Consider the following 72,089-nt stretch of genomic DNA (forward strand, 5'->3'; position numbering starts at 1 on the left):
GTGTTATAACCACACTCACTTTGTCATACCAATGTTATACATTTTTGGCGATCAGGTTCAATATGTCTGATGATGCTGGATGATTCTGCTAATAATCTGTTAAACATCAAGCACAGGTAAGTTAAAATACCATGAACAAGTAATAATTATTAAAAAAATCAGGAAGTCTGAACTCATTGAAATGTCTCCAACCAATTGGAATTGATTTAATTATTTTTTAAAAAATGTTAAGCCTTATTAACATCTTATCAACATATTATTTTCTGAATGACTTCATTGTAAGTCTCCAATGAAGGGACCAGGAAGGGGACGTATATTTGCAATGTTTAGTGATGGGTTAGCACTGGTTTAATAACATAATTGGCGACTGGTATTATTAACATTGCACAGTGCTCTTCTGTTCTTTGTAAACAACATATACACAAAGAATATATTTCATCCAGCATGTGCAACCTGTCAAGAGACTTGTCCATTCAAAATAACAGTGCAAAGGCTAAATTTGGTACACAGAGATAAACAAGATCCATAACTGTGTTAACTTGGTATGAAGTCATTACATTTAAGAGCATTACTAATACATGTACCTGCTTAGCCGAGTTTAGCAACGAATAAATACCATTTAGACACCCTTCAAAGTTTAATAACATTTCCAACAGACGATCGAATATATATCACGAGATTGAGGAATGTTTTGGGACATATCTGTGACAGTTGTCTTACTTTACAATACCATACGTTGTAGTAGGTGTAGAAAGTCGTCACATGTCTAACATGGGAATTGAAGGGAGATAACTCCCCACCACCACCCCCCCCTTCCCTTTATGTGTCTGTTACACTGCCATGTACTGCAACACAATAATGAGAGGATGTCCGATTCACTTTCCAAATGATAAATATGTGCAAAGGTAAAGATCACAGCAAATGATCTCAACAAACACCATACTCTTAAGCATAACCCCATAAACAAATAACAAGAAACCCAAATCTGTACTCTATTGCTTTTATTCCACCTTAAACTTTGCAAAGCATCAAAAGATCCATTATCAATTACAACAAATAAAGTTCAGTTTATCTACCACTTCCCCTTCCAGCCATGTGTAACAACAAGAAAATATACCATAAAACAGTAACTCAAAACTGACATCCATATATTTCAGATGAAATACAGGTTTTCTCAGAATTTGATTTTGAGTTTTACACAATGATAAATGTGTAACGATTGTGATACAGCCATCACATAGGTTCACACAAAATGTTGGATTAAACAGATGTCAGTTTGGAGAAGGTCCTCTTTGGGAGGGCTCTGACTAAGGTGAAGGGGTGCTGTCGATGGCATCAAACTTTAAAACTGTATCATGTCTTATTGGCAACACTTCTGGACATTTTATCATCATGATAAATTAAATTCAGATTACTACTTAAAGCCAGACAAACAGTTTGCAATTGTGTGAAAGTCTCCAGTTCACAAAGCATCATCATATATATATCACACTCAAGCAGTTGAATAAATCACAACAAAGGGAGACAACTCTGTCAGCCCTTATATCACAGAATAACACAAGTGGTCCCCCCATGCGTCGTATCTAATCTGTAATAAATTAGCAGTATTATTAAAGATGAATATACACAAATTAATGAACACCTGAGATTATTAATAACCATCAAGCTTATCATGCATGTCAAAGAGAAAAACTAAAAGCTGTTCCGCAGATTTCCTTAATCTGAACACCATATAAACTTTTAAGAAAATATTAATTTGTCCTTTTGTGCATTCAGATAATAAAACAGAAACAAGCTGTCCTTTGGTAGAAATCTTGATAAACAAAGGTAACGTCACATCATAAAAAGTACAACCAAAGTCCCACAACAGTAATCTGGATCAAAATCCTCTAAAATATCTGACATTAAGGACAAATAAGTGAGTTGGGTTTAAAGCCTCTACCAGCTTAATGTGGAAGACAAGTTGATAAAGTACCCATGAGTGCTGGTCTAGCACTGACAAACAAATGATCATAATGACTTTGAAATTGGGAATCAAAACCATTATCAGGAAATCCTAGCTTGCCTGAGGGACCCTATGCTGTACAGTGAATTCCGGCGCTTTAGACAACTGAGCGACATAGCCCCTTAAAAGGTGAATATAAAATAAATACTGGGTATGAAACTTGCTAATGCAGCATGTTTTACACTCTACAATACACGATAAAAGATTTCAATAAAACTCTCTCACTTTGATAGGATAGTCAGAAGCATGATAATCCTGAGAAGAAAATCTCAGTATTATAATAACACATGCCATACTTGGACAACCGAGAATCATGCATCCATTACAGTTCACAACAGTAAAGAACATGGGTCAATCGTCAGATATAATTTAACAGATCTGTTAATGATTCTTCAGGAACAGTATTAGGGTTGCCGCGATACCTTGTTCACGATACGATATGTGTGCCATACTAAATTCACGGCAATTATTATATTAACTTTAATATTTTATAGGGCATAAACACTATTAAAAAGCTTGAAACTTCCTGAACATCTGGTCTATTTAAAAATATATGTCTGATTCAATCAATACTGTTTTATATAAAACTGGAGTGTCACATAAGTATTTTTTTGTCTGTGAAATTCCTTAGGTCTGCCCCCCAAATTAAATAAATTAAATATGAATGAATGGGTAGAGGTGTGAAACAAGCTGATATTAAAATATGAATCGATACAGGATAAAAATATGAATCGAGACAGGTAAGTGTGTATCGTGTATTGTATCTTCTGAGGATAATATCCATACACCGATGTATTGGTGTATCGTGACATCCCAAAACAGTATATTCTTATAGAAAGGCTAAAACCATGGTTTGTCCATATTGCACGATTGTCAAACTAGACGCCAGGTGGGTCATACACAGAGAATGCTACACTCATTATCGTTAGATACCATTTTTACGAAATAAGTGGACTTTTTATAGTATCTGAGCGAAAGCAAGGTAATAAAACTGGAGATCAAACATTTTTAGCAGAATGTCTTTGCTCTGAATAACACAATAAAATTACCATAGTCCAAAAAACTGAATATGACTAGTATTACTTTACTATTAGTATCAAGTCACAACTATGATAATCAGTGTTGGACCAATAGATACTACATCCTTGTACTATTACCATGATAACTGCACTTTACTTTTGTGACATTTCAAATTAATCAGCTGCAACACTTATTTTAATCATTTTCTTTTATTTAAATCAATAAATCTATACATTATGTTCAGAAACATAAGCCATCAAAGCCAAAAACAACTAAACAACTTTGGATATATACAACAGATGGATGATGTATAATACTTTTGTACCAAATGAGTACAAAAAACAAATTCAAAAGATGATTACACATGTTTACTTCGGGCTAGAGGTTTAATACTCATGAATATACTGAACAAAAACTTCAAAAGTGAAAAGCCTATTCTAACATACCAAATAACGTAACATTATTTCACGTTATTGACCTAAGTTTCATGAAGCGGAATGCTGAAATCGAAATATTCCACATCTTCCAAGAAATGATTCCAAATGATGCAAAATTCTTGCTGATCACCATGGCAACTACCGCCATATCCACCTAGGACCCTGCAGGAAGTAACAACATTGCTATGACTATTGGGAGTCTATGTTTAAGTATGTCAGCTACGATATTTGCTTTGTGCAAGTGGACTCCAGTCAGAAAGACAAATCAAACTGCAGAAATGATCCTGTTGAAACTTTACTTGGTAGCAAAAGAATCTGTGGTTACAGTTACGTTCATACGTGCTAGCCACATGAGCTGATGGCCATTGATTGCCTGCTTATATACCATGACTCCAATGCTACACCTTCCGTCTTTGGCAGTTGCTCAGTTACAACAAACATGAGAGAAACAATGAATACTTGGGCTCCCATGTAACACAATGTATAGTCAGGAATATGAGTTTTCACACATGTAATACAATGTATAGTCAGCAATATGAGTTTTCACACATGTACAAATGTAGAATGCAAAAGGCAAAACACAACAAAAACACCAACAAAATATATCTGATACATGAACAGCATCATACTTCCCTGGTTTCATTACGATTCATTCTTAGGGTTAATTCCCTAATTAGGTTTATTTAAGTAAATTGTCACTCATAAAGTTTCCCAGCTGATGTTGGAGCTCTTCACTTGTTGTAGATCAATGCATGGTTCATCCAGACTCATGAAACATCTTTACTTGTTCCTACGATATACCTTAGTGATGAAAGGTATTTCAATATGGATTCTTCAAAATAAATTAGCTGTATCTCTCATTTCTATTGTATAATCGACTTTTGATTTAACAGGCCTTGGATTTCATCAGGCATCAACTCTTCCCTCCACTCGTGGACCCTGTGACATACTTCTTCCATAGACCTGGCACAACAGTGGCTCCGATGCCTAGCGTGATGGCTCCCACCACCATGCCTTGAGAGATGACACGAAACTGCATGAGGTACACCGATGTGGACATCTGGCCCCGTCTCTTGTACATCACTGCTCCATATGTGACAGCACCCAGAAGACCAAGGATTCCTAGAAGTGAATCAAATGTTGTGAAAGAACATTTATGTCAAAATAACTCAAATTTGTCACATATATCCCTCTATATCTAACACACATACCTGAAAAGGTGCTATCGACACTGTTGCTATCTTGGTAATTCGTTATAGGGACTGATGCGCTATAATGTCAATATGATGCATGTGTGAAGAAATATTGTAGCCACTAGTAGTAATTCAGAGGTTTTTCACAGATGCTACACGCCCGACTAACAGGCCATAACATAAGCTCCCTTAACTCTCAGTTTTCTGTTTCAATATTTTGTCATTACAAACTGTCAGAAAACTGGCTTGTCCCAGTATGGGAAGTTAACACGATCATGCAGTGACATGCCTAACCACATGATTTATTTCAGGAAATAGTGACTGCTGATACTATAAATACACATAAGAAGATAGGATATCAAAAACAATAGGCCACTATAAATTATTAGACATTCGTCCAACTTTATAAAAAACGTGAGGTGGGAGGGATGTTATTTAATTTATCTTTTCAATTTTTTCATACAAACTGTTCATCTCTATTGTACATGAAGTGTTGGCATTAAGCACGAATATTTGGTATACGGCATATGTCATATTTCAATAAGTAAAGACACACAGCTATTTTCTTTGTCTGAAGGTACTTTTGGGGGACAGCATAATTATTTGAGACAGGATGCTTGGTAATGAGATGAATAACATAATAATTCATTATTATGGTCATGTAAACAATCTTCACCAACCTATTGGCACAAATGGTGCTTCTTTCGCTTTTCGCCACAGTTTTGATTCTGCACTCACAGAATCTTCCCACTGTGGAGGATCTACACGTTTTGTTTCTGATGACATGTCTGGCATTTACCTGCAACAGAGACAGAGAGCAATGATGAGAACAAAAAAACATCAAACATTTGGATAGACAAAGTTCTCAACAACTAAAGCTTCATGCACAAAGTCTATGGACAGCCGGTATGCCACAGCTTCAATGACAATAACCTTGTCTATCAGTGGAGAGCAAGTAGAATACAGTAGTAGGATTTGATGATGAGAATCTGCTCTAACATTAGGGTTCACACTCTGAAATAATTTTCACTCCCAACAAGCCAACCACAGTGGTGACCTATAAATGTAACTAGCCCGTAATGAAAGTTACAGGTAAATACATGCTAGGGTAGTTGATATTATTTTTTTTCAGATTTAATTTGCTCTGTGCCTTTGACATTCACATTTTAATAATCACATAGGAAGCTCTCCCTCTCTAGTTAAGTGGGTCAAAGCTTTCAGTGTGGTAATGAAATTTTCAACTAGACCGTCAGGCAGGTGGGAATAAATTTCGCCAATCCCGACAAAAAGGTTACCAGACACAAGATAGCGGCAGGCAGCTATTTCAGACACTGCAGCAGTCAGCAACGTTTGAGCTACTTCCCTACACCATCTGACAAGGATGTCAAGACTCCATCCTGCTAATGACAGTAACACAAGTACTGGTGTACAAATCATGCTCATGGTAGATAATCAACATAATTTAGGGAGTGAAAGTGACGATGGACTGATGCGCATGATACGTATAATCATTATTTGGAGCACTTTTAGAATACAGCAGTACACCTTCTCTCATGAGTACGATCTCTGCCGTAGGTCACATGTCTCAAAGACAAGCAACCAATTCTTGTGAGAATCTGTCAGATTGTTAGCCTGACAGCTAACTGACTGAGCTATATCAACACTGTTTACCTATTTATCTAGTCAAGCCTAAGACAAAATGTAAGACATTGTGGGAATGAACGGAAAGGGTAAAATAGATCAGACACCTACAAAGGTTACAGGTAGGCATGGTGTTTTGTGACTTTCGTCTACAGACACTTACGATACCATTTGGCACATCTGGCCCATTCTGTAATCAACAAGACACTGAATGGTGAGAAATGAGCTGAAATGGCGCAAACAGAAAATGGCTCCAAGCGTCACATGTCAGACATCGAATTCTTGAGTACACATGAACGACATGGTATTTAATAATTTGTCGGGTGATTTTCTGTCGTGTAAGTGTGTGGGGGTAACTCTGCAAGGATACTGTTGCTCACAGTAAAGAATAGGGACACTTCAGCTCCCATCATTTAAAATGCATGAGAAGGGGGTACAACTACAAGGCACTTACACCCCTAGCACATCCCTTACGTGTCATTTTTATTACAAAACCAGAGCCTACAAACCTAAATGATTTCCTGCAAAAGATGTCCAATGGTAGTATAGTGTTCAGGCTGGCGACTATGTGTGCAGCGTCAATTTATATCTTATGAACTGCATTCCTTGTGCACAATAATTAAAATCACTGAATTGAAAAATAAAATATGTATATTACTTCCTACTTCTAATCCTTTAACCCCCATGAGATTATGTTGAAACCGAAATATAAAATATACTGAAAATGATAGTGCTTTCATAAAGTAGATCTTGCTGAAATATGCGCTGCCGCAGCATATGCGTGTCGAGATGATGTAACAAGGAGAGGAGCTTATGTACAATGATGTACACTTGATGACACCAGCAACTATGTTCCTAGGTATTGTTTACAAATTACGTCATTAAGTATCCGGGGTAGAATAGGTCTTCAGCAACCCATGCTTACCGTAAAAGGTGACTATGCTTGTCGCAAAAGGTGACTACCGGAATCGGGTGGTCAGGCTCGCTGACTTGGTTGATGCATGTCATCGATCCCTATTGCGTGGATCGATGTTCATGATCTCATTCACTGGATTGTCTGGTCCAGACTCGATTATTTACAGACCGCTGTCATATAATATTGCTGAGTGTGGCATTAAACAACAAACAAACAAACATAACATCATTAAGCATTGTGACGTGTTTGTGGTGCTGAGACTATTGAATATTTAATTTTACTTAGACTTCACAGCTTTATTGATATCATGTGCAGAAGACACAAGATTACCATCTTATATTGTCCACTAGACTCATACTTACTAACCTAGTCAATGAAAACATGTCTTTAAAATAAAATAAAAAATCTTTTCAAAAGAACCTTATCTCTTCTGTCGTGTGGAATCAAGCAAACTAGACTTGGTTAGTTTGATCTAGACTTGCCTAGGCTTTTAGTAAAAATAAAATACCTATAAAAAAAAATTCCAGTCATGGTGCAGGATTAATTGTCCACTAGTCCTTGAGAATATTGACTCGACTGGATCCAACGGATCGGTAATCAAACTCTGATCATTGACTTCAAATTAACAGTTCTTGTCTTGTGGATACATTCTATGTGATAAAAACCGCATGTAATGATGTATTCTGCTTTTGTGAGTTTTGTTAATTTTACTTTGGCGACCCTCAAATTTTGCACACATCACATTATACTTTCTCAGCATGTACATTTTTAAGTTATCATGAACACAAATTATATTCAAACTTACGAAATATTAGGGAAACTCAAGATGTAGGTGAATCGAAAACGTAGAGACCTCCAGGATCCTTTCGTAACACGCTCTCAGTTTGACATTCGGACGTGACCGGAAGTGTGGGTAACTGACTGACTGACCTTTCTTATGGCGTCATTGACCTTGGTGATTATAAACTGGTTCCACTATTGGTACATATGACGCAAGGTCATCGCTTTTAGCATACTCGTTTAGGTAGACAGGAGCCCAGTCAATTGGTGATCGAGACGAAAATAACACACCTATTTGTTTTAGTATGATCTCATTTCCATCAGGTAAACTTAAATCAAGTTAAATTAAATATAAAATTGTCTAAATCTGTTTTAGTAGTGATAAGTAATTGTAAATAACAGAACACTATTTCCGGACAACTTTTCTACTTCCGGTTCAGTCACATGCAATGTTTACGTGAAGAATTGGTTGATGTATTTTCCATTATGTAGCAGATGATAACGTGTAAATAGATTTTTAAAATTCTCCCACCCTTCGTAAAATATTTTTGTTATGTGGAATACGATGGGCTGCAGTTTTGATCACCATGACCATCGGCGTTTCCAGAACCTCTACTTTTCTAAATGACATAAGACAAATTTGACAACAGCCACACAGGTTGCACGCCGATTTCCCCAAAGCCACTACCAGTATTTAGTGTGATTACTGAAAATTATTTGGGAATAGTGTGGGGGAGCGGTAGGTAGGAGATTCAGAGGGTTGAGGTCTTCGAATCGAGTGGTAAACCTTACTGTGCAAGTCATTTTACCTTGTCAACAGGACTTTTGTGATAAATAATATCGGTGTATTATGAAACTGATGAAGCATCTTGCCTAATGTATTCAACTGGTTGAATGGTCGAATTCACCAGTCAGTGATGAATGTTTTTAACCGTAGTTTGGTCACTGGCACAAAAATATCTCTATTGGTAAACGTGGTAATCATATGTCCCAGACTAGCACACTTATGTTTCTTTCAAACCCAGTATAATTTTAACTGAAACACTTAAAATAACTTTAACATGAGTCAGTAATTTAAGATATCACTCCCCCTAGAGAAAAAGAGGTGACTTTGGCATCATTTGATTCTAAAATACACTTCACTATAACATGCTATAATATCATCATGATCATTATATTCTCCTGGCAGAAAGTCCCAGCCTGGTGCTGCAGTAGACATAATAGAGTCCCAGTATTTAGAGTAACATCAAATGTCTGTCTGTGTTGATCAGGAATTTCACAATATTCTCTTTAGATCATCAATTGTTGATCAGGTATTTTTTAGTAGTATTTTCAAGGAACTATGATGCTGTGTTTTGCTAAATATTTGAAATTGCCTGCCTGTCTGGTTTGAGAAAGCAAAGAAATCTTGTTTGTTCTCATCCAGCATTGATTTTGCAGACCAATGAGAATGTAGCATAACTGTAAATAGTTACCAAAAAGTTACATTAACAATTTGTTTTGAATAAGTATAAACAGTATTCATGGTATTACCCAAAAGACCACTACACATATGATAACTTATTTGTGTGCTTGGATTGAATCCCACCTCCTTTTCTGTCCTAACGTTGATGATGGCAATATTGCATAAGTGTGATAATGACATAAGAATCACCAATAATGACAATCGTGGTAACACAATGTCCCAAACAATAGTAGAAATGAATGGGGAATTTCTCATCCATCATCTTAAGGTACCCGTTACCACAATAATTAAGTTAGCGGCACAATTGTCTTCCTTTTCAAACATTCTCCAAACAAAAACCTAAGAACCCTGGTTTAATCAGTTTAAATTGACAAATAGTCCTTTTATGTGTTCGTTGTATATCTTCAAGAGTTTGTTGAAGGTTCAATTTTTAGAACGACCATGTTCGTTGCACGACATTCATTTAACAAATATGTTTGTGGCATTAGGTTTTCATGGTGTGTGTTTTCCTGTGAGCAGATGGACGAGGATGATGAGGAGAAGGAAGGTACCAGTTTCAGAAGAAGAGAGAGAGAGGGATGTATTATCAAGCTTGTGTCAGCTGCTGAGAAAGAATGGTGAGTTTTCGTGACGTGATGGACTTATTTGACATTGCCGAGATAGAATTGTATTCAGGGAGTCATCAATATTTAAGTAGGGGTAAATATTTTTAAAGTTTGTAAGTTTTGTTAACATCCTATAAGGGGCATGGATCTACAGCAATTCCCTGAGACTGGTTGTTGCCTTTGTTATTGTTTTTTCCCTGTGAGTACCCGGATCATATAACAGAAATCTAGACTAGTTCATGACCTGTGCTGCGCCATTAGTAAGCGCATTTGTCTCTTTTATTGATAGTGCAAGGGCCTCACATTGATCAAGAGACTGAAATACAGTTTAGTCTTGAAAATAATAAGGAAATGTAGGTATCTTTGCATTGGTAATGGTGACAAAGTCAATTTTTGCGCTATTTTCGTTTACATTTTTTTGACTTGCAACACAAAGTAAATATTTCACCTGAGCATTGCTTATTTTATCATGTTTATATTATATAGTAGTCAAAATGTCTTCACTAAGGCAATTTATTAAACGCCTAAATATTCAGTTATTTTACACAACATTTTTATGCTTTAATTTCATCACCCAGTGACTGTTAGTAATGGAATTAAAAGAAAACGAAATTCAAAGTACATTTCTATAGTATTGGCTTCTAATCCTAGCATTATTAGTCTATTGTGATGTTTTAAGCCCTTTTGAACCTCTTAATAATTGTTTGTCAATCTATTAAATAAATGGACAGATGTTTCAGTCAATTTATACATGTTATAAATTACTGAAATATTTAAACATTTTATAATTTGCCTGAGTGAATCACAATTTACACGTTGACTGTTAAATATACACGCCCTCAAACAAAAAGGCTTGTGAAAACATCTGTCTCGCATTGAAGAACTTCCCAACGAAAACGTAGAGGGACAAGAATGATTCTATTCAATGCAATAGCAAATGAATGAAAACAAAATGCAAATAAGTAAGTAAGTAAGTAAGTATACCAGAAAACATGGACAACAACGAGAGATAGCAATCATATTATCCACGCAATCTCAAATCCGAAAATGCTTTCACTGCAGGGATACTTTTTTTTACTATTAAACTAAAACCATCAAGGGTATTTACAAATAACGACATCCGATGAGATTCCGCCATTCTTTTTGTCTATTTCATTAGGCTGAAGAAATAATTAACATGCGTCCTTTGTCAAAACCTTCATAGATCATGGGTAACTAATCAGTGTTCAAAAATGCGTAAAACAGATATTGCCTCAAAGTTTATTACCTGTTGGTTCCCCCATCCCCCCAAATATTTTTCTTGTTAGTAACTTCAATAGAGACTGTAATCAGTTTTATTGCTTAATTCATTATGAAACCACATATTGATTTAATGATTTAAGTACGTAGGAACACTATCCATGCCATATACTATTTTCCAGGAGACAAGATTTTGCAAGGTGAGGGGAAGTTGTCCCTCACGACACAAAGTCTGGGAATGCTGGGAACTTCTATGCGTCGGCTGAGTGACACGGAGAGTATGGGGCTAGCAGCATCAGCAGCAACATTCAACAAGATCAACAGGCAGGCTGCTGCCTGGAAAAAGGATGTGGAATTCCTCCGTGATTTTATATCTAAAACTGTAGCCATCAAAGTGAGTTTATCATATTTTATTATTAAAACAAATACTGGATATGTTAACAAGCATGATATTGAACAGAGATGTTGAAGAGTTTTATCTTGACTGAAAACCATTTTTGAATCATACTGATTATCAGTTTGTTGACTTTGTTAACGGGTGAACATCATTTTCTTTTGAAATATTTCCTTTGTGAACCGCATACTTTAGGATTCTCAGCTTGCGGAACATTGTGTTGCTTCTTATGCATGTAAACGTGGTGTAGAAATATTTGGAGGGTCCCTTGCTTGCATTAACATAGAAACATATTTTTTTGGATTTGCCAGTCTCGCTGCAGATGTCAGAAACAATGACATATACCGCATATACCTCAATAAACATTGTTAACAAAACAGATGTCGGAAACAATGACATATACTACATATACCTCAATAAACATTGTTAACAAAACAGATGTCAGAAACAATGACATATACCGCATATACCTCAATAAACATTGTTAACAAAACAGATGTCAGAAACAATGATATATACCAAATATACCTCAATAAACATTGTTTACAAAACAGATGTCGGAAACAATGACATATACCTCATATACCTCAATAAACATAGTTAACAAAACAGATGTCGGAAACAATGACATATACCACATATACCTCAATAAACATTGTTAACAAAACAGATGTCGGAAACAATGTCATATACCTCATATACCTCAATAAACATAGTTAACAAAACAGATGTCAGAAACAATGACATATACCGCATATACCTCAATAAACATTGTTGACAAAACAGATGTCAGAAACAATGATATATACCAAATATACCTCAATAAACATTGTTTACTAAACAGATGTCGGAAACAATGACATATACCTCATATACCTCAATAAACATAGTTAACAAAACAGATGTCGGAAACAATGACATATACCACATATACCTCAATAAACATTGTTAACAAAACAGATGTCGGAAACAATGTCATATACCTCATATACCTCAATAAACATAGTTAACAAAACAGATGTCAGAAACAATGACATATACCGCATATACCTCAATAAACATTGTTGACAAAACAGATGTCAGAAACAATGATATATACCAAATATACCTCAATAAACATTGTTTACTAAACAGATGTCGGAAACAATGACATATACCTCATATACCTCAATAAACATAGTTAACAAAACAGATGTCGGAAACAATGACATATACCACATATACCTCAATAAACATTGTTAACAAAACAGATGTCAGAAACAATGACATATACCTCATATACCTCAATAAACATTGTTAACAAAACAGATGTCGGAAACAACGACATATACCTCATATACCTCAATAAACATAGTTAACAAAACAGATGTCGGAAACAATGACATATACCACAAATACCTCAATAAACATAGTTTACAAAACAGATGTCGGAAACAATGACATATACCACATATACCTCAATAAACATAGTTAACTAAACAGATGTCGGAAACAATGACATATAACGCATATACCTCAATAACCATTGTTAACAAAACAGATGTCGGAAACAATGACATATACCACATATACCTCAATAAACATTGTTAACAAAACAGATGTCGGAAACAATGACATATACCACATATACCTCAATAAACATTGTTAACAAAACAGATGTCGGAAACAATGACATATACCACATATACCTGAATAAACACTGTTAACAAAACAGATGTCGGAAACAATGACATATACCGCATATACCTCAATAAACATTGTTAACAAAACAGATGTCGGAAACAATGACATATACCACATATACCTCAATAAACATTGTTAACAAAACAGATGTCGGAAACAATGACATATACCACATATACCTCAATAAACATTGTTAACAAAACAGATGTCGGAAACAATGTCAAGTCAGGTAACTGTATTGTCAATCGTTTCCTCTTCTCGTTCAAAGCGTAGGCAATCCCTGCAATCATGATTGATAGTGTAAAAAAAGGAGCCAAGTTCATCTGCCTTAAGTCCAATGGATCATATGTATGGGGTTTGTCTTGTAAAACCTACATGCTGGAGAAGAGGAATTTGAAACAGAACACCTCCTCTTGGTGAGGTTAAGAGTCATGGCTGAATAGGCTTTGCCTAGACAAAGTTGCACGGTCGTTCCTCATATTGGTGTCCTGTGTGAAACGACAGTACACATGAATTACCTGAAGTCATGCTGTATTTGTCTTAGTAGCACAATGAGGGGTTTCAGAGAAACCTTTTCTCGAGTTCCTTATGCTACACCAAAGCTTGGGGGCAATCCTTGGATTAATCAAGGTTTAGTATCAGCTTCCTCATGTATGCCTCAGGGTTAAGGTCCTACTACAGGCTAGGGTAGCTGCACCCAACCATCCAACTCTGGGATAAATGAATAGTGTCAGATAAGATAAGTTTAAAATTTGAAAATTTTACAATAATTTGTATATTTATGTACTTAAAATCCTATCTCACAAGCTAAATGCCCACCCAACCATCCCCGCTTCACAGTTACACCATCCTGTACGCTCTAGAAAGAAAATGAGGGTGTTTGGATCACAAGGGGTCGCAGCGCACTGTGTTGCTGTGTGCGTGACCCATGGTTTAGAGTGGTGGCTATAGTGATGTATGGGATGTGTTGGGGTAAGGTGTTTTTTTCAGCTGCAAACTTTGTTCCAGGACATTATGACTCCAGGATTGAAGAAGTATGAGAAATGCATAGTTAGGGATAGGATATGTATATAATTATACAATTTACAATTCCAGCTGATGCATGGCACGAACACGATGCAGGGTGCAATTCAGATACAACGGTTCCGCAGCTTGACGTTTTTGGAGGTGAAGAAAGTCCCCATTCACATGATTGAGGGCCTGCAGATACTGAGAGGGCAGCTGCACACCGTGATCGTGTCCCGCAGTCTCATACACCTGCAGGTTAGTGGCAGTGTTAGTGGCAGTGTTAGTGGCAGTGTTAGTGGCAGTGTTAGTGACAGTGTTACTGACAGTGTTAGTGGTAGTGTTAGTGGCAGTGTTAGTGGCAGTGTTAGTGTCAGTGTTAGTGGTAGTGTTAGTGGCAGTCTTAGTGACAGTGTTAGTAGCAGTGTTAGTGACAGTGTTAGTGGTAGTGTCAGTGGCAGTCTTAGTGACAGTGTTAGTAGCAGTGTTAGTGTCAGTGTTAGTGGTAGTGTCAGTGGCAGTCTTAGTGACAGTGTTAGTAGCAGTGTTAGTGACAGTGTTAGTGACAGTGTCAGTTGTAGTGTTAGTGGCAGTGTTAGTGACAGTGTTAGTGGCAGTGTTAGTGACAGTGTTAGTGGCAGTGTTAGTGGTAGTGTTAGTGGCAGTGTTAGTGGTAGTGTTAGTTGTAGTGTTAGTTGTAGTGTTAGTGGCAGTGTTGGTGACAGTGTTGGTGACAGTGTTGGTGGTAGTGTTGGTGGCAGTGTTAGTGGTAGTGTTAGTTGTAGTGTTAGTTGTAGTGTTAGTGACAGTGTTAGTGGTAGTGTCAGTGGCAGTCTTAGTGACAGTGTTAGTAGCAGTGTTAGTGACAGTGTTAGTGACAGTGTCAGTTGTAGTGTTAGTGGCAGTGTTAGTGGCAGTGTTAGTGGCAGTGTTAGTGACAGTGTTGGTGACAGTGTTGGTGACAGTGTTGGTGGTAGTGTTGGTGGTAGTGTTGGTGTCAGTGTTAGTGGTAGTGGTAGTGACAGTGTTAGTTGTAGTGTTAGTTGTAGTGTTAGTGTCAGTGTTAAAGGTAGTGTTAGTGACAGTGTTAGTGACAGTGTTAGTGACAGTGTTAGTGGTAGTGTCAGTGGCAGTCTTAGTGACAGTGTTAGTAGCAGTGTTAGTGACAGTGTTAGTGACAGTGTCAGTTGTAGTGTTAGTGACAGTGTTAGTGGCAGTGTTAGTGACAGAGTTAGTGGCAGTGTTAGTGGCAGTGTTAGTGACAGTGTTAGTGGCAGTGTTAGTGTCAGTGTTAGTGACAGTGTTAGTGTCAGTGTTAGTGTCAGTGTTAGTGACAGTGTAAGTGACAGTTTTAGCGGCTGTGTTAGTGACAGTGTTAGTGACAGTGTTAGTGTCAGTGTTAGTGTCAGTGTTAGTGTCAGTGTTGGTGACAGTGTTGGATGTAGTGTTGGTGGCAGTGTTAGTGGTAGTGTTAGTGACAGTGTTAGTGACAGTGTTAGTGTCAGTGTTAGTGTCAGTGTTAGTGACAGTGTTAGTGTCAGTGTTAGTGTCAGTGTCAGTGTTAGTGACAGTGTAAGTGACAGTTTTAGCGGCTGTGTTAGTGACAGTGTTAGTGTCAGTGTTAGTGTCAGTGTTAGTGTCAGTGTTAGTTGTAGTGTTAGTGGCAGTGTTAGTGACAGTGTTAGTGACAGTGTTAGTGACAGTTTTAGTGGCAGTGTTAGTGGCAGTGTTAGTGACAGTGTTAGTGGCAGTGTTAGTGACAGTTTTAGTGGTAGTGTTAGTGACAGTGTTAGTGTCAGTGTTAGTGACAGTGTTAGTGACAGTTTTAGTGGCATTGTTATTGGCAGCATTAGTGGTAGTGTTAGTGTTAGTGGAAGTGTCAGTGTTAGTGGTAGTGTTAGTTCAATACAGAAAGATGACTCTTGGGAACCATGATGGAAGATAGATTTCTTTGTAAAGGTTGATCTTTGTTAATGTTGAAATATCTTAAATTTAAATACTAACCTTTTTCTTCCATGACATGTTTCTGTGTTTTGCAATGTTTGTGAGCCATTTGTATTTGCTGTTTATTGACTGGATGTTGTGATGCATCAGGACCTGTTTGAGACGTGTGGTGGAGATATGAGCGCTCCAATGTCCTGGCCGCAACTCAAGTCCGCCTCCCTCAGCTTCAATGGCATTCAGAGTTTGGACGGATCACTTGTAAGTTGGTACAACGTTGGTGGTGTTATACATGCAGTTCAGTAGCAGCCAGTGTGTACCTTCACTGATGTCCTAATGATAGAATCCACAACATTAATTTTCATCCTCACTTAGGAAAGTTTGAATTTGCAATCTTCCACCGAGTATACTGGCTATAGTGGGACAGACCTAGGTGGATTGCTCTAGTGAAAGGAGAGCTTGGCAGAAATTGATGGGGACCTAAGACAGTTGTGTACATAACAGAAGCTAATTTTTTTCTCTCTCTCTTTTAATGCGGTAGCATAGTGGTTAAAGCGTTTGCTCGTCACACTGAAGACCCGGGTTCGATTCTCCGCATGGGTACACAATGTGTTTGTCTGTCTGTCTGTCTGTCTGTCTGTCTGTCTCTCTCTCTCTCTCTGTCTCTCTCTCTCTCTCTCTCTCTCTCTCTCTGTCTCTCTCTCTCTGATGCAGTAGGCAATCGCTTAAACACTAAAGGAACAACAACATTGATGGTATCAAAGTTTACTATCAACATGGCTTGGTTGCACAAAGCAGCATATATTTTGTCGCAGAGAGGAACTCAGTTTCTCTTTTTATTCTCAAAGTATAGCAGTGATCTAATCAGAATAAATAAGACACAGACACATATGCTCTAACTGGGTTGTTCCATTACCTATCTAAGGTAACAGGTGGCTACTGAGCTGTGCATCTATCTGGAACTTTTGTTGTTTTACCCTGTCTGACAACTGGCTGTCTAACAAATGGGAGGTTCCCGTCCTAATTTCAGAGATTACTGCCATCTTTGGAGGTTTTTGATGTGAGCCACAACCAGCTGGAGAGGGCAGACAAGAACCTTGAGGTAGGCAACTCAAGCTATAGCAATGTCTCATCTTATATATATACATAATGTCAGAAATAGAAATGAATTTGATTTTAGCCCCACTTTGGTATCATAGATCATCATCTGTGTGTATTCTCCTTGTGTTGTCAGAGCGTGTGTCTGATGTACCAGTAGTCTGTGTGTCTGTACCAGGATTCTGTGTATCTGTGTGTCTGATGTACCAGTAGATTGTGTGTCTGATGTACCAGGATACTGTGTGTCTGTGTGTCTGATGTACCAGTAGACTGTGTGTCTGTGTGTCTGATGTACCAGGATACTCCGTGTCTGTGTGTCTGATGTACCAGGATTCTGTGTGTCTGTGTGTCTGATGTACCAGAATTCTGTGTGTCTGTGTGTCTGATGTACCAGGATACTGTGTGTCTGTGTGTCTGATGTACCAGTAGACTGTGTGTCTGATGTACCAGGATACTGTGTGTCTGTGTGTCTGATGTACCAGTAGACTGTGTGTCTGTGTGTCTGATGTACCAGTAGACTGTGTGTCTGTGTGTCTGATGTACCAGTAGACTGTGTGTCTGATGTACCAGTAGACTGTGTGTCTGTGTGTCAGATGTACCAGTAGACTGTGTGTCTGTGTGTCTGATGTACCAGGATACTGTGTGTCTGTGTGTCTGATGTACCAGTAGACTGTGTGTCTGTGTATCTGATGTACCAGTAGACTGTGTGTCTGATGTACCAGGATACTGTGTGTCTGTGTGTCTGATGTACCAGTAGACTGTGTGTCTGTGTGTCTGATGTACCAGTAGACTGTGTGTCTGTGTATCTGATGTACCAGTAGACTGTGTGTCTGATGTACCAGTAGACTGTGTGTCTGTGTGTCTGATGTACCAGGATTCTGTCTGTCTGTGTGTCTGATGTACCAGGATACTGTGTGTCTGTGTGTCTGATGTACCAGGATACTGTATGTCTGATGTACCAGTAGATTGTGTGTGTCTGATGTACCAGGATACTGTGTGTCTGTGTGTCTGATGTACCATGATACTGTATGTCTGATGTACCAGTAGTCTGTGTGTCTGTACCAGGATTCTGTGTGTTTGTTTGTCTGATGTACCAGTAGACTGTGTGTCTGATGTACCAGGATACTGTGTGTCTGATGTACCAGGATAATGTGTGTCTGTGTGTCACAGTACCAGGATACTGTGTTTCTGATGTACCAGGATAATGTGTGTCTGATGTACCAGGATATTGTGTGTCTGATGTACCAGTAGACTGTGTGTCTCTTTCTGATGTGCCACTAGACTGTGTATCTTTGTTTCATGTGCCACTAGACTGTGTATCTTTGTTTATGTGCTACTAGACTGTGTGTCTTTGTTTCATGTGCTACTAGACCGTGTATCTTTGTTTCATGTGCCACTAGACTGTGTATCTTTGTTTCATGTGCCACTAGACTATGTATCTTTGTTTCATGTGCTACTAGACTGTGTATCTTTGTTTCATGTGCTACTAGATTGTGTATCTTTGTTTCATGTGCCACTAGACTATGTATCTTTGTTTCATGTGCTACTAGACTGTGTGTCTTTGTTTCATGTGCTACTAGACCGTGTATCTTTATTTCATGTGCTACTAGACTGTGTGTCTTTGTTTCAGTACCTGACAGAGCTGCAGCGGCTCAACCTGGGCTACAACTGCCTGTCCTCGCTGCCCACCTTCTCCATCACCTGCAAGGCCAAGCTCAAGACCCTCGTCATCAAGAATAATAATCTGGATAACATCACTGGTTAGTGTTGACACACTGATATTTGTCTTCATTTCCATGTTCATGTTTTATGTAAGAAGAGACAAAATGAGTACTGATACAACCAATTCAGTGTGTTGGTGAAAGGGAGCTCTTAATATTTAATGGCATAATTTGTAGATTTCTCGACAATCACTGTGTAGTAAACATGGTAAAAGTGAATTGGTTTAAAAAATGTACATTTTATAAAACAATCCAGCTGTTAATGATTATCAAAATAATGCAAAGACAATGGCTCATTTCATGTTTCTCGACTGGTTATGACTGCACAGTTTGTGCACAGCCTCTCTATTGCAGTGTTTGATTTCTGTTGTATTATTGGTAGATAGGATCTATACATGTACTGACTGTCCAGGTGTGGAAGAGTTGACCGCCCTCCAAGAGCTGGACGTGTCCGAGAACTGTATCGCTGACCATCAGTGCCTGCATGCCCTCTCCAACCTCCTCCTGCTGTACAGAGTAAGGGCTTTCTAGTAGAGGAATACTATGTTACATTTTGGCATAAACCTATCTATGATATGAGGCATTTTGCATGTGTGATATAGCCAACATAGAGACAGTCATATCGCAAGTGGTGTAATAACTGGACCCGTATTCCACCCCCTGGGCTGATATGGCTTGTCAATGCACTTTAGATAACAATCAATATCACCCTGGGTGGTAAGAAATTGGAGTTACGTCCCTTAGTTGATGACCACTCAACTAGCTTTCCTATGATTATGTTTTCCAAACAAGGTGAAAACATAATGTATTCACTTGCAAATAGATACATTTGATATGGGGATCGTATATTCAAGGATGTGCATATTCATCAAACATGAAGAAATAAACATTTTAGTAAGGCTTCCGATGGCATGTTCTTATATGCATGTTAGCTGTTATATAGCTTGAATACTGCTGATACATAACCATTTGTTAACAACAAACAATGCATTCATGTTAGTAAACAATGTGTTGTTTCAGCTGAACACTGTGGGCAATCCCATTGTCTACCACAAGTCACACCGAGTCCTCACCATGGGCTGCGTGGCTCGACAGGTCCTCACAACACAGGTGAGAAACGTAGTGATGACAGGACATAGTCACTCACATGGTACACAGGGTATGTCACCAGTAGCAGCATCGGACAATAATCACTCACATGGCACACATGGTGTGTCACCAGTAGCAGCATCGGACAATAGTCACTCACATGGCACACATGTTATGTCACCAGTAGCAGCATCGGACAATAATCACTCACGTGGCACACATGGTGTGTCACCAGTAGCAGCATCGGACAATAGTCACTCACATGGCACACATGGTATGTCACCAGTAGCAGCATCGGACAATAGTCACTCACACGGTACACATGGTATGTCACCAGTAGCAGCATCGGACAATAATCACTCACATGGTACACATGGTATGTCACCAGTAGCAGCATCGGACTATAATCACTCACATGGCACACAGGGTATGTCACCAGTAGCAGCATTGGACAATAATCACTCACATGGCACACATGGTGTGTCACCAGTAGCAGCATTGGACAATAATCACTCACATGGTACACATGGTGTGTCACCAGTAGCAGCATCGGACAATAGTCACTCACATGGTACACAGGGTATGTCACCAGTAGCAGCATCGGACAATAGTCACTCACATGGCACACATGGTATGTCACCAGTAGCAGCATCGGACAATAGTCACTCACACGGTACACATGGTATGTCACCAGTAGCAGCATCGGACAATAATCACTCACATGGTACACATGGTATGTCACCAGTAGCAGCATCGGACAATAATCACTCACATGGCACACAGGGTATGTCACCAGTAGCAGCATTGGACAATAATCACTCACATGGTACACATGGTATGTCACCAGTAGCAGCATCGGACAATAATCACTCACATGGTACACATGGTATGTCACCAGTAGCAGCAGTGGACAATAATCACTCACATGGCACACATGGTGTGTCACCAGTAGCAGCATCGGACAATAGTCACTCACATGGTACACATGGTATGTCACCAGTAGCAGCATCGGACAATAATCACTCACATGGTACACAGGGTATGTCACCAGTAGCAGCATCGGACAATAATCACTCACATGGCACACATGGTATGTCACCAGTAGCAGCATTGGACAATAATCACTCACATGGCACACATGGTATGTCACCAGTAGCAGCAGTGGACAATAATCACTCACATGGTACACATGGTATGTCACCAGTAGCAGCAGTGGACAATAGTCACTCACATGGCACACAGGGTATGTCACCAGTAGCAGCATCGGACAATAATCACTCACATGGCACACATGGTATGTCACCAGTAGCAGCAGTGGACAATAATCACTCACATTATGGAGAGAGTGTTGAAACTTTTCTATCAATGGTTGTCCGTGAAACATGTATACAATTTGAGCTTGTAGGAGATATCTAAGGTTTCTATCTTATTAAACTTAGTCGATAGTGAGATCAAGGAAATATATGATGTTTTGATCCTCAGTGGGCATTTCATCTTGATTTTGTTTGGTTGTTAGTGAAGCTGTTCCATGTTACAACATTAGTTTCCTGGGTTTATATGTTTAGCCATTGCTGCTTGAAGATGTCATAGTTCGCAAATACCTATGGGTGTCACGATAAATTGAAATATTGATGTTTTGCTATTGGTAAGCACTCAAAGTAAATAAATCGATTGTTAAATCAGTTTCCGATCAATAGTAGTGATTTCAGTGAGGAATATCAATAGTTTTGATTGTATTTAGCATATCAATAAAATACATGCAATGTTGTTCAAATTTGTTTTTCTTGTGATCATGAGTGGTAGTAATTTACACATGGTAATGTGGAAGTTTCTTTTTCTTGAATTATTAGATTAATGGAAAAACAAATCAGTCATGTCTCAATCTTTCCTTTTTATTCGTTGTTATGGTTATTAAATTCAAAGGAAACTTTAGTTCCAAGGCTTCATTCCTCTAAAATCCATCTAAAATGATACACAGAAAACTATCAATATTTATCGCAATAGTTGCTTGCAATATCAATTATCGCAATAGTTTCTTTCAATATCAATGGTTACCGCAATAGTGATTTCCACACCAATAGTCACCCCTACAAATACCCATTTGCAAGCAGTGATTTTTTATCTTGTTGACTTGAAACGGTTATGTGTTGAAACTAGATAACAAATATTGTCTTGGGTAATCAAAGCAACACCTTGGTATTCCAAGTGATGCAGGAATTCTGTATCAAGAGTTGAAAGAGCTTACAGGGGAGGTCATCTGTTATTTCCAATAGCCTTTAACTTATTGTCTCGTTTAAGGGCGGTCGGGTAGCCTAGTGGTTAAAGCGTTGGCTTGTCACAGCGAAAACCCGGGTTCGATTTCCCGACAAGGGTACAATGTGTGAAGCCCATGTCTGGTGTCCCCCGCTGGAATATTGCCTAAAGCGGCATAAAACCATATTCACTCACTCACTATTGTCTAGTTTATTTCGTAGATATCAAGTGATGATAACAACTGTTGTATATCTTGTATGGCTGTTAGCCTCATTACAAAATTACCGCAGCAGTCCCAACTGATGTGCTTGATGTATGCAGTATTTGCAGGTAAACCGTCAGCACTGGGTGGGTTGTGTTGGTCATAATATAGCATGTGGAATGAATTGATGTCGCATGTTGACATATTGTAAACAAAGAGCATTTCTGATATTATTTTCAGTTTGAACTGGATGGAAAGAAGTTGTCAACATCTGAAATTGCTGTAAGTATGCTCAATATTGAGGACGGAACAGTCTGAGTGAAAACATTTGCATCATGTCAGTGATGTCTGAAACATGCCAGGAATACCCTGGTGCCGATATGGGTTTATTTTGTCTAAGGGTGATGAGACTATATCTGACTAACGGTTCCAAGTTACTTTGCTATTTGTATTTCAATCTATGTTTGATGGGTTTCCGGGTCAGAATAGATCCCCACCAACCCATGCTTGTTGTAAGTGCCAGTGTTTCACCTGGCTGTTGGCGTTTCATTGTGCCTCAATGGTATTGATTGTTGTTCATGCTGTCAACCACTGGATTTAATTGAAGAACACTGTGACATTATTGCTTTAATATTGCGGACTACTGCATATCACTACATTCATCACTGATCGCTTCCATGGTCGAGTTGTAGAGCACTGTCCAGAAGGTCCAGGGTTTGATCCCCGGCCGTATGATACCAAAAGATGTTAAAAAATGGTACTTGTTGTTACCCTGTCTGGCACACAACATTAAGGGGCTTAAACAAGGTAATTGGGTTAAACTGTATCTCAGTGGGCTAGCAGTATAAATCGGCATTAGTCCGGATTAGTACAAGTACAAGCAGTACACACGCACACACGCACGCACGTTGCTATACAAGTGCAGTAACCTTGGAAGCGACGATAAACCCCATTTCACCTCCCCTCTCGTTCATCACTTACTCTACAGGAGTCATTATGTTTGCCTTCCAGGTAGCACAACAACGACCGCATTTTGTGAATTCATCTCGTCGACCATCGTCTCTTGCTCATAATGTGATAACCCAAGGTGGCCGTTTCCGCGATCATAACGACTCCGGAGAGTTCAGTTTCAACGAGTCAGATGGTATTGCCACCTCCCTTTCTGTAGGTAAAAAAAAGAAGGGGAAAAAACGCAATAAACGGGCAAAGGAGATAGCAGACATGGATTCATCTGCTACTGAGGTGTCTTCCCCTGAAGGATCTTACAGTAGGTTAAGCCCAGACAATGGCTGTGCTGTACGATAATGGTCACGATGAATATCCAGCCGTGTTTATTCACATTTTGTAGATATCATCATGACTAGTGTTGATCAAACTTTAGGATTGTTGTAGATTAGCTGCATGTTCTGGAGTCCATGTTATGTTTCAGTCTGGACACCGTGATTATCATACCCCAGTCCTTAAAGGGCAGGGGTATATAGTCAAACCGAGGAATTCCGTCCATCATGTCAAGGACATATTTTTGTGTGACCTAGGACTTGAAAAATACAGCATAGATTCTTTTCAAACTAGGTGAACACTTTCTATGCCAATAGGAGGGATGCAGTGTATTAAGTTTGATTTCAATACTTGGGTTTTCTGATAAAATACAGCTATTTTTCATTTTTTGAAGTAAACATTTGTGTGACCTATAACTTGAACACAACTGCATGGATTCTTTTCAAATTTGGCGAACAGTCTCCATACTAATAGAAGAACGGCAGTGCAAAGTTTGATTTTGATGGGTGGAATTTCTGAGAAAATATGAATTTTTAGATGTTTTGAACTTAGACATATGTTGGAGTCAAAGTCAGGGGTGTTAGTGTGCTTACTTTTTGCCTTGTAATAATTATTTTTAGTAGTAGTAGTAGCAGTAGTAGTAGTAGTATCAATATTATGTATTTGAATAGCGCACTATCCAATTTTGACTGCTCAAATGCGCTTAGACCATGAATTTTCATTCTCAACTCCCTGGGGAGTATGCAACCCAAGTTACCTGTGAAGTGTTAGAGATTAACAGCCACATTACCATCTCATCCTACCTTGTTCCTGCAGTTGAGGAATTTAGTTGCTGCAGTTCCAGGGTTTTCAGTTTTGTATTTGGCACTGAGAGGTTATAAGTTGCATTATTCAAATATATGAAGAAAGGAAATAATTTAAGTCTCTATGCATTGTGAACATTCTTAAAAGTCATAACACAATTAACATGTATGAATATTGTGTGTAAATAGGTTCAACCAAGGGAGACTACTTCGCACAACACACCAATACCCGGCAGGCGGTGGAGATGCTGCGAGACCACTACGGCCCCAACTGGCTGCAGGCCATTCCCCACTTCAATAGTGACACGGGCCGGAGTGATGCCTCCAACAGTGCAGCAAGTGACTCGGACACAACCAGCAAGGTCGTGAACAACACCACCAGCAAGACCTCCAGCAAGACCTCCAGCAATATCTCCAGCAAGGACACTGGCAGGGAGACCAAGACATCAGCCACAACTTCGCCTCAGCCAGCTGTGATGAGGAATGGATTGTCTGAGAGCGTCCCTACAGCAGATGATCTGTACCTGAATGAACCGGTGCGGTTACTCAGCCTGTCCCGTTCTGCCGAGGAGGAGGGGACAGAGATGAAGAAGCAGAATGGACATGGAGGCAACCTTTCACAGGTGTCTGATTTTAGCAACAGTAAGGCGGTTCCGGCAGTCAGACAGGAGAGTTCAGGGTTTGAGTGGACGAGGAGCGAGGATGAAGAGATTGAGTCTTATGGTAATGTCTTCCACATCATTGCTTCCTTAATTTGATATTTTGGTGCAGGGTGATTTTATTATTGAATTGGTTAGAAATCATCATCTTGTGAACTTTACGTTGAATTGCAGAGTAACCATGTTGTCATGGTAACATGCAGAGCCACTAATCTTTTATGTAAGATTAAACTGTAAAAAAAGGTTTCGAATGTATCAAGCAATTTCAGACAAATGGTCGCTAAATGTAGGGCTAAGATGGGTACCTGGGACGGGTGGGTACTGAGTAGGACCAGGGTACCCCATGGTTAGTCACATGATATATTGTTTAATGACAAAAATTATCTAGAACTCTATGGTTACACTAGAAGTCACTAATGTTCAAATTTCTTTCTGACTATGCACCCATTCCTTCTGACTTTTCATATGGCAGAATAAAGATATAACTAAAGTCAACTCCAACGTTTGCATGACCATAAATATGTTTTGAAAGTACTGTGGTAAAAAAAAAAAAAAAAAATCCCAATCTGACATTTTGTATTACTTGAGACCTACAGTGGGTACCCGGGTAGGGTCAGGTAATAGGGGCCTGGGTACCCGGGTAGTCAATTTGGACTCGTCCCAGTCCAGCTAAATGCATATTGTTTTGGGGCGTTTAATTTTATTGAAATGACTGCTATTGTGTACTGTGCAGTTTCCCTCAACAGGACTAACACTCATGTTCACATTGATCTGACCGCCTCCATGGTCTAGTGGTAGAGCCTTCGCCCGGAGAGCAGAAGGTCCGGAGTTCGATCCCCGTCCGCGTCATACCAAAAGACACTGAAAGATGGTACTTGTTGTTACCCTGCCTGGCGCTCGGCATTAAGGGGCTTAAACAAGGACTGGTCGGCTCGGAGTCAGTATTATGTGTCTGAGTGAAGTATTCATGTTAAACTGCGTCATGGTATCTCAGTGTTCTAGCTCTATAAATCGGCATCAGTCCGGACTAGTACAAGCAGCCACACACATACATGTGCATGCACGTCGCTATATTAAACGATGTTAAACCCCATTTCACCTCACCTTAACATTGATCTTTGGCACATTTTTCAGGGGAAGAAAGTGAACCATTTATAGTGTTCCTGAAGCAGAGGAACTTTGAGCAGATGTTAGTTACTGTGAACCAGCGATACATCCTGGAAAAGAACTTGAATGGAGTAATAACGGAAAGACTTGACTTGAAATCACTGCTGTCCCTCGACCAGTCAGAAGACAGTGTAGACCATGAGGATGTGATAGGAAACGTATTGATGCCTCATTTGCAGCTGTCGTTTGACTACGTTAGGAAAGACAGACGGGAACGAGTTTATGTTATGGAAAATGAAGACAGTGCGCAGGTGAATACTGGTATTATGATCTTATCTTTGTTGTATAATACAAGTTATTACAACTGTTGTTGAGGGGAATTGGTGGCTGTGTAGTCTGAGGCGTTGTGAGGCTGTGGTGTTGAGTTGTCTCCCTTAGCAAGGATCTGCTAGATACCCACATTAATCTATCTAAGTTCTGTTTGTCCCTTAGGCACGCCAGAAACCTTTGAGATCCGTGAAAATATGGGGTAGAATAGGTCTTCAGCCACCCTTGCTTGTCATAAGAGGCGACTAACGTGATCTGGTGGTTAGGCTTTGTGACTTGGTTGATGGATGTCATCGTATCCCAATTGCATCTATCGATGCTCATGATGTCAATCACTGGATTGTCTGGTTCAGACTTGATTATTTACAGACCGCCGTCATATAGCTGGAATATTGCTGAGTGCGGGGTTAAACAACAAACAAACAAAAGAAACCTTGTATCATGGGTTCGAATCCCAGTTAGCCCCGGTGATCTATGAAGATTTGCCAGTACCATACCCATGCTCGTGGGTTTTTTACCAAAGTGGTAAACATCTGAGACTGCAAACACACTCTGACGTAACTTGAATACTGTTCAAAGCAGTGTTAAACCCAACTCACTCACTCACTCACTCACTCACTCACTCACTCACTCACTCACTCACTCACTCACTCACTCACTCACTCACTCACTCACTCACTCACTCACTCACTCACTCGATTGAAGTACTACAGAAGCATACCTCAAGGATCCTAGACCCTCGGTTAACTTCCAACACTGATATTCATGTTGGCATTATTGTTTTCAGAAAATGTGTGATTTACTTCAACCATTCTTATACGAAAGGGAACTGAAGTCACTGCCAAAGTTTGTCTATCAGGTGAGTGTTCATGGATGATTCCATTTTGAAGGTAAATGAGGTGTTGGTTTGATACATCTTCATCAGAGATGGCAGTTGAAAATAACAATGTCTAAAAAATGTACCACAGATTGTATAACAGCAATGGTCAAGAAATGCTGGCAGATCTTGAAATGAAAGCAGATGAATATTTTTGTGTCTATGTCTACTCTATTACATGATTTAAGGACCCGTGAAGATCCAGGGTAGAATAGGTCTTCAGTAACCCCATGCTTGTCGTAAGATGCGACTAACGGGATCGTGTGGTCAGGCTCGCTGACTTGGTTGATGCATGTCATCGTATCTCAATTGCATGGATCGATGCTCACGATGTCAATCACTGGATTGTCTGGTCAAGAGTGTGGCGTTAAACAACAAACAAATAACATGATATAAGAACATTTGGTACAGTACATAACTTAAGCTTGAACAGAATACTTGTGGTTGTAGTGCCTGAAATGTTCGCACAACTTCAGTGGGGTAGAAGGGAAACCCCTGCCCAACCAAACGTCTATGCCAAGGGTGGGATCCACCAAAGATCTTGCTTTCATGAGTCAGGGTAAGAAACTATTTTCACAGCAAGCGTGTGAGTTTGGTTTTAATGCTCACGTTGATCATTAATCTGCCACATGTCTGAAGCAGATGTTAAGAATTTGCAAATTGGAATGTCAAAATTTTTTCATTAGTATGAATAATGTTTTAGCTATGCAAATGCAAAGGTGACTTGTATTTCCCTGATTCTGCTGATAACAGTGGTTCAATATCTGGTGTTTCTGTCGTCCAGTGAGTGTGATGTACCAGTGCCCGAAGTGTGGGAGTGACCATGTGATCCAAGTGGAGAAGACCGTGGACTCGCAGCCATCCTCAGCACTGTCCACCCCTGTCGGCTCCTACTCCAGCTCCAGTGGCAGTTTCCTCAGTCCGGGCCGCGGACAGCGCTCAGAGTGCGTAATTGGCAGAATTGCAGGCAAAATCCTGTTCATTCCAACAAGAATATTTTATCCATGATTCTGAAGAACACTTGAAGAATTACTTCCCGTGATAAATCAATCTGCTTTGATTTTCAGTTTATCAGCTGAATTGATGTGAAGAAGAAACATTCTAAGCTTTGTATAATATTCCATAGTTGTCAAATTTTGGGATTGGTGATCTGTAAACCTGAGAAATAAAACAACTCATGCTCACATAAACGTTTTAAGGCTAAGTCCTGAATCATTAAGATGATCCGACCATTAATAATTAAAGTAACACATCAGTGTACTTATATGTATTTTCAATCTTTATACCTTATTTGTTATGTAAGAAATAAGTAAGATACGTAAACTTTGATTGATTGGTTGCAGTCTGTAGCTTAGCATTTTCAAGATTTGAACCCTTTTTCAGCTCTCAAGGATTTGTACCTAGTCCTTTGGCTAAGTCTACCCCTCGGAAACCACACACGTCAACGAATGTTGTAGAGCAAGTGCAGAGTGTGCGGCGAAATCTGTATTCCGATAACCAATCACTGGATACTGCAGCCAGACCAAGAAGCAATGCATTTGTTGAAAACACTGAAACACCAAGGACAAAAACCAATAGTTTAGAATCTCAGATAGAATCCGTGACGACTCCCATAGAGAACAAAGCATTCAGACGGCAGTCCTGGTCAGACATGGACCACGGCTTGATGAACAAAGTGTCTTATCCTCGTATCGCATCTCAGGACAGTGACATCACAATATTGACTAACCCCAGCGAGGGCAGTATAGCGGTTATATCCGAGTCGAGTTCTGAGACGTTGTCAGCCCTCACACCGATGGAGGATAGAAAGAGCATTAAGGAAGTGTTGGAGGAAGAGGTGGGAGATAAGGAGATGGGGAACATCATCAACGAAGAGGAGAGGGGGAACGTTTTCAAGGAGGAGGTGAAGGGGAACAATTTCAAGGAGGAGGTGATTGTCAGAAGTGCCTCCGAACCTAAACACTTTCACATTCCTGCTGAACAGAACGATGTCGGCTTCGATAAGGATGTTACACCGATGGGATCGCCGTTATCCAACAGTATTTGTAGCAGCATGGTGTCGAGTGTTTATCAGAACTCAGGTCTCGATGGTACCAAGGAAGACTCCAAGAGTGAGAGTAGTCCCTCAAGAGTGAGTGAGGTGGTGGCAGGAAGTGACGGAACTGATACACCTAGTATCTATGACAGTGGGATTGCGTCCAGTCTTGGGAAAGACAAACGGACTAGCTTCCATGATAAGAGTGACACTGCGTCGGACATCAATGTGATCGTGACGGAGGGGGCTGGCGTGGAGTTGGTGGAGGATGGGCAGGAGGAGGTTCAGACAAGGGGGAGGTCCCATGCAGTGTATGAACATCCCTTTACCCATGTCGACCACCATCTCAAGCTGCATCTCATGATGAGCGTGTTCGATGATAACGAGGAATTTGAGTGTATATTGAAGGTAATTCTTTAATGTGTAGAATTCTCAGATTGACAAGTAGAATGGCCTGGTTTGTTTATATAGGCACCAAAGCATCCAGAAGACTGGCATTATTGTTTTTTTGGTGTTACAGTACTAAAACACACAGAACCAAGGTAATTGTCATATGTGAGGTTAGTGAATGTTTAGGAAATTGAACATGTATGGCTATTGATGTTTTGTGAAAAGTTTTAATGAATCACATTGTCCCCTGTCAGTGATGTCACAATTCACCAATGTATTGATATTTTGATAGTATTCTCAGATGACATGATATGCGATGCACACTTACCCCATACCTGTAACGATTCATATTTTAATACTGTATCTTTTCACACATTGACTTGACTTTGTTGACAAATTGGGTTCCACCTACATTTTAATGCACAATTTTATCATAATTCATTTATGTTATATCGACATTGTACAGTGTAGATCTACATAGTTTTAAGACTCAAATGCTGTTTGAGTTTTTTTCTGATAGTGGTATCAGGTCATCCCTACATGCCAGTGCATATATCAGAATAATACCTGTCAGTATTTCATTGCGGTGTATATTTCAGTGTAAGACCTGTCAGTATCTCATGCAGGTATATATTTCAGTATAATACCTGTCAGTATTTTATGTAGGTGTATATTTCAGTATAATACCTGTCAGTATTTCATTGCGGTGTATATTTCAGTATAATACCTGTCAGTATTTTATGTAGGTGTATATTTCAGTATAATACCTGTCAGTATTTCATTGCGGTGTATATTTCAGTATAATACCTGTCAGTATTTTATGTAGGTGTATATTTCAGTATAATACCTGTCAGTATTTTATGTAGGTGTATATTTCAGTATAATACCTGTCAGTATTTTATGCAGGTGTAGACCGCCTCCGTGGTCTAGAGGTAGAGCGTCCGCCCAGAGAGCGGAAGGTCCGGGGTTTGATCCCCAACCGTGTCATATCAAATGACGTTAAAAGATGGTACTTCTTGTTACCCTGTCTGGCGCTCGGCATTAAGAGGACTGATCGGCTCGGAGTCAGTTTACTGTGTCTGAGTGGGGTATTCATGTCAAACTGCAGCATGGTATCTCAGTGGGCTAGCACTATAAATTGGCATCAGTCTGGACAAGTACAAGCCGCCACACACACACAAGCGTGCATGCACGTCGCTATATAAGTGAAATAATCTTGGACACAATGTTAAACACCATTTCACCTCACCTTTTATGCAGGTGTATATTTCAGTATAATACCTGTCAGTACCCCATGTCGGTGTATATATCAGTGTAACACATGTCAGTAGCTCTTGCATGTGTACATTCCAGTGTCATGCATGTCAGTATCGCATGTTGGTGTATATATATATATCAATGTAACACCTGCTAGCATCCCTTGTTGGCGTATTTTCCAGTGTAATGTGTGTCACTGTCAGTATCTGATGTCAGTGATACTGACGAGCGTTACACTGAAATATTCACTAACATGACATTTTGACATACATTTCACCGGAATGTACACCAACCATGAGATACTGACATGACTGAAATTTACACCGACATGGAATACTCACACTCATTACACTGAAATATACACTTATGTGAGATACTGACACATGTTATACGTATCTCATGTAGGTTTATATTTCAGTGCAAAGCATATCAGTACCCCATGTATATTTCACTGTGGTTCGCCCCAGTTGTGTTTCTAGGTTTGTCAGCACCCTACCCGTGCTTGTTGTTTTCACCAAAGTGGTAAACGTCTGAGACCTGCATCACTTCAGGCTATCCTCCTACATGAAGCAGACATGGTGTGATACAACTGGAATACTGTTCAAAGCCATGTTAAGCCCAACTCACTCACTCACACACTATATTTCAGGGTAATCACTGTCTGTATCCCATGTAAGTGTATATTTCAGTGTAATGTATGCTAAGATCTCATGCTGGTGTATATTTCAGTGTAATGTATGTTGACATCTCATGTCGGTGTATATTTCAGTGTAATGTATGTCAATATCTCATGCCGGTGTATATTTCAGTGTAATGCATGTCAATATCACATGTCGGTGTATATTTCAGTGTAATGTATGTCAATATCACATGTCGGTGTATATTTCAGTGTGATGTATGTCAATATCACATGTCGGTGTATATTTCAGTGTAATGTATGTCAATATCTCATGTCGGTGTATATTTCAGTGTGATGCCTGTCAGTATCTGGTGGAGGAGGAGTTCAAAGCTATTCTGGTGATGACAGCAACCAAGTTCTACGTGTTTAAAGTGGCATCTGATTCCTCAAGGTTGGCAGTACATTGTATCTTAACTTATTCTATATTAAACCGACCACTGATATTCATTGTAGGGGATACGTTACATTGTACTCTTGTACACTGTTTGAACTCTTGTACAATATTTGATCTCTTGTACAATATTTGATCTCTTGTACAATATTTGATCTCTTGTACAATATTTGATCTCTTGTACAATATTTGATTTCTAGTACAATATTTGATCTCTTGTACAATATTTGATCTCTTGTACAATATTTGATCTCTTGTACAATATTTGACCTCTTGCAATAATGTCAGCCTCCCAGCCCCTAGAAAATATGAAATGATGGGTCTCTAAGCAGTGCTAAGTGGACCAGACCGTAATGGTGACCTAGTTATTAATAAGTCAGTCAAATGATATCCCAAGTGATAAGGGTGGTTGCTTAGGCAAACCTCAAGATTTCATAACCACAAAACCGTCTCGATATATCTCGAAGGACTAACTCTTTGCAACACACTCAGAGCATTTATGCTTGGTTACCCTTCACAATTACCATTTGTTGCAGTGAGACTGTATGAAGCTGTTTGTTGCAGTGAGACTGTATGAAGCTGTTTGTTGCAGTGAGACTGTATGAAGCTGTTTGTTGCAGTGAGACTGTATGACAGTTTGTTGCAGTGAGACTGTATCATGCTGTATGAATCTGTTTGTTGCAGTGAGACTGTATGAATCTGTTTGTTGCAGTGAGACTGTATGAAGCTGTTTGTTGCAGTGAGACTGTATGAAGCTGTTTGTTGCAGTGAGACTGTATGAAGCTGTTTGTTGCAGTGAGACTGTATAAATCTGTTTGTTGCAGTGAGACTGTATGAATCTGTTTGTTGCAGTGAGACTGTATGAAGCTTTTTGTTGCAATGAGACTGTATGAAGCTTTTTGTTGCAGTGAGACTGTATGAATCTGTTTGTTGCAGTGAGACTGTATGAAGCTTTTTGTTGCAGTGAGACTGTATGAAGCTTTTTGTTGCAGTGAGACTGTATTAAGCTGTTTGTTGCAGTGAGACTGTATGACAGTTTGTTGCAGTGAGACTGTATCATGCTGTATGAATCTGTTTGTTGCAGTGAGACTGTATGAATCTGTTTGTTGCAGTGAGACTGTATGAATCTGTTTGTTGCAGTGAGACTGTATGAATCTGTTTGTTGCAGTGAGACTGTATGAAGCTGTTTGTGGCAGTGAGACTGTGTGATCTATCTATTGCAGTGAGACTGTATGAAGCTTTTTGTTGCAATGAGACTGTATTAAGCTGTTTGTTGCAGTGAGACTGTATGAATCTGTTTGTTGCAGTGAGACTGTATGAATCTGTTTGTTGCAGTGAGACTGTATGAATCTGTTTGTTGCAGTGAGACTGTATGAAGCTGTTTGTTGCAGTAAGACTGTATGAATCTGTTTGTTGCAATGAGACTGTATGAATCTGTTTGTTGCAGTGAGACTGTATGAAGCTGTTTGTTGCAGTGAGACTGTATGACAGTTTGTTGCAGTGAGACTGTGTGAATCTGTCTGTTGCAGTGAGACTGTATGAAGCTGTTTGTTGCAGTGAGACTGTATGACAGTTTGTTGCAGTGAGACCGTATGAATCTGTTTGTTGCAGTGAGACTGTATGAAGCTGTTTGTTGCAGTGAGACTGTATGAATCTGTTTGTTGCAGTGAGACTGTATGAATCTGTTTGTTGCAGTGAGACTGTATGAAGCTGTTTGTTGCAGTGAGACTGTATGAAGCTTTTTGTTGCAATGAGACTGTATGACAGTTTGTTGCAGTGAGACTGTGTGAATCTGTCTGTTGCAGTGAGACTGTATCATGCTGTATGAATCTGTTTGTTGCAGTGAGACTGTATGAAGCTATTTGTTGCAGTGAGACTGTATGAATCTGTTTGTTGCAGTGAGACTGTATGAAGCTGTTTGTTGCAGTGAGACTGTATCATGCTGTATGAATCTGTTTGTTGCAGTGAGACTGTATTAAGCTGTTTGTTGCAGTGAGACTGTATCATGCTGTATGAATCTGTTTGTTGCAGTGAGACTGTATGAAGCTATTTGTTGCAGTGAGACTGTATGAATCTGTTTGTTGCAGTGAGACTGTATGAAGCTGTTTGTTGCAGTGAGACTGTATCATGCTGTATGAATCTGTTTGTTGCAGTGAGACTGTATGAAGCTGTTTGTTGCAGTGAGACTGTATCATGCTGTATGAATCTGTTTGTTGCAGTGAGACTGTATTAAGCTGTTTGTTGCAGTGAGACTGTATGAATCTGTTTGTTGCAGTGAGACTGTATGAAGCTGTTTGTTGCAGTGAGACTGTATCATGCTGTATGAATCTGTTTGTTGCAGTGAGACTGTATTAAGCTGTTTGTTGCAGTGAGACTGTATTAAGCTGTTTGTTGCAGTGAGACTGTATGAAGCTGTTTGTTGCAGTGAGACTGTATCATGCTGTATGAATCTGTTTGTTGCAGTGAGACTGTATGAAGCTGTTTGTTGCAGTGAGACTGTATGAAGCTGTTTGTTGCAGTGAGACTATATCATGCTGTATGAATCTGTTTGTTGCATTGAGACTGTATGAAGCTGTTTGTTGCAGTGAGACTGTATCATGCTGTATGAATCTGTTTGTTGCAGTGAGACTGTATGAATCTGTTTGTTGCAGTGAGACTGTATGAATCTGTTTGTTGCAGTGAGACTGTATGAAGCTGTTTGTTGCAGTGAGACTGTATGAAGCTGTTTGTTGCAGTGAGACTATATCATGCTGTATGAATCTGTTTGTTGCATTGAGACTGTATGAAGCTGTTTGTTGCAGTGAGACTGTATCATGCTGTATGAATCTGTTTGTTGCAGTGAGACTGTATGAATCTGTTTGTTGCAGTGAGACTGTATGAAGCTGTTTGTTGCAGTGAGACTGTATGAATCTGTTTGTTGCAGTGAGACTGTATGAATCTGTCTATTGCAGTGAGACTGTATGAATCTGTTTGTTGCAGTGAGACTGTATGAATCTGTTTGTTGCAGTGAGACTGTATGAATCTGTCTATTGCAGTGAGACTGTATGAAGCTGTTTGTTGCAGTGAGACTGTATGAAGCTGTTTGTTGCAGTGAGACTGTATGAAGCTGTTTGTTGCAGTGAGACTGTATGAAGCTGTTTGTTGCAGTGAGACTGTATCATGCTGTATGAATCTGTTTGTTGCAGTGAGACTGTATAAAGCTATTTGTTGCAGTGAGACTGTATGAATCTGTTTGTTGCAGTGAGACTGTATGAAGCTGTTTGTTGCAGTGAGACTGTATCATGCTGTATGAATCTGTTTGTTGCATTGAGACTGTATGAAGCTGTTTGTTGCAGTGAGACTGTATCATGCTGTATGAATCTGTTTGTTGCAGTGAGACTGTATTAAGCTGTTTGTTGCAGTGAGACGGTATGAAGCTGTTTGTTGCAGTGAGACTGTATGAAGCTGTTTGTTGCAGTGAGACTGTATCTGACTGGTTGACAACAGTGGACATCCAGCCAGTGACTGAGCTCCAGTTTGTGGACATGGGTTTGGGGCGTCAGTGTTTCCGCCTGGAGTTCGACACGGAGTGTTCCTGCTATACATTCATCATGAGGGATGCTGACCAGTGTAACAGCTTCGTCACCTTCCTGTCAGGTTGGTACGGCAAGGAAATAATCACAGCTCTGTTGTACTTTAGTTGTGAATGGTATATGTTTCTGAACACTGTTTTCAGTGTTGAGGTTAAGTTTTATGTCAATCATATTGTTACACCTTGTCTTAAATCATTAGTCAATAATGACAACAATGATGACTCTAGTTCAAAAAGCAGTATCTTTACTAATTCCTCAGTTACATCTCGACTCTCAGCCTAGCTGGCATTACCATGACAACATTCAACACATGAACATGACATCACAATGAAGAAGAACGTATGTACATACCAAAACTAAAGACACAGGATCAATTATTCTACACTGTGTGAGATACAACAAATTGTCTGTTTACAAAGGCGTATAACTCTTATAGTCTTTCTTTCATACCACTTATAAAAAGGTAACCTAATAGCAATATTATGGATTGTAGCAGAAAACAGGTCATTACTAGGCAAATTCTTGATTAATATCAGTCATGTTTTGGTTTGTATTTTTTGTCATAGAAAAGATGTTAAAAAGTAGGGCTGTAGATTGGCCAAAAATTTGGTATTGCAATATGTGAAGATTCTAATTCTGATATATGGGGAGCTCAAGTGTTGGACAGTGATTGACAGTGATGGTACATGCAGGTCCTATTTTCAACATACTAAAGTAAATTTTATGATGTTAAAATCAGCATGGTCAGATTCTGCCATTTTGTTGTCATGGATACAGGGGAGATAACAACATGAAAGAAGAATCACTTCCCCATTTCATCTGTTTTGTCTGTCAATTTCGAAGGGGAACAACATTTGTGAATGAATTTCTGTATTCATTTTAGATTAAACAATACAAGTAATAGCAAAAAAATGTTGCAAAGCGTATTGCAGTATATGGGAAATTATATTATGTATGTTTGAAATTATAACAAGTAAGAGACTTGCATGTTTACTTTATATAGTTAATGTGTGTACTAGTTGCACAGGACCAATAGGAATGGGTCTGTTTTCAGAGTTGCTGCAGAAGAATGTGCTGAGTATGCACAACAAGATCAAGGCTGAGTTCCAGCTGACACCAGCCAAAGCAACAATGGCAGACATCCTCAGGGAAGTGTTGTCACGGCGATCGGAGGAGGATGAGGCGCTGGAGCTGTACCTCATGGGGTACATGGTAAGAGGTGAGAAAGAAAACCTGGAGGTGCATGTGATGGCTGGGGGCTGTTTGCCAGACAAGTGATTCACTAGGCTATTGTTTGCGGCAGGGCAATTCTTCACATGAGACATGGAGTGAACCGTTGGTCAACAAGTACCATATTTTCTTGTGTATGGTGTGCACTATTTCCCCCAAAACATACAGCTGCGTACAGGGAAGGGGTATGTGTGCACCTAATACATGCCTACACCTAATACATGCTTACAATGAGGGTTTTTTTTATTTTTGAGTCTTAAAACATTACCCATTTAGCACTTAACACCAGAAATAACATGTTACTAAATCCATACTGAAGATTGAAATTTAGTCCTGATGTTACGCTATCTGGTTATTTATGCAGAGACAACAAAAGAAAATATAAATTTAATGATTTATTATGTTTGGCACAAAACTGGGGGACAGATGCCTAGCTAAGCTAACAAATAAAAGTATGACATCTGTCCCCCTACGATTGTAAAAAGCATGTAAAACATAGGCAAGAATGATTGTAGAAAAAACATGGACAGTAATACTGTGTGATGGATATGGTAAGTAAATGCTGGAATTACAGCGCCACATCCACTACTGGGTGTCGTTCCCTGATGTGGCGCGACGATGGTGGAAATACAGAGACGTACAACTTACTGGGTGTCGTTCCCTGTACGCCCCGGAAGGATTGCAGATGGGTGTGAAGTAGAGAATGGGCCCTCAGTCAAGATGAGGTATAGAAATGAATAGATAAGCTACTTGGGGTTTAAAATAATATCCCCCAAAACTTAGTTGTAGAAAAGCCCCAAGTAGATAAAAAATGTTAAAATATATACATGGTAATAAGAAAAGGCTGTAAAGAAAATGAGCTGTCCCGATCATTGTAGATAGGTGTAAGATGATATGGTCAACAGTTACTCATAGCGACTTGCGCATTCTTAATGCTCTCTTGAGCCACATGAATGTAACGCAAGTAGGCTGGCGACCAACGTCCGAGAGTCTGTATCATATGGTCCTCAACTTGAGCTTTGCTTGCCATAGTGGCGGCCCAAATGCGAAACGAGTGAGTGTTGTAGTTGGCACTAGGGACTCCACATAGATTAATTTAAATTTTCCTTGAAAGGAATCTCTGGGAAGAGGCATATGTTGCTCATCCAGGAAGAAAGCCTGAGAAGAAAACTTACTCCTCATGTCGAGGTATTTCACTAAAGCTCTCACTGGACACACACATTTATTTGCATATAATTGCAACACCACACCTTCCTTGAATGGGTCGGTTTTGGAGGTTTTAATCTTGACGTCCGCTCTTGTACACTGAGCATTCCCATGCACATCACTAAGGCACAAATTGATAGCTGGATCAAAAGATCTGCTCACTGTAAACTCACTACACCGAAGTAAAGCTAAAAAGGCCAAGGTGCATGCTGCTTCCATCATGCAGTCGACGAATGGTGTAAAGCAGCCTTTACGTAAAACACAGCACATTTGTTTCAGCAGGCCGGTGGTGATAGGTAAGCGAGTGAGTTTAGGCTTCCCTTGGGATTTCTTGATACCTCGTAGCTGGTATGCAGACCGTGTCTCCCAAATATGTAATTAGGTGAACTTTGCATATATGACTGGTTTATTTTACCTTCTTTGTCAACAGAAGTATCTCCAACTTCATATGTAGTTTATATTCTCAGGTGTTATGTACACATTGTTTGCATTGTGACTGTTAGTGTCACATGATAGTTTATGTCTGGTAGTATCAAGGTACACTTGATGATGACCTTTAAGTAATAGCCTGCTCCTACTCGTGAGTTGCTGTTAAATAATAGCTAAACATGCACAATCAGGTGGTGTTACTTACACCACATGAACATGAGGCATTTGAATATTAATATTAATGCATTCAAAAAAAACTTCTGTTTGATTGTTTGACCAACAGTTGCCCACAGCCTTGATCTGGGTTTCTATGTATTGTTTGATTTAAAGAAAAAATGAAATGAATTGGTATTTTTATACTGTGCCTACAAAGTAACCTAATTTAAATCCAAACAAGGTTCCTAATCTGCTGATTTTGAAGTATTATCTTCACAGACATATCCTTCTACCAATAGGATCCATTTGAAAGGAGATGTATATATGTAACTGAGCAGTAGGAACTGCCAGTCTGCTTGTCTGTAGTCACACATAACACAATCATATTTCGTTTGTTTTCGATTTGCCGTTTCATGTTTTTCAAACCGGAGGTGTGTCTTTGCCAAAAGTGTTTTCAATATGAGTTGTGACATAAGCTTATTTTGACACAAAATGAAACTGTTGTCACACAAAACAAAAATCATATTTCGATTGTTTCCGGATTTCCATTTCATGTTTTTGCAAAGCAGAAGTGTCTCTTGGCCAAAAGTACTGTTATAAGATGTAACAGGCATTGATAGCCTTATCTACGGAAATATATGTGTCAATAAATAAGTATAAGAAATGGTTTATATCATGTACCTGTCTGTGGCATGCGTTTATTGTGAAGTATTTTGAATATATGAAGTTGTGACGAACGTTTATTTTGACACAAAATGAAACTCATGTTTTTCAATGGTACATTTGTAAAGGGTTTAGTCTTGAAAATCTCGTATTTCTGAAGGTCGCCATCCGAGATATCCAGTGAGTTTTGTGTTGAGCAACCGGTCAGTCTGCGTGGTGAAGGAGAGTCACCAGTGGCCGCAGCCTCGCCTCCAGGCCCCGCTAGCCGCTGACACAGTAGCCAAACACTTCACAGTGCTGGAGAGACAACCCATCAACAACATTGCCACTGTGGTAGGTAGCAGGCAGCTGGAATAGATTCAAATCTAAATAACAATATATTTCCTTTACAAAATGTCAAACGATGAAATTTCGTTGAACATGAGTATATTTGTAAATACTTGATATCACAGTCTGTATGGTCTCAGCATGCTAAGACTCAAACACTTTTATTTCAAATTTCACCTTCAAAAGTAATGTCTGAGTAAGTCCACCTGTTATATTTAGGTTTAGCAGCCTTGTGGTTAAAGTGTTTGCTCATTGTGCCACAACCTAGTTTGACTCCCTATATGGAGACTGCCACCGTGATCTAGTGGATAGGGTGTCTGCCCGGACAGTGGAGGCTGGTCCCTGACCGCATGATACCAAAAGACTTTAAGAGATGGTACTTTTTTTACCCTGCCTGGCACTTGGCATTATGAGGGTAAAACCAGGACTGGTCAGCTTGGAGTCAGTTTACAGAGTCGGGTATCCATGTTTAACTGCGTCATGGTATCTCATTGTGCTAACACTATAAATCCAGTCCGGACTTGTACAAGCAGCCATAAAAGCAGCTAAACATGCATGCACATTGCTATATATAAGTGCAATAATCTAGGACACAATGTTAAACCCCATTTTACCTCCCCTCCCCTCCCCTACATAGTGCATTATATGAAGTATTGTCTGTCCAATTGGAGCGTTGCTCAACACATGATATGGATTACTCATGCTTCTAGTCACTGGTTTGTCTGGTCCAGACAAGATTATTTTCAGGCCATCATGCTATAGGTGAAATATTGCCAACCTGCAGCTCACTCACTCACACACTGTTGTCATAGCAACAGCTACATGGCTAATGTAGATTTCAGGGCAGACTACGTCAACAGTACCTGATACTTGTAACATAAGTTGACTACAGTGGGGCTACTAAGTTCGCTGTCTTAAGAAGGATAAGAGATGACCAACATTAATGCTGAAATAAGTCATAATTTCCAAGTTAACATACTGACTGTTTATTTGTAATCCAGGAAATAGTTGAGATGGACAAGAGACGAATGATACTTTCCTTCTTCAATGAACAAACTGGTCTGGAAACCAAGTGGCAGATCACCATGGAGACGACTAACGGTGTACAGTTATTAGTGAACGGAATCCGGCAGCCATGGGAAGATGAGTTTGGTGTGGAGTTGGATATCATGATGGTGCCTTTCACAGAATCGGAGAACGAGGAAGACTGAGGTGTTGCAGTCATGTAATGATATCGTTGCATGAGAAGAAAACATGCCTTTCACAGAATCCGAGAACGAGGAAGACTCAGGTGTTGCAGTCACGCAATGATATCGTTGCATGAGAAGAAATGAATTCTTTGAGATGCCAACACAGTAATCATTATTCAAGGTTTCAAGTTCACTATTTTAGAACATCAGAAGCACAGACAGATAGATACTTTTTTTTAAAGAAAATACTGTTTCATGTCTTCTGCATTTGGGATATGGCTGTCAGGATCAATAAAATGGCAAAAATGTTTGATTTCCAAATCCCACAGATAGGTTTAAATTATCATCTAACACAAGGCTATATTATTGTTGCAATACCATTAACTTGTTTGATAGGCATTACTTAGAAGTTGACGGATGACAAGATAGACATAATTTTTATGGACAGACAGTCCTGCTTGACAAGGGTATAAGGATCTATATCGAAACGTCGCTTTTCCCAGTATTAAAGAAGTTGTTATCCATAAAAATTGTGTCTATCTTGTAATACCATTAACAATAGGACTGTTGCATAATATCTGTGGGAGCGATGGGGTAGCCTAGTGGTTAAAGTGTTCTCTCAGTGCACAAAGAACCTTGTTCGATTCCCCTCATGGGTACAATGTGTTAAGCCCGAATCTGGTGTCCCCATCGTGATATTTCTGGAATATTGCTAATAGTGGCATTTAACCATACTCACTCACTCATAATATCTATTATTATTTCAGGGATATGGAACACTTAATTTACAGATTGATATTTTGTTGACTAGGGTGCCGTTTACAAAGCATTCTTAGCGCTAAATTGATGGTGACTCCCATACCTTAACATAGACTTACAACTGTCGTTGTGCTAAGGTTGTTTTGTACAATGGCACCCTGGTTAGCGCTAGATCTCTTTTAGGAACAAGGACCTGGAAATGGCTGGTGACAAATGGGAGTATATCTTATGTTTATTGCTGATGGTGCTTTTATTATTGGGGGCCCGTGAAGATCCGGGGTAGAATAGGTCTTCAGCAACCCATGCTTGCTGTAAAAGGCTACTATGCTTGTCATAAGAGGCGACTAACGGGATCGGGTGGTCAGGATCACTGACTTGGTTGATGCATGTCATCGATACCAATTGCGTGGATTGATGCTCATGTTGTCAATCCCAGTATTGTCTGGTCCAGACTCGATTATGTACAGACCGCCGTCATATAGCTTGAATATTGCTGAGTGCGGCGTTAAACAACAAGCAAACAAAAAAAATTATTAGTGGGAAGTTCTTGTTGGCTTTTGAGGGATATTTTAGTGAATCTGTGGATACTTTTTTATTATTTTTTTTTAAATTGTTTATTTATATACAGAAAAGAAACAATTTTACGCTTACAAAACCACATGGCTAGGGGATAATGGGCATGAGGAAGAGAGGGAGAAGAAGAGAGATATATACATACATGATTTGTTTGTTCAGGTCATACAGATAGTCCTTGTCTCAATCATGTGTTGATATTGCTTGATTGCTCACAGTGTCAACTGAACCGGGTTCTTAGGATATGGTTTATCTCTGTTTTATGTATCCAGGGGTAACCGGTTGCCGTAGTAACTGGTAAGAACCTCTGCATGCCATATATACATGTGCCAGATTTGGGGCAGCCATGATGCAGGTTACTGGTACAGTATCCATTGTTAACAGATATGTTTATTGAGGTAATAAGGTCTTCAAATTATTTGTACATTATCAACCATCATGCATTCCCTGGGTTACATCAATTGTCATGACTGTTTATTGACGCTCAGGACTGTTTATTGACCATTAAGGTATATGGCCCTTTTTCGTACTTGAATCTGTTATGCAGAGTTCCATCCCTTAGATGCGCCAGAATCCCATGATTGTGTTTCAAGGTTTGTCAGCTCCCATGCATGGTGCTTTCACCAAAGTTGTAAATGTCTTAAGTCATGCATCACTTGTGTAATGCCCCCCACAGTAAGCTGACACGCTGTCATTCAAAACAACAATAAACCAAACTCACTCAATCCTTGACCATTCTATTATGTTGCCTTGGTTACTGAAAGCACCATTATTCCTGTTAGCATGAAAGAAGTTGCCTTAAATACTTCATATCACACTATTGTGTTGAGATGAATGTGTAGTGTTATACATTTATTATTCAATACTTAATAGCCAACTATTATGTTGAGATGAATGTGTAGTGTTATACATTTATTACTCAAAAGAATTTGAAGGTCACTCAATTTATTCATGTGACCATGGCATAACAGGTTAACAATAGTCATATGAAAACACTGAGTGTTCCTTAACTTATTTTGATTCGTATATATTCACCAAGGTTTACATGTTGTGAGGTGAGGGTAGGCCTCATGTCAGGTCTTTCATCAGTTTGGCCTGAATTCACACAGTGAGAACAAGTACATGTATTCAGAGGGAGTGGTCAGATAAGCCAAGGTAGGTTTTCAAGAGGGTTTTTCCTTGGACATATTTGCAGTCACAGAAAGTTTCAGTGAGACATGACGCTTTCTTTCACACAAAGCTTTGAGTACAGTTGAGTCTAGACATACACTGAAGATCTGGGGTAGAATAGGTCCTCAGCAACCCATGCTTGCTGTAAAAGGTGACCATGCTTGTCATAAGAGGCGACTAACAGGATGGATCGATGCTCTTGTTGTCAATCACTGGATTGTCTGGTCCAGACTTGATTATTTACAGACCGCCCTCATATAGCTGGAATATTGCTGAGTGCGGCATTAAACAACAAACAAACAAACAAACTGAAGTCCAGACCCTGGTGTCGAGATCCCCATATAACAGTGTGACAGTGTATGAAGTTCTGTCACATATGACAAACTGTATTAAGTGCAAATACTTGTTAACAACTTTGAAGGAGGAAATTATGATTGATATCTTTTGATTTTGATCAATAAAGATGTTATGCTGATATGGTTATCCAAACAGGGAACATGTGGGTTGCCTGCAAAAGACCCTAAAGTGTGTCCCATGATTATGTGAGGAGTTAGATTCGGATTACGGTCTGTGAACATCAAGGATGTTCGCTCAAGATCCCCACATTCCATGTAGGTTGTGTCCAGAATTGTGTCCCTTTGCTCCTCACTGGATCTGCTGTTGTCATTGGTGCAATTTCAAGTGTCAAATTTGTTCTGATTGTAATACAGCTATTGAAGAGAAGCAGAATCATTGTTTCAGACCCTACCTATAACAGTATCAGTGTGTGTATGGCTTGATTGACTTAAACTGGTGTAGAGGAGAGGTGAACTTCTGTTATACACTGATGAAAACTAATTGTTATCTTTTGAAATTGAAAGCCAAATGAATGCAACAATGGTGGCAAGTTTCCCCAAAGAAAATATGTTTTGAAGTGAGAAAAGCTTGCTTGTTATAATAGCAGTCAAAGGTATATCAGGTGTATGTCATGTAAATGCAATACCACTTCCAGTCAATTTTATCGAGAAAATGGTTTGATCGTTATAATAGCAATTGAAAACACAAAAATAATTTGTGTAAATGCAATACCTCATATATGTGCTTAATTTCATGAAAATGCACTCTTATATCACCACTTGATTTTATGTGTAAAAAATGTGGCCTTCATTCTACTGTCGGGCAGTGAAATAATGATCAACGTTATTGTTGGGCATCAATGTATAACCTGCCTTACTGTACTCTGTGAAGTTTTAATGTGAATTGTGCAGATTTGATTGTTTTATTGTTATTTATAGTACAGTTGTTTATTTTATTACCTGTGTACAGTGAGATATGCTTACGTGTGTATATGTAACGGTCTTGCAAAGCATTGCTTGTCTTAACACATGTATTTATTTGATGAATAAAGACATTGATTATTCCCCTTTTCCTCTCATATTTCAAAAGTGTAGTTATTTTTAGCTCAGATAATACCCCAGGGCAGGAATTACATAGAGCGAGGAAGGGGCAATCGGGTAGCCTAGTGGTTAAAGCGTTCGTTTTTACACCGAAGACCCGGGTTCGATTCCCGAACAATGTGTGAAGCCCATTTCTGGTGTACCCCACCATGATATTGCTGGAATATTGCTTAAAAGCGGCATTAAACTATACTCACTCACTCACTCACTCACTCACTCACTCACAAAGAGGGAGTGACTGACACCATGGTTACCAGACCTAGGGTACGTTGAGATTAGCTGGCAACTGAAATGGGCATTGCACCATTTCTTCTCCAACAAATCCTTTTCATCTTCTTGATTCAAAGACCGCCTCAGAGGCCTAGTGGATAAGGCATCTGTATAAGAATGCAGCTTTTCAACACAGCCATTGACAGGCGTACAGACCAATTAATAACCTACAGAGATACAAAGATGATATCCCGCTCAGACACATTATACTGACTTCGAAGCGGACAGTCCTTGTTTTATCTCCTTTGTGCTCAGTGCCAGGCAGCGTAAAATCAAGTACCATCTCTTAACGTCTTTTGGTATGACGTGGTCAGGGGATCCAACCACCAAAGTTCCGCCCTCTGGGCAGACGCTCCAAGGGCTAAGTATTGACCTCTTAAATCTATAACCATCCCGCACTACTTAAGTCTTAATTGCATCCTCACCCTCTGTTCTGTAACTGCCTCCGTGGTCTAGTGGTAGAGCGTCCGCCCGGAGATCGGAAAGTTTAGGGTTCGATACCCGGGTGTGTTATACCAAATGACGTTAAAAGATGGTACTTGTTGTTACCCTGCCTGACGCTCGTCATTGAGGGGATAAAGCAAGGACTGGTCGGCTCAGTCAGTATACTGTGTCTGAGGGGTATTCGTGTTGTACTACGGCATGGTATCTCAGTTGGCTAGCACTGTAAAATCGGCATTAGTCCGGACTAGTACAAGCAGCCACACACACACAAACACAGGTGCATGCAAGTCGCTATATAAGTGCGGAGTTAAACCCCATTTCACCTCACTGATCTGTATATATGTGTAATAAGACGTATTGTGATTTTCGAGTACCTAGATAAATCGTTTGTGTAATATATTTATTGTTATGCCTGAAGAATTGACATATAAATTTGTAGGGAAATACAAGCACGGTCTGTTTCTCCTTAGTGTTGACAATACAAACAACAGGGTTAATGAGTCGTATGTTTTCACTGAAGGACAAAGTTGAAGGATCGAATGTTTACAAGTGGGATGGGCATAACCAATTCGGAGAGATCAGTGGTGAGTTCTACACACACATTCGTATAAGTCTTTCCCAGCAATATCACGGCGGCGGACATCAGAAATAAGCCTCATACATTGTATCCTTGCTGGGAATCCACCTGTTCCAGACTCGAGTATTTACAGACCGCCGTCATATAGCTGGAATATTGCCGAGTGCGGCGTTAAACAACAAACAAACCAACATCTCCGACTTTCGATGTGGCAAGCGAATGCTTTAACCGCTTGTTCACCAACCCCATCACCTTCAGACCTCCCTCCAGCTGAAGTTGGGGTTCATCTATGAATCTAAAGCCATCTTTGTCAAAAAGGAAGAACGTCTTAAATAATTAAACATGAGAAGAAAATGTAAAGGAGACTTACAATGTTTCGTAATCTGTCTTCAGCTGTTTGTTGTCTCTTTGCAGCTGTGTAGCCTCAAGCTGAGGCAATCAAATTGTTGAATATACTCTCCATTAACTTCAGCCAGGTCTCTCTGGAACCTGGCCATTGTCTTGCTGATTGCAGTGACTGACTCGGCTTGCTGGGCGTCCTGTCCCATTAACTGAATAATATGACATTATCCTGAGGTAGTTTCCTCTGTAAAGTTTCGCCCTGTACTGATCTTCTATCCATACGACATCTTGAACAACCCTCAGGGTATGGGAAATCCTCCCGTTGCTTGCATCGTTGTAATAATACATGCCGTATCGCATCTTTTGTTTGTTGTTTAACCCCGTACTCAGCAATATTCAAGCCATTTGACGGCGGTCTGTAAATAATCGAGTCTGACCAGAAAATCCAGTGATTGACATCATGAGCATCGATCCACGCAATTGTCTTCGATGACATGCATCAACCAAGTCGGCGAGCTTGACCACCTGATCCCGTTAGTCGCCTTTTACGACAAGCATAGTCGCCTTTTACGGCAAGCATGGGTTGCTGAAGACCTATTCTACCCCGGATCTTCACGGGTCTATGGATAGATTTACCCTTAGTTGATAGGACCCTTCCACTTTGTAATATAATGTCGGTGACGAGTTTCACTATCTGTTTGAGTGTACACATTTGGAAACTGATCGTCAGCGCCTTCTCAACAAGTATTATTATGTCAAACCTAACTACCATAAACTACAACAACTATTCTGTACTCATAAAGTCTCAGTGCGAAGAAGCCTCAGTGGGATTTTTCTCCTGTATACTTAAAAAAATCTAATGTATACTCTCATACTCATGCGAATGCCTCTGTTATTCAAATGACTTTCAGGGCGGTCGGGTAGCTTAGTGGTTTAAGCGTTCGCTCGTCACGCCGAAGACCTGGGTTCGATCCCGACATGGGTACAATGTGTGAAGCCCATTTCTGGTGTCCCCCGCCGTGATATTGCTGGAATATTGCTAAAAGCGGCGTAAAACCATACCCACTCACTCAAATGACTTTCTTGTATTGATGTCCATGTATCACTTTGAGTGGTTGTGGGGGGACGGGTGGCCCAGTAGTCTAAGGCGCCGCGATCCGCTGTGCAGAGTTGCGTCCCTTTGGCACACCAGAAACCTATGATTGTGGGTTCGAATCTCGGTTCGCCTCGATTATGTTTCTTGGTTTGTCAGCACCATACCCGTGCTCGTGGGTTTCATCGAAGTGGTAAACGCCTGAGACCTGCATCTATTCGGGCTTTCCTCCCACATTAAGCTGACACGCCGCGATATAACTGTAATACTGTTAAAAGCGGCGTTAAACCCAACTCACTCACTCATTGAGTGGTTGTTTATTGTAAAATAAACAATGTTTGTACGGCGATAAAACGAGTCGCTCATAAAATGTCAAGCGTTCTGGTGCCCAAAGGCAGCTCGTAAAATCGTTACCTCCCTTAGTCCAAACTCCGTCCCAGCCCTGGACACCTTTGTTACCCTCCCGGTACAGAGAGCTCCGCTGTGAGGAGCTTGTCGCTTCACTGCCGGGACTGACTGCATAGTTCGAGACTCTTCCATGAATTAGCAGTTTTCCTAAGAGGCATCAGAATTTCATAATAATATAAAAAGTTCACGCTAGAGAATAACCAGTATCGATTTTTCCACGAAACAGACTCCATTGAGCGTAAGGCAAAACAGCGGTGAAACTAACATGAATGGATCGCTGAAAATCAGTGATGACACCAGGTGTTCGCGAAAAGGGTAAGCAAGTTCTGCCCATAGAAAAATAATGAAATTGTATCATTTTAATCAGAAGTTTGGATTTCTGTGAATAGACTGAAAATAGATGATGCCAGTTAAAAGTCAAGGGAAATTCGGTTTTCAACTCCGATTGAGATCCAAGAAATACTTCTGCACACATTCACATTCGTTGTACAATGTGGCGTAAAACCAAATTTACTCACTCCCTCACAATATGAACGAATACAACCTTTTCTCGCTTTATAGTGGCGGGGCAAAGAAGGCCCAGTTGTGTACGGCGCTGGGTTTGATAATGTTTCTTGTTTTGTCAGTACCATTACCGTGCTCGTTGCTTGTACTAATGTGGCAACATCTAAGATCTGCATCACTTCTGGCTTTTCTCCCACATCAAGCTAACATCAATGTGGCTTAAACACTGCTCACTGCGGCTTAAAATACAGCTCATTTACTCGCTTGATAGGATAAAACATGGATAATCAAATGGTACCATTCCCATTGAAATCGTCCGGATTAACCAATCACTGGTACAAGGTAAAATCGTTTAATCACATACAGACGTATCTAACAGTATTTGTTGGACTAGGGGCTTGTATTGTATGTCTATATTTGATCAGAACACAATTCATTTACTCGTTTAATGGCAAAAAATATGACGCTATAAATAAACAATAAAATCCACTTGAAATCGTCCGGATTAACCAATCACTGGTACAAGGTACATCGTTTAATCACATACAGACGTAATTAACAGTATTCGTTGGACTAAGGGTTATATTGTATGTCTATATTTGATCAGATTACAGGGCACTAATTAATTATTTTCAATGAAGAATATATAATTTGACTCCAATATCTGCACATGACAATGCCGAGGAGTTGACGTCTTTAACACAGTGTTCGACGTTGTCGGCAGTTAACGACGCAGTGGCTTTCTCAACGTACATGGTGCAGCAGAATGACGAACACGGTCTTCCTGTCCTACTGCAGTTCGATTATTATAACGATTGTTTTCGATGTATTTACGATTAGGCTTCTCTGTGCATGTTTGGCTGGATCTTCAATACAATCCGATGTTGTACTACATTGTTTGTTCGCTGGTTGCCATGGCATTTATTAGTGTCATGGCAACGGATCACCGAAACACTTCCTCATGGGTAGTATATTTTAAATTAAATGGTGCATGACAATCCGAGTGACTTGCCCCAGCATTCACATACCTATCAAAACAAAAGTAAACGTACCACCCAGAACTAACGTATTCGTACCACCCAGAACTAACGTAAACGTGCCACCCAGAACTAACGTAAACGTACCACCCAGAACTAACGTAAATGTACCACCCCAAACTAACGTAAACGTACCACCCCAAACTAACGTAAACGTACCACCCAGAACTAACGTAAACGTACCACCCCAAACTAACGTAAACGTGCCACCCAGAACTAACGTAAATGTACCACCCAGAACTAACGTAAACGTACCACCCAGAACTAACGTAAACGTGCCCTCCAGAAGTAACGTAAACGAACCACCAGGAACTATCGTAAACGTACCTACCAAAACTGACGTAAACATACCTACCAAAACTAACGTAAATGTACCACCCAGAACTAACGTGAACGTACCACCAGGAACTAACGTAAACGTACCACCCAGAACTAACGTAAACATACCTACCAAAACTAACGTAAATATACCACCCAGAACTAACGTGAACGTACCACCCAGAACTAACGTAAACGTACCACCAGGAACTATCGTAAACTTACCTACCAAAACTAACGTATACGTACCTACCAAAACTAACGTGAACGTACCACCGAGAACTAACGTAAACGTACCACCCAGAACTAACGTAAACTTGGCTACCAGAACTAGGTTGGTAGGTTTGTTGTTTAACGCCGCACTCAGCAATATTCCACCTATATGACGGCGTTCAGTAAATAATCGAGTCTGGACCAGACAATCCAGTGATAAATATCATGAGCATCGATCCACGCAATTGGGATCAAGACATGCATCAACCAAGCCAGCGAGCCTGACCACCCGATCCCGTTAGTCGCCTTTTACGACAAGCATAGTCACCTTTTACAGCAAGCATGGGTTGCTGAAGACCTATTCTACCCCGGAATCTTCACGGTTCGGATACCAGAACTAACGTAAACGTACCAACCAGAACTAACGTAAACGTACCACCCAGAACTAACGTAAACGTACCACCTAGAACTAACGTAAATGTACCATCCAGAACTAACGTAAATGTACCACCCAGAACTAACGTAAATGTACCATCCAGAACTAACGTAAATGTACCACCCAGAACTAACGTAAATGTACCACCTAGAACTAACGTAAATGTACCACCCAGAACTAACGTAAACGTACCACCCAGAACTAACGTAAATGTACCACCTAGAACTAACGTAAACGTACCACCCCAAACTAACGTAAACGTGCCACCCAGAACTAACGTAAACGTACCACTGAGAACTAACGTAAACGTACCACCCAGAACTAACGTAAACGTGCCCTCCAGAAGTAACGTAAACGAACCACCAGGAACTATCGTAAACGTACCTACCAAAACTAACGTAAACATACCTACCAAAACTAACGTAAATGTACCACCCAGAACTAACGTGAACGTACCACCAGGAACTAACGTAAACGTACCACCCAGAACTAACGTAAACGTACCACCCAGAACTAACGTAAACGTACCACCCAGAACTAACGTAAACGTACCACCAGGAACTATCGTAAACTTACCTACCAAAACTAACGTATACGTACCTACCAAAACTAACATGAACGTACCACTGAGAACTAACGTAAATGTACCACCCAGAACTAACGTGAACGTACCACCAGGAACTAACGTAAACGTACCACCCAGAACTAACGTGAACGTACCACCAGGAACTAACGTAAACGTACCACCCAGAACTAACGTAAACATACCTACCAAAACTAACGTAAATATACCACCCAGAACTAACGTGAACGTACCACCCAGAACTAACGTAAACGTACCACCAGGAACTATCGTAAACTTACCTACCAAAACTAACGTATACGTACCTACCAAAACTAACGCGAACGTACCACTGAGAACTAACGTAAACGTACCACCCAGAACTAACGTAAACTTGGCTACCAGAACTAGGTTGGTAGGTTTGTTGTTTAACGCCGCACTCAGCAATATTCCACCTATATGACGGCGGTCAGTAAATAATCGAGTCTGGACCAGACAATCCAGTGATAAATATCATGAGCATCGATCCACGCAATTGGGATCAAGACATGCATCAACCAAGCCAGCGAGCCTGACCACCCGATCCCGTTAGTCGCCTTTTACGACAAGCATAGTCACCTTTTACAGCAAGCATGGGTTGCTGAAGACCTATTCTACCCCGGAAACTTCACGGTTCGGATACCAGAACTAACGTAAACGTACCAACCAGAACTAACGTCAACGTACCACCCAGAACTAACGTAAACGTACCACCTAGAACTAACGTAAATGTACCACCTAGAACTAACGTAAATGTACCACCCAGAACTAACGTAAACGTACCACCCAGAACTAACGTAAATGTACCACCTAGAACTAACGTAAATGTACCACCCAGAACTAACGTAAACGTACCACCCAGAACTAACGTAAATGTACCACCTAGAACTAACGTAAATGTACCACCTAGAACTAACGTAAACGTACCACCCAGAAGTAAACGTGTCTACCAGAACTAACGTAAACGTGCCAACCAGAACTAACGTAAACGTGCCAACCAAAACTAAGGTAAACGTGCCTACCAGAACTAACGTAAACGTACCACCCAAAAGTAAACGTGTCTACCAGAACTAACGTAAACGTTCGTACCAGAACTAACGTAAACGTGCCTACCAGAACTAACGTTAACATACTGTCATAGCGACTGATTTATGACTACCATTGTCTGCAGTACATTTGACTTCAAGGGCAATTTACCCTGTAGCCATGTCTCCATAACTTAATTGTCATTACGTTTTAGGCGCTAATCCCCGTTGTTAATCCTCACCAACATTCCATTGTATATTGACTGTCAGTCAGCCTGGACTACCATATCACTTCCCTTTAACTACTGCTTTTATAGTATGGCATTTATTGCCCTAATTGATCACCCCATGAACTGTGTTTGTTAATCACGCCCATATGTCCAAAGCAACGTCGTTGTCTCTTTGTCTGTCCATTGTTGTTCATTACTATATATGTGCTACCATTACACAGTTACTAGGGTGTTAGTCAGGCTTGGTATTCCGAGTGCTGGCATAGGGACGACCTCGAGCAGGATATGCTGCTCGTAGGAAACGCCCTGAGGTGAGCTGGAGCTCCGCTCACCTCTTGTACGCCTGAGCTGGAAAGTCTGCTCATTGCTGTGTTTGTGTTGTCAGAGCAGGTATTCCACTCATTGTGCAATTGTTGTTTATTGTTTACATGTTGTGCATAAAGCGTTCCGGGACAGTGATGTCGATTTTGTCCTTTATTCCCCCAAGAGCCAATTCCCCGTCAACACATGCACGTTGACAACTGGTGTTAGAATCCGGCTGGAGTAACTTTTGAGCTTACTCCCGATCCCGTAACCTCTCTGTATGCCTACCACCCTGAAGAACAATCATCAACTCGAGCCATGAAGAAACAAGATTGAAGAAAACAACAGGAATCTCTCCGAATCTCTCAAGATTTCGTTCATACACAGGACCAAGGAAGTATAAACGCCTATCCCGCAGTGATCCTGACCACAGCCATCATGATGCAGATCATACAGAAACCGCCTCACGGGCACCTACAAGATGGACACTGTGTACAAGATATCTCATTGGGACTTACTAATTTGTGTTTACTTACATGGACTCAATCCAGGATATATGATGTGTGACTGTTGATAAGTGCAACCAGGTATGTTTAATCAAAGCCAGTATATTAATGCCAAAATGTGTATTTCCAAAATTAATTTTTATATGTGCAATATACTCCAATTCCATGTTTAGTCACGCTAGATCTTTGAAGTTATTGTGTAGGGAATCTTGGAAATGTCTCTAGGCCACGCCAGACATATAGATACAGCTAGGGCCCAGACAAACCTAAGCTGTAGGGTTATCGAGTCACACATGAAAGTTAGATTCGTAATTTCAAAAATCTTAACGACCAAATTTGTCATTCGTTACAAGTTTTTAATGTGCACAGTTTGGTACAAAATTGAAAGTATTGTCTTGGACTTTGAATTCAGATTAGGGATTTTCTTGGGTTATCCACCCATACACATGTATATTGTATGTCAGTATTAAGTAATTAACAGCACAGCGGTATTCAGCATTTCAGAATTTTGATGTCGGAATTAAGGATTATTATTTTCCTTGGGCATAGCACCCATAACATATGGGCAAGCTCCGTTAAAGACACGGGAAGAGCACCCATTGTACTTAAAATGGCAAACGTACCCACAAGTAACGTTTGAGTCGCGCGGTAAAGTTAGACTCCTGGTTTCAAATTTCTTTATGTGAAATATTTGCTGAGATGTTTAATTTGTACTTTTTATGACATTACTCATTATCATTATTCAGTACTGAGTCGCACCGCCAAACCAGACTCCTGAATTCAAAGAACCTCAATAATATATTTATTGAATCTGTCCAAAGCGGTAATTAACTCGTAGTGAATTTGCACATTACAAAGATCACTTTCAAACTGCACTTAAACAAATTGGCTAGATGACCACTTTCATACCGTCATTGCATAGGTATATTTGTTGCACAAGAATTTCAACGATATCATGAATTCATCTAACTGATTTTGTTCACATTTTGCACTATTGTTTCCGTTGGTGAAAAAGTTCACACATATCAATTTGGACTTGTCAAAGCTTGGGGTCCAAGCTTCACGGAACGGAGGGAAGTTGTCATAGCGACTGATTTATGACTACCATTGTCTGCAGTACATTTGACTTCAAGGGCAATTTACCCTGTAGCCATGTCTCCATAACTTAATTGTCATTACGTTTTAGGCGCTAATCCCCGTTGTTAATCCTCACCAACATTCCATTGTATATTGACTGTCAGTCAGCCTGGACTACCATATCACTTCCCTTTAACTACTGCTTTTATAGTATGGCATTTATTGCCCTAATTGATCATCCCATGAACTGTGTTTGTTAATCACGCCCATATGTCCAAAGCAACGCCGTTGTCTCTTTGTCTGTCCATTGTTGTTCATTACTATATATGTGCTACCATTACACAGTTACTAGGGTGTTAGTCAGGCTTGGTATTCCATAGGGACGACCTCGAGCAGGATATGCTGCTCGTAGGAAACGCCCTGAGGTGAGCTGGAGCTCCGCTCACCTCTTGTACGCCTGAGCTGGAAAGTCTGCTCATTGCTGTGTTTGTGTTGTCAGAGCAGGTATTCCGCTCATTGTGCTATTGTTGTTTATTGTTTACATGTTGTGCATAAAGCGTTCCGGGACAGTGATGTCGATTTTGTCCTTTATTCCCCCAAGAGCTAATTCCCCGTCAACATGCACGTTGACAATACCACCCAGAACTAACGCTCCTACTAAAATGCTCCTACCTAGTTTACCACATTTAGACATTTAGCACCCCATTCACTATATAAACCCAGGATTGATATGGAATTACACAAAAATATGCATCCCCTCTATCATTTTGAATGTCTTATGAACAAATCGTCAAGGACTTTTCTGGGTTTCAAATCCATCCGGGCTACAATTCCTATTTTTGATTCACTCACTCATCCGGGGTAGAATAGGTCTTCAGCAACACATGCTTGCCATAAAAGGCAACTATGCTAGTCGTAAGAGGCGACAAAGGGGACCGGGTGGTCAGGCTCTCTGAATTGGTCGATGCATGTCATCGATCCCAATTGCGTGGATCGATACTCATGATATCAATCACTGGATTGTCTGGTCCAGACTCGATTATATTTAGAGCGCCGTCATTTCTAGCTGATATATTGCTGAGTGCGGCGTTAAACAAACAAACACTTACTCACTCTCAACGAGAAGGAATAATGATATGGTCCCTAGAACCTCAAGTACGAACCTGTAAGCCCTTGTAAAGATATCAATGTCAAAACACAATACAGCGGTTCCAGGAAGATATGCAACAGACACATTACAAACATAATGCGTTGCTAAGCTACATAATGTATCGCCAATATATCTCGTGACACAAATTTAATGAACAACAAATAATACCCAAAACCAGAAGGAAGGGTTTTTACAAAACAAATAATCCGTGACAAAACAAAAGCTGTAATCAATGAAATGGCGCAACGATCTTCTCATATTGTGAGATGCAAATCATGCATTATTAGTCTTGTTAAAGATAACCGTTAGACATTGAAGCACGAATGGTATGGGTGAGTTTTGTGAACCAAGTCAGTCCAAAGTCCAATCTCCAGATGATGTCAAGCAGGTGCTCTGCGAGGTCGGGACTTTAGTGACAGGTGTGGTATCATGTAGCTTCATGTTCAACATGTTGTGGTTCATTCTCATTAATCATGGTTTCATGTCCATCATTTTGAAATTGCTGGTCATTGTCAACTGAGTAAATATCGGGTTCTAGCACAGATTCCCCAACTGGACTGGGGAAAGCCTGAATATCTTCGCGACTGGGATTGATATCGAAAAATATGGCCAACACAAGAACTATAAAGCAGTGGCAGTTAACGAAGAATGAGACACTCTATTCTTTCGAAAACTGGAGGCAGAATTTAGTATCTATTCTTTGCCTGGACTACAATTTCTCCCCACTCCTGGCAGCTGGGAGTACAGGGTTAAAAATGACTGCTGTTAATCGACTTAGAGGGTTACAGAATGATGATGAGGATGTTCGTGAAAATCAGCGGAAAACAGCTGTGCAGAAAGACATTTTGAACTCATGTTGGGCCAGATTGTCAACTACTGTACTGTCATTAGCAGGAATTCAATTATCCATAATTCTACTTCTGTTCAAGAACAGAAGACGATGAAGCTCAACACGAACACATTTTCAAAAAAGACAAATTAACAACAACGGTTAACCGAGGAGTTACTGAATAACACTTCTTCCTGTTCAATTCAAAATGGACATCTTTCAACTTTTTTCAATGCAACCAGAGGTTGTCGGCAAGGGGACCAAATCTTACCTTATCTATTTATCATGGTAGTAGAAATCTTTGGAATCATGATTAGAAATAACAATAATATTAATGGAATAGTCTTACATAACGAGGAATACAAGCTAAACTGGTACGCAGCACTACACTGAACTATTTCTGAATGGGGGCGATTCGGGCCTTAGAGCCCCTATAGAGACCTTAGCAGCTTTTCATAGATTTTCAGGTCTGAAAATGAACATTGATAAAACAAGGTGCTATGGATAGGATCAATGATAGGTAGCAGTATTAATTATATCTGGATTCCCAGCTTGGTTGGAATATGTGTGATTTGGAAGTTTTAGGTATCACACTAAATATTCATTTTCAGAACCTCTGAGTCTTAGACACAAGAAAAGACTAGAAACCATCAATAGACTGTTAGCAAACTGGAGGAAGCGACATTTAACCCTCATTGGGTAAAAATACAGTCGGTAAGACACTCGCCTTATCCACACTAGTCCATATATTTTCTTCCTTACCTTATCCTCCAAAACAAAATTGTAATTCATATGGAACGATAAACCCGACAAAATAAGAGAATTGAAGTGATAAAAGATAACAAGAATGGAGATCATGGTGATAGATAAAGCATTCATAGCGGCACTGAAATTATCTGAACTAAGAAGATACTTATCGTAATACAGTTTTACAAACCCAAGTATTTTCTCCATAAATGCAATCTTTGAACTAGGAGCAAACATCAATACCATGCAACAAGACCCGTGAAGATCCGGGGTTGAAAAGGTCTTCACCAACCCATGTTTGCCGTAAAAGGCGACTGTGTTTGTCGTAAGAGGCGACTAACGGTATCGGGTGGTCAGGCTCGCTGACTTGGTTAATGCATGTCATCGATCCCAATTGCGTGGATCGATGCTCATGATATTAATCACTGGATTGTCTGGTCCAGACTCGATGATTTAGAGACCGCCGTCATATAGGTGGAATATTGCTGAGTGCGGCGTTAAACAACAAACCCAACCAAAACCATGCAACAAAACTAGAAAATCCATTCTGGAATGAATTACTTTATATACGGAGAACGTACTACAAGAAACATAAGACAGCTGTTACTGGACTTGAAATTATCCTGAAGCACCCTAGTTAAACTATCAATTAAAAAACAACATTGAAACAGCTGGTACAACAAAGGAATTCATACCATAAAAGACATATGCACAGACCGAGGCCTCATGAACTTTAATTCCCTGAAAATTAGATACAACATAAAAAGCACCTTCTTAGACTATAATAGGATGGTATATAACATACCGGAAGGATGGAGATAAACTGTAACAAATTCAGCTAAAATTCCCACATATGACTAGGGCTATATGACACCCTACCTTCAAATGGCTCTAGAATTTTCATGTTGAATTTATTGCAACGGAAAACTTACCTTGTTTGTCCACAATGGAAACACCATGTAACGGACGACATTTCATGGAACGAAATATTTCTACAATATAGGAAAACTCAACATACCAAACTTTAAGATTTCAAGTATAAATTTCTATAAAGAATGTGTATACCAAGAAGGAATTATTGGCAAAGCATTTTGTTGACAATAGTGAATGTTCATTCTGTGAAATCGAAAATGAATCGCTAACGCATGTATAGAGAATTGTGGACAGAATTAGAATATTTCAAAAACCAATAGTTTCCACATACTATTCAATTTGATTATAACTTAATTCTGGTTTGCTTTGCACCAAGATCCCATGAGGTAATAAGGCATATTATCATTGCCTGTAAAAGAAATATTTAATCTCAAGTATGTGAAACAACAAAAACACTCATTCATTGCTTTTATGAAAATTCTCAAAAGTGGAAAAAGTAATTGCCATAAGAAATTATGTAATGCATCTGAAACATTTAAAAAATGTATCACGATAGTCTCCTGTCTGTAGTACACATAATATCTACCGATCTACACATCCATAGGCGACCCGTGAAGATCCGGGGTAGAATAGGTCTTCAGCAATCCATGCTTGCTGTGAAAGGCGACTATGCTTGTCGTAAAAGGCGACTAACGGGATCTGGTGGTCAGGCTCGCTAACTTGGTTGATGCATGTGATCGTATCCCAATTGCGTGAATCGATGCGCATGATATCAATCACTGGATTGTCTGGCCCAGACTCCATTATTTACAGACCGCCGTCATATAGGTGGAATATTGCTGAGTGCGGCGTTAAACAACCAACCAACCAACCAACCAACCATCCATAGGCAATTGTACTCATTGACATGAATAAAGAAAGGTGAAAAAACAGCAACTAACAAACACTTATTGTTTCTGTTTATAACTGACAATACTCGGGATACTTCATCTTCTTCTCCCTCTTCGCAATGGACAATATACATTGAATATAGAATAAAACATGCATATGCTATCATCACTATTCGACAGTGATTTATAAACACATGCTCATGATATAGTCGGAATCGTACAATCGATATCTATTGGATATGGAAAGGGTTTTGTCGCCTTATTTATTTGAATCTAGAATAAAACATGCATATGTCTCTAAACTGTCTTTTTATATCTCCTCAAAGTAAACTAACACAATCTTCTGAGTTTTGTATTTCCGTGCGACCTTCTGATCGTAACTTTATGTCTTTTCAGTAAAGAACACTTCAAAGCGACAAAACCCCTTTCATATTAATAAGACATTAATAAGAGAAAAGCAGAGTCGATTTTAAGATTCCGATAATAGCATGTGTTGTCATGCCTATACATGTGTCACGGATGCCACCTGTGGAGTTTCAAAGTAATTACGTTTTCAACACAGCTTTTCAACCAAGCCATTGACAGGGGTATTGGCATCTTAATAACCAACTAATATACCAATGATACCCCACCCAGACACATTATACCGACTTCAAAGTGGACAGTCTTTGTCTTATCTCCTTCACGCCGAGTGCCAGGCAGGGTAAAACCAAGTACCACCTTCAAGTATGACGTGGCCAGGGGATCGAACCACCAAACCTCCGCTCTCTGGGCAGACGCTCGAAAAGGGCTTGGTATTGACGTCCTAAATCAATAACCATCACACACCGCTCACGTCTCAATTCCATCCCCATACACTGTTCTGTAGATTAGTGTAATAACACGAATTGTGATGGAGTACCAAGTTCCATTGTATGTGATTTCTTTTTAATATTATGCCTGATAAGTGGAATCGAAACCTAAATTTGTAGGAAAATACAAGCACGGTCTGTTCTCCTTTAACAATACAAACACAGCAGGGTTAATGAGTGCTATGTTTTCACCGAATGACACATAATTGAACGATGAAATGTTTACAAGTGGGATGGGCATACCCAGTTCGGGGAGGTCGATGGTGAATTCTATACACATATGCGTGTATTTTAAGGACCCAAAGAAGGACACAGAATAGTACAATCGACTCTGCTTGATGCAGATATTTGTATTGGATATGGAAGCGTTTTGTCGTTTCGTTTATACCTGGAGATACATCGCAATGTCAACTCACGTACTTATACAATGAGATAGTTACTGCTTTAGATAATGGTTAGGAAGTAAGGGCAGTTTTCTTTGATGTAAGTAAGGCATTTGATAAGGTGTGGCACAAGGGATTATTATCTAAATTAAAAGCAGTGGACATAAATGGAAAGTTATTGAAATGACCCCAAAGCTATTTATCCAATCGATCACAGAGAGTAATAATTAATGGTCAGGCAACCAACGTAAAACAGTTAGAAGCTGGCGTACCTTGGGGATCTGTATTGGGTCATTTGCTTTTTCTTATTTATTTAAATGCCATTATTGATAATATGCAATCCATGAAACGACTGTTTGCTGGTGATACTCCACTTAATGTATTTGTCGAAAATCCCTTGACTACAAGCAGAATACTTAATAGTGATCTCCATAGAATTTCAGAATGGGGATGATAAATGGCAGGTTAAGTTTAATCCAGAGAAGACTGAAAGTATTGCAGGTGATTTCTTAGAAACACTCACACCTTTGGGTAACCTTGGATAGCAACCTTCAACAGTCTGTGACAAATACAAACTCTTTAGTGAATCCATTTGCCTGGTTTCTCCTAACTGTTTCATCGTGATCGATTCGTTCCTTGGTACGATAAAAGTTCTCCACATCTTCGATAATTTTATATACATTACCGCACCTAAAGATCGTGCTTGGGACACGGGGGGCCATTCATCAATGGCGCCTTAATTGCTATGTGGAGTTGAGTGGGATCGTGGGTTCTCCCTGAATATGAACAGGTTTTCCGCACCATATACGTGCTCGTGTGTTTCACCAAAGTTATAAACGTCTAGGAGCTGCATCACCTCGGGCTTTCCTCCCACATCAAGCTGACTCACCTTGAGAGAACTGAAATACTGTTCAGACCGGCGATAAACCAAACTCACTCACTGATAAGGTAGGGAATATGGCTTGATGCCACTCTGATGATGTATGTTGGACGTAAATGCTTCAGATACGTTTCCGTACCCAAATTCAAAATTACGAGACGTGTCATTGTTTGGAATCCTAATGTGAGGATGTCATGTCATGTGTAATTAATACAAATCGAAAAATCGTATATTAAGCTGCTGGGAAAACGAAAGTATACACCAATGGTTACACGATGGTTGTGTTTGGGACCTCCAGAATGCAGTGTTTCGGCGACTGTTTTCAATCTAGTAATGTTTTCACAACGTTTGTAATCGTTTGGTCAAATCTAAGTTTCAAGTTTATATTTTCTTTTGCCCGGCAGTTTAGTTCAGAAGAGACATTCCTCTGTGATGCGTTTTGAATAACAATGTCATTGAAATAAAATTTAATTGCGATAAATCGTCTGTAAAGTTGGCAGAGAGCTTGGATTAAGTAGGCGAATATTGTGGTGGTTGAAAGTAATGTATCGATGATGAGATCATGCAGAATGTTTTTTATGATTAGGGAAATGTTTTTGTCGCTTCTAGGTCTACAAAAAGAACCATTAAATGAACCAGGCCTATAAAAAAGGACGACTGTCATCGTTTAGTCTGTTATCAGACCTATCAGAATATTTCAGTTTCGTCTACCTTCTTAATAACCGCCTTCGTGGTCTGGTGGATAGAGCGTCTGCCCGGCGAGCGGAAGGCCGTTGACAAGATCCCCGGCCAAGTCATACCAAAAGACGTTAAAAGAGGTTACTCCTTGTTACCCTGTGTGGCGCTCGTCATTAAGGGGATAAAACAAGAACCGGTCGGCTCAGACTCAATATACTGTGTCTGAGTGGGGTGTTCTTGTTAACTGCGGCATGGTATCCTAGTGGACTGACATTACCAAACTGGCATTAGTTCTTACTAGTACAAGCAGCCACACACATTAAAACCCATTTCACATCACCTTATCTATCTTGTGAAATGATGTGGCACGTATTGTCAAGTCGCCTACGACCCAATAACTTGATATGCAGTATTGTGTCCCTTAGGTGTACCCAAACATGATCGTGGGTTCGAATTCCAGAATCGCCCTGATTATGTTTCTGGGTTTGTTAGTACAATACCCATGCTCTTTGGTTTCACAAAAGTGAGAAACGTCTAAAGCCTGCCTTCCCAACATCAATAACTGAAAAACAACTGCGTTAAGTTAAACTCACTTACGCCTAAAAGTGAAGAAGAGGGGCAGGTCTGCTGGACGTGAAGATGCTGGACAGGACAATCGGCGGCTATGGACATGTTTCTCCTGTAATTGGCACGATGCACACGGGTCGTCCAGAGCTTCATTTGACGTCAAGGCTTTCTGAAGCCACAATACGGCCCCTGGACGTCTGAGCATCATGTGTGGGGGACAGCCGATATATGATGGGGGACCTTGCCATACCATCCTTGCTTGAAAAAGAGTAAATAGAGTTTCGCGTGCCTATCCCTTATGCATTCTTTCATACTTACATTCTTTCGTGAACATTGATTGACATTGTCCGTCTGCAAGGGTGTGTCACATCAGTTAGATGTGTGACATCGGTTAGGAAAATTATATGCGACAATGAATTAACATCAACAAGTTTCCGCCCAACCTACTTGAAATATTATAATGAATAAATCATTACCTTCATTCCGACTGTTGTACCACCTCGTGGATATGAGCAGTTGTATATTTCCAATCGAGGCAGCACCATCCTCAAAGTAACTTTTTCTCGCTTCATACTGGAGGGACAAAGGACGCCCAGTCATCCACGGCGCCGGATTTGAATCCCACATTCGCCTTGATTATGGTTCTTGGTTTGTCTGTACCATTCCTGTTCTCGTTGCTTGTACTGATATGGTAACAGCTAAGATCTGCATCACTTTTGACTTTTCCCCCACACCAAGCTGACGTGGCGCGATGTGGCTGAAATACTGCTCACTGCGGCTTAAAATACAACTCATTAACTCGCTTGATAGGATAAAACATGGATAATCCAATGGTACCATTCCCATTGAAATCGTCCTTATTAACCAATCACTGGTACAAGGTAACATCATTTAATCACATATAGACGTATTTAACAGTATTTGCTGGACTAGGGGCTTGTATTGTATGTCTATATTTGATCAGAGCACAATTCATTTACTCGTTTGATGGGATAAAATATGGCGCTGTAAATAAACAATCAAATCCACTTGAAAACGTCCGGATTAACCAATCACTGGTACAAGGTGACATCATTTAATCACATATAGACGTATTTAACAGTATTTGCTGGACTAGGGGCTTGTATTGTATGTCTATATTTGATCAGGTTGTAGGGATCTAATTAATTATTTTCAATGAAGAAAATAAAATTTGACTACAATACCTGCACATGTGAATGCCGAGTAGCAGCTTTAACATAGCGTTCGGCGTTGACGGCAATTAAACGACGCAGTGGTTTTCTCAACGAATATGGTGTAGCACCCCGCAACAAATAAATTAAATAACTTTGGCCTTATTTTCTTTCATACATCATTGTAATTACCAGTTCGATTATTGTAACGGATTGTGTTCTATGCATTAACGATTTAGGCTTCTCTGTGCATGTTTGGCTGGATTGTATTCAATACCGTCCAGGTAAGGAGTAAAAAATCCAATTGGGCTTCAATTCACATTTTTTAACACGTTCCCATTCATTTTACAAAGTTTCACTCACTCACTCTCAACATAAGGCAATAAGGATATGGTCCTTAAAACCTCAAGACGTTAAGCCCGTGTAAAGCTATCAATGTTCGGACACAATACGGCGGTTCCGGGAAGATGTGCAACAGACACATTGAAAAGCTACATAATTCATAATGTTTGGGCATAGCAACGAATAACAATAATAATAACCCACATTTGGATGTAGAACTTCAAAGTATCAATTAATTCATCCTAATTCTCAAGAATTATTAGATAAGGCGAGAGTCATACACAATAATGAACCTCGAGTATAGAGAAATCAATTGGAAGTATCTCCTCAAAGTGGGCATGGCAGTACTTGCATAGTGATTGTCTACAATGCTTTTAAGGTGCTTAATGTAAAATATACACAATGGAAATGTTTGTTTGTTAGCCTGGTTTGTTTTCAGTGTGCCGTCGCTGGTAGGAGTGCTGCACGGCCCCAGGCAACCATCAAACACTAATTGTTTTACGCAAATTGTATGAGTGGCGGGTGCTACCAGTAAACCAGGATATGCTTACTCTTTTCAGGGATCCATCTACGAGTATATATCTTTTGCACTGTTGTTATGCCTTTAACGCACGATGGAATCTGTTCCGGCGGATAACAGACACTGGTTATTCTCTAACGCTGACGTTTTATATTTTGTTATTGTTTGTTTACAAGTGACAATACACGAGATATTTCACCTTCTGCTCGCTCTGTGTAGTGGACAACAGACTTTGAATATAGGATAAAACATGCAAATGTTTCCAAACTTTCGTTTTATATCTACTCAAAGTGAACTAACACACTCTACTAAAGTTTGTATTGACGTGCGACCTTCTGATCGTAACTGTATGTCGTTACAGTGAAGATCACTTCAAAGTACATACAAGTGACAAAACCCCTTCCATATTTGTACATAAAGTGACAAAATCCTTTTCACATCCAATAGAAATCTCTGCATGAGGCAGAGTCGGTTGTACGATTCTGACTATATCATGAACATGTGTTTATAAGACAGCTCTGCTAAAGGCAGAGTCGATTTTAAGAATCAGATAATAGAATGAACATGTGTTGACTTGCCTTTGCATGTGTTTGTGACGGGTGCCACCGGGGTGGCAGGATAAGCTCCCCTTCTCGCGGACACCTAGTGTCATCACTATTTGACAGTGAATCATAAACACCCGCTCATGACACAGTCACAATCGTTCAATCGATTCTGCTTTTAGCAGAGATCTCCTGTGGCTTGGGAAGGGTTTTGACGCTATTAATTTGTAATCACTATTAAATAGTGATGATACCAGGTGTTCGCGAAAAGGTGAGCGTATTATGCCCCGAAGGTGTTACAAACACATGCAAAGGCAAGACAAGTGTTCAACTGAACAAACACGGTAACATATGGGGCAAATCAAAATAGGGAATTGCATCAGCCATTGTTTTTGTCACGGAGGCGTCAAATTTGGAAACGTCCTCCGCATGTCTGCCATAAACCTCTTTCAAAAAGCTTTTGATGAGCATTGTAATTTACTTGAATGTTGTAACCTTTAAGAAACAACTTTTCAGCAAGATTCGTATTCCGCTAAGAAAAGCTCACATTCATATGTTTAAGTATGAGGGTAGTGAAGTACAAATTCTCTTCAGAAGGCATTCTCTTCAATACGAATGGAAACGAAATTTCTTTCCATAAGCACGTCCTTATGGAAATAATGAGATTTTATTCGTCTTAGCATAACGTTGTGTATTGTTCTTTCAAGGAGAACTGATGTAAAGATTAAACTGCTTTGTGTTTCATTCCTTTGACAACAGTTATCTTCATCACCAAACACAAATCTACAGAGAACAATAGCATTAAAATGCCTTGAAGGACCGATTTGTAAAATGACAAGAATAATATTTTGCAAGCTTGTTATTGCAGCATTTGTCTTACATTGATGTCGAGATGAATTATACTATTGGAAGAACATGGTGAAAATAATGGAAATCGTTGCATTTGTTCCAGGCCAATGTACAAACTTAAGATGTTTCACCTGCGCCAACGTGCTGTGCATTACGTTGAGTGATCCTAATGGTATTTTGTTTCCTGATCAATAGTTAAGCACTTGAAATGGGTCATAAATTAAAACACTGTTGCAATATATAAACCCAGTGATAAAACCGAAACAATACGTTGAACATTTCCTTGACATACGGAAGCTATATTTTCAAGGTAAGTGTGTGTGTTTGTGAGCTTGCAAGCAATGAAATTCAAACTAAATGCATTTAACAACTGTGTCACAGCGGTTAACTTGTGTTGGTACGGCAGCCTAAACACTTGCGAAAAATACCAATTCGATGTATTGGTGTAACAGATTGGGACATACAAGGGTTGACTGATAAGTTCTGAGCCTCATACTACAGACATTTCACGATAGCGATTACATGATGTCAAAGAGGTATATCACCATGAACTTTAGGAAACACTTGAGGAACTTGCAGAGATTACGTTCTTGCAGAGATCTAGTACTTGCAGAGATGAAGTACTTGTAGAGATCTAGTACTTGTAGAGATGAAGTACTTGCAGAGATGAAGGACTTGCAGAGATCTAGTACTTGCAGGGGTAAAATACCTGCAAAGATGACATACTTGCAGAGATGACGTACCTGCAGAGATGACGTACTTGCAGAGATGACGTACTTGCAGAGATGACGTACTTGCAGAGATGAAGTACTTGCAGAGATGAAGTACTTGCAGAGATGACGTACTTGCAGAGATGTAGTACTTGCAGAGATGAAGTACTTGCAGAGATGAAGTACTTGCAGAGATGATGTACTTGCAGAGATGAAGTACTTGCAGAGATGATGTACTTGCAGAGATGAAGTACTTGCAGAGATGAAGTACTTGCAGAGATGCAGTACTTGCAGAGATGCAGTACTTGCAGAGATGAAGTATTTGCCGAGATGAAATATTTGCAGAGATGACGTCCTTGCAGAGATGTAGTACTTGCAGAGATGAAGTACTTGCAGAGATGAAGTACTTGCAGAGATGATGTACTTGCAGAGATGATGTACTTGCAGAGATGCAGTACTTGCAGAGATGCAGTACTTGCAGAGATGCAGTACTTGCAGAGATGAAGTACTTGCAGAGATGACGTCGTTGCAGAGATGAAGTACTTGCAGAGATGACGTACTTGCAGAAAAAAGGATGTAATACCAAAAGTTATCCCTGAGCATATAAGTTCAACGCAGCGGAATTTGTTCAGTTGAATTACGTTTTTGTGGATATACTGTTATGTAATGTAACAATAGATTTCACTGTCACGCAATTCCTTCAATATCAGTCTCAGCACTTAATGTCAAATAATATTAATGTTATTAAGTGACATTTATTATTCCAAATGCAACTCCAAATTGTATGAATGTAATCACAAAGGTATTCCTGGAAACGCATTTATTATTCTTACGTAAATATAAATGTCAACGCTATAGAGAATAACCAGCCTCGAGTATTCGCCTGTAAAGATTCCACTGGTCGTAAAAGGCAAAATTGCGGGGAAATAATATGAATGTATCACTGAAATCTGTGGTGACACCAGGTGTTCGATAATGCAATGACACTGCATCGCTTAGCGATTGTCCATTTGAAAGGACGGAATTAATTCTTATCCCCGTTCGTATTCCCAATGGATAAAGATAAAGACTTTTCAAGTTTGTGGTGAAACATTTCGTCTTGTATCACAGACTTGCTCATTTCCTGGGATTAAAAATATCAGCCTTTTTCAGTAATTTAAGCCATACTGCTGAACCTGATTGTGTCAATCACGTACGTCCAAAGTTTGCAAGAATTAAAATTGCAGAAGGCTATAATCTTGTAAAAAAAATCATTTAAAATCATGACTCGGATTTGGTATCGAGATTAACAGCTGCGTTTTATATTTAAATACTAAGAGCCTGACTTTTGAAAAAAAAATTCAACAGCCTGGAGCATAATTACATTTTTTAGGAATTTACGGGGACAATTTAATTTTTGTGATCATTCATGACAGGTATTTTATCACTTTACCTTGGTGGTAGACTAACATCGGGTCTCTGAAATGAAAATGTTTTACTGAAAAAACAGCTGTTAAATTATATTCATAAAATTTTCAGAGACTATATAATTTTGAAGAGACATAAATACAAGGAATTTCACAAAATGAGTAAAGATTCCAACCACCCATCCCTGACATGCCACTGAATGTGTATGTGACAGGAATATTACAATTTGAATCAAGAGATTCATGGAGAAAGTCATTATTCCAGGAAACAAGAGTAACCAGAGTAACAAGGAAACAACTAAAAAAAATACAGACACGTGTTGTCTGGCCAAACTTAGAGGGCAGGGTAAACAAACATTTAGTCCAAGAAATAAAGTTATCTTATTCAAAAATATACATCAACAAAATGCAACATATAATCCAAAATGGAACCCAGATCAATGCTGAATTTCAGCTGGGGCAGTTAGACTTGACAAATCATTCTAGACTTGAGTAGAAAACCTGAAACTGCAGTAATCTAGCCTATTATAGACTTGCATGGACTATATCAGCTATATTTGTTCGAGGGTCCGTGTAACAGACTACCTTGGTGGAGGCCTTCTCTTCCCCTCTGTAACTCTGTTGCTCAACTCTTAATACTGGCAAAGGAAGCATCTTAATCCTCTTAAGTTGACACCATGTCCTCTGTTGGAGCTAGTCCTTTCAGTTGTAGATATTTGATGACTGCTCGGCATTTAAAATTGTACATTATCATCAACAGGGAGTACAAAGTCATGAAAGAACTAGTTGTGAAGTTAGTTCAGTAGCAACACAGAAAGTATTGTACATGCAAACTGTGAAGGATGTACTATACTTCCTTCATAATAAGGCTCGGGACTTTCCAGCCACCCCTCGTAATACACAAAGCAGCAATTTGCATTTGAGACCTCAATGTCTACCAAACCGCTGTAGAAAGTTTGATAAACAGTACACTGACTTGGAAACGTTGGACCTGAAACCCTTCTTGACTACTTATGACCTATGAATAATATCACTGTGAACTGTCTCTTCTGTAGTTGATAAATGTGCAAAAAAACATTCAATATTTATCGCTTGGGTGTGTCTGTGTGAGGGTGTGTGTATGATGGGCGTTTCGTCAATAAGTATGTCCCATATTTATTTCCATCAATAGAGCATTTAAAGATTCTGTTGAAAGGAATTCTGTTGAATTACATGTGTATAGGTGCAGAAATTCCTCTGCTTATTAATAAAGAAAATCGTTCAAGAAATATGTTCTTTTGTATTTGACTCCGCACACATGCTACTGAACTTATGACGGAAATCGGAAACTTAGTCCAACTGCAAAAACATCGATCTTGATCAAGTATATATAAAACGTCAACGCTAAAGAATAATCAGCCTCGATTATCTGTCGAAACCTATTCCATTGGTTGTGTAAAGAATGTATAACTCAAAATCAGTGATGAAACGTGGTAAGTATGTCCTGCCCTAGTGGTAGCATCCGCCACTAGCATAATTCGTACTCACTCTTCATATTCTCAAAGTTTGAATTTTCCCCTTCAATTTGTAAGCCTATAATGTGGGTCAACATACGACAGTAATTCTTTTGGATGGTTGTTTTTCAGGGGCTGTTCACAATGAATATCACCTTTCCCTACGCCGTAACAACAATACTTGCAGCTACCCTAACTGCAGACACTGATAAACCCTCAACGACTTCCACTCTCATTGAAACGTCTAACGAAACCACTGATGTCTCCAACTCCTCGGTTCTCGCCGCTGAAGACGAAAGTTCGACTCAAGAATCGGCACCATCTTCCCGAGGACAGACATACCAACCATTAGTCAGCACTGAAGCGAAAGAACTCGTTCTCGATATCATCTATTGTGGGCTGCTTCCTGTCATCTGCGTGTTTGGAATTGTAGGTAACGTAATGAGCTTCGTAGTACTCTATATCCAGGGGTCGAAGGAACGAACCAACATCATCCTCGTTGCTTTAGCTATATCGGACACACTGTTTCTAATAACAACGTTACTGCGAAAGGTCAACCATCTTGTGTCGAAGGTCGACAAGAATGCTGCATTCGACGTTAATATGATCATGCAAGCCCAAGTCCTGATGTTGAATATGCTGTTCGGACGGATCACAAGCGCTCTCACCATGCTCATTGCCATAGAACGTTTCATAGCAGTGCACTTCCCTCTCAAGGCCCAATTCCTTCTAACGCCGACTCGCGTGAAGTTCGCCGTAGTCTTTTTGTATGTTACTCTTTGTGCCGCCTTTGCCCCTCTGCTCAATCTCTACAAAATCACCTATGTATTCAGTAAACGTCAACAACGAATTATTCCCTATATTAGAGTGACACAGTTCTACATCGACAACGCGGATTTCTTTGACGTCTACTTGGACCAGATCCTCAACATCATGTTCCGCTACACTCCGATGGTGCTGGTGTGTGTCTTCACCATTCTGGTTGTCATAAGGATCAAGAGGAGCTCAGTATGGAGACGGAAGACCTCCCAGAACGCTGACAAAACAAAGGATGAAGATCGAGTGACCAACATGCTGGTACTTGTGAGTTGTCTCTACATCTCCTGCCTCATGCCCGGCACAATCACTGTAACCCTCAGGTTCTTTATCCAAGGGTTCAACTTTGTGGGGCGATATTCCAACTTGTTCAACCTAGTGGGTGGCGTCATCTTATTACTGGAGTGCTGCAACTCTTCTGCCAACTTCATAGTGTACATGGCCATGAGCAAGAAGTTCTCCTCCACGTACAAGAGAGTGTTCTTGTGTAGATCCCCCCAGGCTCGAGGCCCTGATGTCACAGAAAGCCAGAATACCCTTGCCATCAGCTTGTCTACCATAGCCAAGTAGCCTCAGCACAATAATAGTAAATCACAGTTGTTATATGTTTATGAGTGATATTCCTTTCATCAATGGCTGTTGTTATCAATGAATTGTTTTCTATATCATTCCACAGAGAGAGGGAAGTCCACTATCTTACATTTTCAGTCTATTAATAGTTATTTGTCAACTTCGATGACCAATAAAGTTTCATGAAAAAAACCAAAAAACTTCAACTTATTCATGCAAACGTACATAAATCAGATGACACGTGGGTATATACATACTTCCAGACGAATATCGTTATTTGTCAAAGCTTATGTTAAAATTCTCACAAACAAAAGCAAAGTAATAACACAAGTGTCAAAAATATTTTTTTAAATCCTATGATTGCGGTTTCGTATTTCAGATTCGCCTTGATTATGTTTCTATGGTTTTGCCACCAAACTCGTTCTAGAAGCTTTCATCAATGTGGTAAGGTTCTGAAACCGGCATCACTTCTGGCTTTCGTCCCATGTCAAGCTGACACACGGTGATATTATTGAAATATTGTTCAACCAAACTCATTGACTCACCCATTGTGCTTGCAGAGCAACTAAGTTATTTATTATGTTATTCTGTGTCCAGACTGACTTGAAATATAATAACAAACATGTTGCAGTGTTAGGGATTTAATTTAATTAGAAACACAACCATGATCCATTGGGTACCTTTATAAAAATAAATACGAGAAAACCCTTTCCACATTCATTGGAAACCTCTACCAAACACAGAATCGATTGTAGGATTCTGACTATATTACGGCCATGTTGAGTCATTGATCTTGTTTTTCACTAAAATTAGCTTGACTTGAATCTACTACGCTATGCATCTACATTCGGAACAAGACTTCTGAGGACGACATAAGTTGCTACGGAAAAGCCCACATATGACTGAATGTAAAAATATAATTTTCAGTCCTGGTGATAGGGTTTTGGTGTTGTCACCAATTTGAGGGCTAGATCCCAAGGTTTTTATGTAACTGACAAGAAAGTGGGTGATACTGACTACATTGTACAAACTGAAGGTCACCAAAAACAAAAACGTTTGTGCCAATGAAATAGTATCAAAGAATATGACAAATCTAAACATGTGCCACCAAAAGGTATTGCTGTTTCTCCTGTTGAATCTGTATCAGATGAGTGCAGTTCTCAGTATTCAAGCGATGATGATCTAGGTGAGAAGGCTAGCCCTTGGCTTAAAAATTATGAGGTGTTAGCCCACGTT

At 39.7% G+C, this 72,089-nt stretch overlaps 3 protein-coding genes across 4 annotated transcripts; 2 read left to right on the plus strand and 1 right to left on the minus strand.

The window, feature by feature from the left end:
• Positions 1 to 996: 996 nt before the first annotated feature.
• On the minus strand, positions 997 to 8,120 carry LOC139465853 (HIG1 domain family member 1A, mitochondrial-like). The gene is made up of 3 exons (XM_071247806.1): positions 8,018 to 8,120; positions 5,336 to 5,454; positions 997 to 4,584 (listed from the first exon to the last, which is right to left on the minus strand). Exons 2-3 carry the CDS (start codon positions 5,448 to 5,450, stop codon positions 4,376 to 4,378), a joined length of 324 nt encoding a protein of 107 aa, XP_071103907.1. The 5' UTR covers positions 5,451 to 5,454; positions 8,018 to 8,120; the 3' UTR covers positions 997 to 4,375.
• A 149-nt stretch (positions 8,121 to 8,269) lies between these two features.
• LOC139465854 (serine/threonine-protein kinase 11-interacting protein-like) lies at positions 8,270 to 44,074 on the plus strand. 2 transcript variants are annotated; one of them, XM_071247808.1, is made up of 22 exons: positions 8,270 to 8,316; positions 9,977 to 10,074; positions 11,484 to 11,695; positions 14,474 to 14,641; positions 16,478 to 16,585; positions 17,355 to 17,426; positions 19,053 to 19,182; positions 19,556 to 19,659; positions 20,164 to 20,253; positions 22,928 to 22,969; positions 23,699 to 23,954; positions 24,958 to 25,491; positions 26,562 to 26,845; positions 27,649 to 27,720; positions 28,189 to 28,297; positions 28,523 to 28,682; positions 29,122 to 30,181; positions 32,390 to 32,490; positions 35,948 to 36,126; positions 37,117 to 37,281; positions 39,907 to 40,079; positions 41,075 to 44,074. In XM_071247808.1, exons 2-22 carry the CDS (start codon positions 9,987 to 9,989, stop codon positions 41,282 to 41,284), a joined length of 4,317 nt encoding a protein of 1,438 aa, XP_071103909.1. In that variant the 5' UTR covers positions 8,270 to 8,316; positions 9,977 to 9,986; the 3' UTR covers positions 41,285 to 44,074. The 2 variants fall into 2 exon arrangements, with proteins under 2 accessions (XP_071103909.1, XP_071103908.1); XM_071247807.1 differs by lacking the exon at positions 8,270 to 8,316 and adding an exon at positions 8,416 to 8,497.
• A 25,762-nt stretch (positions 44,075 to 69,836) lies between these two features.
• Positions 69,837 to 70,853, plus strand: LOC139465533 (FMRFamide receptor-like). Its single transcript, XM_071247250.1, has one exon. It carries the CDS (start codon positions 69,909 to 69,911, stop codon positions 70,851 to 70,853), a length of 945 nt encoding a protein of 314 aa, XP_071103351.1. The 5' UTR covers positions 69,837 to 69,908.
• The last annotated feature ends 1,236 nt before the right edge of the window (positions 70,854 to 72,089 follow it).

The sequence above is a fragment of the Haliotis cracherodii genome, unplaced genomic scaffold, assembly GCF_022045235.1.
Source record: "Haliotis cracherodii isolate W230 unplaced genomic scaffold, xgHalCrac1.p SCAF_18, whole genome shotgun sequence".
Taxonomy (NCBI): Eukaryota; Metazoa; Mollusca; class Gastropoda; order Lepetellida; family Haliotidae; genus Haliotis; species Haliotis cracherodii.

Excerpts from the sequence above, each read along its gene's own strand:
- LOC139465533 (XM_071247250.1), top strand. The coding sequence starts at position 69,909 with ATGAGCTTCGTAGTACTCTATATCCAGGGGTCGAAGGAACGAACCAAC.
- LOC139465853 (XM_071247806.1), bottom strand. The coding sequence starts at position 5,450 with ATGCCAGACATGTCATCAGAAACAAAACGTGTAGATCCTCCACAGTGG. Across the intron at positions 4,585-5,335 it reads AGCACCATTTGTGCCAATAG|GAATCCTTGGTCTTCTGGGT; the intron begins GTTGGTGAAGAT and ends ATTCACTTCTAG.
- LOC139465854 (XM_071247808.1), top strand. The coding sequence starts at position 9,987 with ATGATGAGGAGAAGGAAGGTACCAGTTTCAGAAGAAGAGAGAGAGAGG. Across the intron at positions 32,491-35,947 it reads GTGGCATCTGATTCCTCAAG|TGAGACTGTATCTGACTGGT; the intron begins GTTGGCAGTACA and ends TGTTTGTTGCAG. Across the intron at positions 37,282-39,906 it reads CATGGGGTACATGGTAAGAG|GTCGCCATCCGAGATATCCA; the intron begins GTGAGAAAGAAA and ends GTATTTCTGAAG.